At 47.8% G+C, this 59,531-nt stretch overlaps 4 protein-coding genes and 1 long non-coding RNA gene across 7 annotated transcripts; 3 read left to right on the top strand and 2 right to left on the bottom strand.

Annotated features, from left to right (window-relative positions):
* The first annotated feature begins 2,863 nt into the window (after window positions 1-2,863).
* LOC120665545 (GDSL esterase/lipase At1g54790) lies at window positions 2,864-6,547 on the top strand. The gene is made up of 5 exons (XM_039945137.1): window positions 2,864-3,328; window positions 4,443-4,643; window positions 5,063-5,229; window positions 5,446-5,716; window positions 6,123-6,547. The coding sequence occupies exons 1-5, from the start codon at window positions 3,082-3,084 to the stop codon at window positions 6,389-6,391; spliced, it is 1,155 nt and encodes a 384-aa protein (XP_039801071.1). The 5' UTR covers window positions 2,864-3,081; the 3' UTR covers window positions 6,392-6,547.
* Window positions 6,548-6,616: 69 nt separating this feature from the next.
* Window positions 6,617-8,038, bottom strand: LOC120665546 (UPF0603 protein OsI_019212, chloroplastic-like). Its single transcript, XM_039945138.1, has 3 exons — window positions 7,496-8,038; window positions 7,162-7,354; window positions 6,617-7,069 (listed from the first exon to the last, which is right to left on the bottom strand). The coding sequence occupies exons 1-3, from the start codon at window positions 7,940-7,942 to the stop codon at window positions 6,822-6,824; spliced, it is 888 nt and encodes a 295-aa protein (XP_039801072.1). The 5' UTR covers window positions 7,943-8,038; the 3' UTR covers window positions 6,617-6,821.
* A 2,942-nt stretch (window positions 8,039-10,980) lies between these two features.
* LOC120665544 lies at window positions 10,981-15,280 on the top strand. 2 transcript variants are annotated; one of them, XM_039945134.1, is made up of 7 exons: window positions 10,981-11,414; window positions 11,556-11,635; window positions 11,806-11,866; window positions 12,418-12,475; window positions 13,056-13,113; window positions 13,226-13,298; window positions 14,929-15,280. In XM_039945134.1, the coding sequence occupies exons 1-7, from the start codon at window positions 11,016-11,018 to the stop codon at window positions 15,019-15,021; spliced, it is 822 nt and encodes a 273-aa protein (XP_039801068.1). In that variant the 5' UTR covers window positions 10,981-11,015; the 3' UTR covers window positions 15,022-15,280. The 2 variants fall into 2 exon arrangements, with proteins under 2 accessions (XP_039801068.1, XP_039801070.1); XM_039945136.1 differs by having other exon boundaries at window positions 10,987-11,414; window positions 13,212-13,298.
* Window positions 15,281-16,465: 1,185 nt separating this feature from the next.
* Window positions 16,466-31,035, bottom strand: LOC120665542 (RNA demethylase ALKBH10B-like). Of its 2 annotated transcripts, none has more exons than XM_039945132.1 (7): window positions 30,229-31,035; window positions 26,939-27,087; window positions 26,665-26,782; window positions 18,787-18,888; window positions 18,513-18,628; window positions 17,651-17,805; window positions 16,466-17,530 (listed from the first exon to the last, which is right to left on the bottom strand). In XM_039945132.1, the coding sequence occupies exons 1-7, from the start codon at window positions 30,800-30,802 to the stop codon at window positions 17,005-17,007; spliced, it is 1,740 nt and encodes a 579-aa protein (XP_039801066.1). In that variant the 5' UTR covers window positions 30,803-31,035; the 3' UTR covers window positions 16,466-17,004. The 2 variants fall into 2 exon arrangements, with proteins under 2 accessions (XP_039801066.1, XP_039801067.1); XM_039945133.1 differs by having other exon boundaries at window positions 26,939-27,084; window positions 30,229-31,034.
* On the top strand, window positions 19,096-26,472 carry LOC120665543. The gene is made up of 2 exons (XR_005671203.1): window positions 19,096-19,639; window positions 26,427-26,472. It is a non-coding gene; the product is annotated as an uncharacterized LOC120665543 (long non-coding RNA).
* Window positions 31,036-59,531: the final 28,496 nt, after the last annotated feature.

The raw sequence follows: 59,531 nt of genomic DNA, 5'->3' as shown, positions 1-59,531 counted from the left end.
TAAGCATGTGGCATAACATTTACAGTGTATGAGCATTGAACTTGGTGATAAGTTTCTAGAGTAGCTCTGTAAACTAAGTCAAACTGCAGAATTGTTTTGTAAGGATGATATTCCAATTTCAAAAGTTATCCCTATTCTAATCTTATAAACAATGACACACATTTTTTATTGGTTAGACAAATTACGACTGAAGGGCACACTAAAAATTGGAAGAATATTTTCTTTTCCGAATTTCCACAAATACCTCTGGTGCATGACTGCTGAACACTCTACAGTTAGAACTTAATGTGAATTTCAATAGCTAATCATTTGGGGGCATCAACTCTAAATTGGGAAAGGAAAGTAGGCTCAAGCCTAGCCTTGTATGCAAATAAAACTACCTTCGCTTCCTGCAATCAGCAATCGTTCTTGGGCTAAGTGCAGGCTCGCAGCATTACGAATCATCATGGATTGCTTGGATGACCTTTACTCGCAGGTGAGTGGCAGCGAACCCCCTGGAGAGGAACAGGCAGCGCCCGAGGTTGTGCATGACGGAGAGGTTGGCCGTAGAGAGCGGCCGGCTGGCTGCAATGGTGACTGGCGAGGCGAGGGGCAGCCGGGTAGGCATCGCATCCGGCGGCAGGGAGATGCATCTTGTTCCGTGTGTCGTTGGAATTTGGCGAGGCCTGTCGAATTCTCTGGAGAGAGGACGGAGAGCAGTTTGTGCAAGTAACGGTGCGAGATGGAGATATATTATGATCCAACAGCTGAGAATTTGAAATGACGTGGATGAATCAGATGCTAGATTGTGTGGTGCTGATTTCGTTCTTTAGAGATGGGGGGCACTTGTGAGAAAACGGGAATAAAAAGGGGGTCTTGTGCTACTCCATTCCGTCATTTTGGGTCAATGAGTTGTCAAATAATCCTATAGGCCGGGTGTCGCTGGATCTTTGAAGTGTGCATGTGTGTGTATATTTATACATGAACCTAGCTTTTAAATTTGAAGGAGGAAAAAAACAGCCGAAAATCTCTAGAGGACACATGACAGTTAGGGATTTTCTTCAAAATTACTTGTAAATAATTGAGGAAATCTAGAATACAGGACGGTGATATGTCTGCAGGCGCAAGCAAAGGTTAGCTGATGACCATTTCCATTTTCTTTCTGCAGGATTCAGTGTCTGTTGTCTGTTTTGCGGATTCAGGCTTGCGAGATTCGCTGATGGCCTACATATATTGTAGATGCATCGTTGAAAAACGCTGAACTTGTACACATGCTATATAACCGAATAAACTAGCAATTGTTGTATGCTGTTATGCTTGCAGGTCTCTTTGCCGTTCCTGACATATTCCTAACCATTTTCTCCATCCGGTGGCTGTCCCTGTCGCCCTCGTTGCCTAACAAAACCTGCATTTTCTCACAGACTGAAACCACACAAAATAAATAATTGTGTGTGTGTGTGTATATATACTCTCTATGTACACACACACACATATATATATATATATCACCTGTATAGCCGCTATTTTCTGAGTGTTTTCACCTGTATATCAACAGCTGGTCCCGGTCCTTGTATGCTCATGCAAGGCACGCGTCCGCTGCGAGCGTAGCAGGGAGGAGGCAATGAAGAATGTCCGGTACAGCAGCATCGCGGGCCATGTGGTCGGGCGCGGAAGACGACGCCGTCGGGGATATTCAAGACCGGCGCGGGGTCCGCTCTGCTCTGGGCAAAGCAAAGCAGATCGCAAATCGCTCGCGGCTCGCGCACCACTCGCCGGCCGCCGCTTATAAATTACCGCTGTTTCCTGACGCTCTTTTTTCTGAAATAAAAGTTTCCTGACGCTCGGCGTCAGCGCACCACCTGGCCCAACCACGCCGTGAAATCTGTGGCCCGGGCACTCGTCATAGGTGCCGTTTGATTTGTGCCGTGCTAGTTAATAGTGATATTTTGCTTATTAATTACGGTATCAAACAAAATCAATTTACAAAATCAACTTCAGAACTGTCGTGCTGGTGACTCTGAAGAATCTAACGAGGTCTTTGACTGATCGATTAGAGCATGTTATTGTAGCAAATCATCGATTAATTACCGTCATTAGATTCATCACGAAAAGTTACACCAATTTCTAAATTTTTTTTTGCAAATAGACTTCATTTAGTATACCATGCATGTGAATTTTTTTGTAGAATTAATTGCAATGGAAGGAAACAAACAAGACCTTGTTCGTTTTCCTTCTCTTTTACTTTTGCCCTCGAGGTGATGTTTCAACCGAAACATCTTTTGGTCAGCCTCTGCCTGAGAAATCCATCCACATGAAACAAAATGTGGTAACTGATTTGGGCATGAGCGTGATTTCTTCTGTTTCGCCGCCCGGAATTTCTATGAAATTTGTTTCTTTTTCTTTTTTTTGCAAAGAGGGCTGATGTTTCTTAGAAGGTAGTGCTAGTGCAACATCATAGGCTGCCCAACCCTTAGAAGGAAGATGACGGCAACTAGCCAGTGGCTGGCTCACCAAATACGATACCTTTGGCTTGTGGCAAACGGCCGCAGTTCTAGTTTCGTCAACTCCACACTACGAACGTACTACAGATTTAAAACGATTCAGTTTGGTGATCTCTTATCTTAAATTGGGAGGCAAATGCAAGACATAGTTGCATCTCTTTGCAAATGAGATGTGCTTGCTTGGGGACTATGCCTAGAGCTCAACTTGTTTTGTCGCTCCAGTTGTTTAAACAAAACTTTCCCTACATGCTCTCCAACAAATATCCAAATTACTGTCCAATCCTCCACAAGCCCCCATTCATAATATCTTAATATTTCAAGGTCCAAGATGCAAAAACAATACACCAACTCATAAAGGTTGGCACCCATTTTAATCATTAATGGTCTCCCCCTTGACACCCGAGACTCGAATCAAATCTGCTGCCTTGCCCTGCCCCAGCTCCAAAAGCTTCAGCTTCAAGCATCGGCGACCTCCACCTCCTTCCTCTTCTCAGCTCCTCCAGCCCTCCTCACTACTTGGAGTAGTAGCGAGCTGCAACACAGCACGGCAGAGCGGAGCGGAGTGGAGTAGGGAGCCGCAGCTGCCGTCCCCGCCGTGGCCATGCGTCTCTCAGTGGTGCTCCTCGTCGTGGCCCTGCTCTGCCTCAGCGGCGGCGGCGGCGGCGGCCTCGTGGCGGCGTCCACGGACTTCAAATTCCCGGCGGTGTTCAACTTCGGGGATTCCAACTCCGACACCGGCGGCCGTGTGGCGGCGGGGCTCGAGTCCATCCTCCCGCCCTACGGCTCCACCTTCTTCGGCGGCCCCGCCGGCCGCTTCTGCGACGGCCGCCTCATCCTCGACTTCCTCAGTACGCTCGCCTCTCGCTTCCATTCCATCTCCAACTCCATGTTCCTGAATCAGTAGCTCTTAGTTCTATTGAGTGTAACCATCTGGAACTGCGCCCGAAAGAATCGGTGAACGGGAAAGAACTTCATGTTCAGTTTTTGGCAACAAGTGTTTTGTCGGTGTACGGACGATATGGCCTGTCGATGATTCTTGATGACATCGCGGCCATTTCTTCCGGGCGGTTGTTGGGAAAAGGGCGATTTAGTTAGGATGGTCTGTGGCCGGACACGACAAGTGCCCCCGTGCGGTGGTTAGAAGTGGAGATTGAGGCATCATTGCAACTTGCAAATGGTCCTTGCCTCCCTGGTGGTTGTATGCTCTGTTCTAACGCCGGTTGAGGAACTGTGCTTGTTGTATGTGGTCCAGTTCCTGCCATTACGGGGAATCGCTGTTCGTCGGGACATTTTCGTGCGATTCGGTAGATCTGCAGGAAAGCGAGTGCTGCTTCTTGATGAGATTCGTCGCAATTATCAAGAATTGCTGTTGGTTTCTGCTTAATTTCTGGTGAGATTTAGTCTGTCATAGGCTGCCTTCTCTCATGGGTCTTCTGAATGAGCCCTACCATGTGCTTGCATTTAAGTAACTTGAAACGAACCATAGGGGGCTTGCCCCTCCTGTTCCATCAAAAAAACTTGAAACGGACCATGGCTGACAGCTGCTTTACATTGATTCTGAAATCACTGATAAATTGTAGGATTCGGAGGGGTAACCAAGAAGCAAAGAATTTGATCTGCATATTAATTGTACAGAAATGGCATACAAAGTGATTTCTGTACAGAGCATCAAAAGGCTGAGTTGTTGGCCGCTCAGTTACTGCAGTATCAGTTTTGTTAGCCCAAAGGCAAAAAAAAAAAAAACTTTGCAGAGCTGTATAGTTTATAAACAGAATAAGTTGGCCTACTCGTATTACGAAGGGCTTGATGGGCTAATGCATTACCCTTTGCAGAAATTTGAGTTTGCTGAGAGCTTTCTATTATAAGCATCAATGTTCTTTGATATCAATGCCAAGTTTTCAGCTCTCCCTTTTCATGAATTTTGTTGTCTGCAATCTCATTCTTGTTCATAAACTTCTGCAGTGGAGGCAATGGATATGCCACTCCTCAATGCATATTTGGATTCTCTTGGTGCACCAATTTTCCGGACTGGTGTTAACTTTGCTCAAGCTGGGTGTTCAATCACACCAGCAAAGCCAACATCTGTTAGCCCGTTTTCATTTGGTCTTCAGATTAAGCAATTCTTTTCCTTCAAGGACAAAGTTACTAAGCTCCTATCTAAAGGTATGACAGTTTGCCTCTTAGGCCTCACTTTCTGAACTGTGAATTTCAAAGCAAGATAGGAATATCTTCTGCTATCTCACAAGCATACAACATTATAACCTTCGCAGCAAAGCAATGGGCATCATTGCTGTAAATAAGAAAACATAATGTAGAGTATTTACAAAGAAACAACAATTCTTCAGATATGTCAAAAAACCAAAGAAGCTTCTGTCATTTCATCAGAGTAAATGAGGCAATCCAATAAAACGTGGAAATATTTGCACATTTGAATAATTAACACAATACTAATTAATTATCTTACTCCATGGTGTTGTAATAGGTCTAGGATTAAGCTATTTGAATGGTTCGTGACAGGCTTCCATCATGTTTGATATTGGGCAAAATGTTGGTGAAAGTAACTTCTTATTTTACTTTTGCAGGAGACATGTACAGGCCATACATTCCTCAGGAAGATTACTTTTCAGAGGGACTCTACATGTTTGATATTGGTCAAAATGATCTTGCTGGTGAATTCTATTCAAAAACAGAGGATCAAGTCATTGCATCCATTCCAACAATTTTGTTGGAATTTGAAACTGGGCTCAAGGTTTATAAAAATATATACACTTTCATCCTTCTAGCTTTCCATCCCTTTTTTTTCAGTTCTGTTAATAATTCTGTACAAGACCGGATTCTGATATAATCCACTTAGGTTCTAAAGTTCTGCATTTTCATTCTTTACACTGCCTTCTTTCTATATGCTGTTTTTGATAAGAAAGTGCTTCACACCTAACTCTTTTTCTTTGTTCCTTGTTAATTTCAGAAACTATATGACCAAGGTGCTAGGAAGTTCTGGATTCACAACACAGGCCCTCTTGGCTGCTTACCTGAAAACATAGCCTTGTTTGGCAAAGACCCATCCCAGCTAGATGAGCTTCACTGTGTAGCAAAGCACAACCGTGCTGCAAAACTTTTCAACTTACAGCTGCATGCACTTTGCACAAAGTTGAGAGGTGAATTCACCGGAGCCAGCATCACTTACGTGGACATCCACACTATCAAATACAGCCTGATCGCCAACTACTCTCGATTTGGTATGCAGCATAAACTTCCATTTTGTGTGATTGTCATGCATCCAAATCATTCAAGATTTGTCGGCATACTGCAGCACTATGAAAAAGATAACTCGAGTGTTAAGGCATGCTTCAAAGAGAGGTCTTATAATGAAGTGGCACTATCAATCCTGAACAAGTGCTTGCAATAATAGAACCCACTATAACAGGTGGAAATAAAGATGCTTTAGTTTTTGGGCATTTTGCATCACTCTGCTCACACGTATGCACTATTGTCCTTTGTTGACTTTTGTTTTGTGGATTATGACATTTCACTCAAATGTTAGTGTTGTCAGCCTGTTGCTAGCTCATCAAAAAATTAAAGCAGCTGTTTTCGTGAACAATGACCGAAGAAACAACTCTAATATCCGCTTTTCCTTCTCGACAGGGTTTGAGCATGCCACCCAAGCATGCTGCGGATATGGTGGTCCACCCCTCAACTTTGATGGTAACGTGCGATGTGGACAGACAGTGTCTTTGAATGGTAAATTGGTTACCGCAAAAGGGTGCAGTGACACTACTGAATTCGTCAATTGGGATGGGATACATTACACGGAAGCTGCAAATTTCCACATTGCATCTCAGATACTGACCGGGAAATACTCTGATCCTCCATTCGTCGACAAGATGCCATTCGTTATAAAACCTAGATTCTAAGTAGTAGCATACACCTGTTTTCTCTTCGATCAGCCACTTTAACAGCATTGGTTGCGGATACGATGTATTTATTACTTGTTAATAATCATATATATGTTGCTCGATCTCAGAAGGGGGGGAAAATCACATATAAAGCTTGGTTTCAGTTGCCTGTTAGAGTTGTCCAATTTCAGTGATTTCATCGCATTGTCCAAGTTGTCTAGTAAGAGTTTTAAGATTTTCACATTGCCAAATGGGGTAGTGATAAACTATTCCGATATTGCGGTTATTTTCATATATGCTACCGCAAGAAAAGTTAACCGGCACTGTCTTGCACTTGTATTCACCTCTAAGAATCCCTCCCAACAGAAGAAGCTCGATCACCCTCGGGGAGACGAACTCTTCCTCCTCGATCGGTGTAAAATTACTGTACAGAGCGCCATGGCTCGACTCACTTCTTGGACACGTAGGCGTAGTACTGCGCCATGGGCACGACGAAGGCGATGACGAGCAGGCCGCCGACGACGAGCGTGAACTGCCCGCGCTTCTCCTCCGTCTCCTCCTTGGTCTTGAAGTTGGACTCCCGCTTGTTCTCCTTGAACGACGGGCCGCCCGTGTCCGGCAGCCCGTCGATCGCCGCCGCCAGCCGCCTCGCCGTGCTGAAGATCGCCTCGTTGTACTTCTCGTCCGTCGCGAGCACTGCGGCGGCACACGCAGCAGCAGCTTGTTTAATTCAATTTGTGTGTGCCACGCACGTGCTAGCTCGTCGGCGGCCGCCTACACGCACGTACCTGGGAGGTTCTCGGACACGGTGGCGTCGAGGATCTGCTCGCCGACGGCCTGGATGAAGGCCGGGCCGCCGGTGACGGCGCCCTCCTTCTGGCTGGTGACGAGCACGATGATGCCCTTGTTGCTGCCCTCCTCAATCGTCGGGTACCACTTCTCCAGCACCTGGTCCGCGTACTCGAACGCGTCGGCTTTGCTCTGCAGCGACACACGAGAGGCCCATCATCCATCGATCAGCGTGGATCGAGCTAGACGGACACGGCGATGGCGTGATGAATTGTCAGGCAACCGCAATGCGCCGCGCCGCCGGCGAGCACGGCCGGGCACCGGGGCACGTACCGTGAGCTTGCGGACGGTGATGAAGTTGAGGCGGATGTTCTTGCGGGCCTCGAGGTCGCGCGCCAGCCGCTTGACGTCGGACTTGGTCACGCGGCTGAGCACGCCGGCGTCGTCCACCACGTACGAGTCCACGGGGGGCCCGTCGTTCAGCACGTCGAACTCCGACGCCGCCGCCGGCGCGGGCGCGGGCGCCAGGCTGATGGCCAGCGACAGCGCGGCCGCCGCCAGGCCGTGGTGCAGGAACGACACCCAGCTCCTGCCGCCGACGGCGCCGGGGTCTCCAACTCCATGGGAGGAGGAAGCGGCGGCGAGACCCGCTTGCGGCTTCTTGAGCGCGCAGGAGACGGCGGCGGGCCTGGTCGAGACGGTGGCGGCAGCAGCGAGGGCCGGTCTCCGGGAGCCGCGGAGTGGGGTGAACAATGTGGAGGGGGAGAGGAGGGTCTCCATGGCTGCCGCGGGAGCTCGGGGGAGGGCGGAGGAGAGGAATCGCGCTCGCTTGTGCGGGCTGGGATCGCTGGAGTTTCTGCTGCGCCCGTTTGGTCTGGATTGTGATTGGGTGGCTGGGATTCTGGAGCCGGATAAGGCGAGGTGCCAGCTTGGACACTAATGCCTGTCTGGATGTCAGAAAACATAACTAGTGTGTCCACGTGTCAGGCTGAAATGCGCCACTGTCATAGCGTCACTGTGTAAGTGAAGGACCCAACCGGAGCTTGTCTCGTGGCAAACTTTCTCTGTATCTAGCAGCCTCATCTCTCATACCGGAGTTCATCGGCTTGTTTCCTTGCCAAAATTTAGCAAACTTATGGTGGACATTTTGTCCAGCATAACAATTATGACAAACCACATGTTAATGGCACAAAAATATTTACATTAGCACCATGAAACAAGCATGCATTCCTTTCAGTGTGATTAGTACTGGGAGCCTAGGAAGGAGTATGAGTTTAGAGGCAGGAGTTTATAAATCTCTTGTTTGTTTATAGTAGTGGTGGGAATTTTGGTGACACAGGGAATGAAAGTTTAGAGGAGCAGCTCCTGCTCTCCCACCGTTTCAAAACAAAACATCTACCCTCCCACCAATCAATTCTCAAATGATGTGTAAGAATTCTCCCTTAAAGTCTCTCTTAATTCTCTTCACAAACCAATCAAAAGGGATTAGCACCAAAAACCAAATCCATATTTTAATTTCCTCCGGCAACCTCCATTGCTAATTTCCATTCTCTTCCCCCAAATGGTTGCCTAGAGTATGCTCTTGGGAGATTATCCTTGAGCAATAAAGAGTGAGATGAAAACTAGTTTGTAAATAGGTAACATCTGTGGCAGGTAGGGTTTGTTGGGTCCAGGAGGTGTCTCTGTGCCCCTGTGCCTATAAGATATTAGTGGAGGGGACGATTAGCTGTCATCCGTTATGAAGTTAAAAGGATCTTCCTTCAAAAAAGTTAAAAGGATCAATAGTGTGAGCGATGAAGATGGCAAGAAAGCACAATAAGACCTCGTTTAGTTGCGCCATTAAGTTTTTGAAAGGAAATCTTTACACATTTGAAGTATTAAATATAGACTAATCACAAAACTAATTACAGAACTCGTCTGTAAACTACGAGATGAATTTATTAAGACTAATCAATCCGTCATTATTAGCACATGTGTACTGTATCAATTTAGTGTCTAATCATATCCTAATTAGGCTCATTAGATTCGTCTTGCAATTTACACGCAAACTTTGCAATTTATTTTTTATTTCATCTAGATTTAATACTCTATTCATGTAAGATTCTCTTTTGATGTGATAGTTTTGGAATTTTGAATTTTGCAACTAAACAAGGTCTAAAATGAGTTAGCAAGGTAAAATTAGTCGTAGGTGAACCTATTATATTACTGGCCAGTAAAACGAGTGAACATTGTTAGAAGCCACACATAAAAGAACTTGAGTCAGATAAAATTGATAGTTTTTTTTCGAGCAATATCGGGGGGAGATCCCCACCTACCATTAATTGAAAACTTTTGTACAATCCAATTGATTCCCGGCATACCAGGAAGGAGATACAGGGGAGAGGGTTAAGAGGGAAGAGTTGAGGAAGGGGGAGGATTACATGTTGCGAGCCAATCTCGACAAACCTGTAGTTCCAGCCTATGTTTCTTGTACCGTCTCGTTCAAGCATCGAGATCCAAGGCGACTCGATTGAGAACCTCGCGAGGAGGCAAGTCGAGCTGAGCAAAAATCATGGCATTCCTAGCCTTCCATAAGTGCCAGAGCAGTAGGAGGAAGAAGTCCACGCGGAGCACATCAGGCAAAGTGACACCAACGCCAATGTCCCATGGACGCTGAACCAGGTCGCAGTGCATGGAGATGCCAAGCCGGGCCCAAACAGCATGTGCTTTATGGCAACCAACGAAGATGTGAACGTCGGTTTCCAAAACACCAGGGCAGTGCACACACCAGGAGTCTTCTAGTGCCCTGATGTTCCGATGATGGAGGTAGGCCCGAGTGTTCAGGCGTCCCCGCCCTAGGAGCCAGGCAAAGAATTTTACTTTCATGGGCAGGAGCGTTGCCCAAACCCTCATAGCGTCTGAGGGAACCCCCGCGTGCATGAGGCGATACGCCCCCGCGAGCTGAAGGGTTCCGGGGGGAGGAGAGGAGCAGCCTGGTGTTCTGGCGTTCGGTGAGCGTGGTGTGTCGCAGGCAGTCGAGGAGAGTGCTCTCCTCTCCCGCGGCAACGTTGGTTAGTCGTGGACGAAGGTGGCGTCGCAGCCCGTCGCGGAGAACATGACGGACAAAAGCCGCCGGGCGGGTGCAGTGCATGTAGAGAGCAGGGAATGCCTCCTGAAGTGTGATGTTCAGGAGCCAACGGTCATGCCAGAAGGCAACGTGCTCACCAGTGCCAATCCTGGCAGTGGTCAAGCTCTGGTAGAGTTGGAGTTCACTGGAGAGGATTTTGCCCAGGTAGGAGTCTTCACCACCATGGAAATGAAGCCACTGTTTCCAGGGCGGTGTGCTCGTGTCATGCATTCTGTGAACAAACTTGAGGAGGAGACAGTGGTTCATGTTCTCCAAGTTCTTGACACCGAGCCCGCCTTGTTCCTTGGTTTTGCACACGTCCTCCCAGGCCACCAAGCAACTTAAGCCGTGGCATTTTTCTTCTCCCGTCCAAAGGAAAGCACGTCTTTTGGCGTCGAGGATTTCTCTGACCGTCTTCGGCAGTTATGATAAATAATGTGTGCTTGCTTTTGTGTTGCAATTATTTTTTTATAAGAAGTTGCGAATCTAAGTTATGGTGGTTGAGAAATTGCTTCACCGTTACACGTTAGGTATGTTTCACATATTAGCACTCATACATATGGTAAAGTTTTCAAGTTTTGGCTAAAATTTAGTCATCGCTATTAGTATTTCCGTCTGGATGAACTAGTGCTAAAATTTATCACTTGATGGTTTGAACAATTGTTCCAAGGTTATATATCAGGAAGCCCAAACAAGACGTAAAACCACACTTCAAGACTTCAAGTGGCCCCGCCTCGGCGTCCACTCATGGACTCTCTACCGCTTATCCAAAATCAGCCCGTGCTCCTCCCTCTCGCCACGGCCCACGGCTGTCCAGACGACATCGTCTCCGCCGCTCGGCGCGGCGCCATGCTCCCGGCCGCTCTCCTCCCGCTCGCCCCGTCGCCGCTTCACCTGAACCAGCGGCGGCAACTCTTCCGCTGCGGAGCCTCACGCCGCAGCTTCACCTTCCACACTGCCATAGCCATTGCCTCCGCCACCGCGGCGGCGGCCGCGGCAGCGGCCGCGGAGGCCGAGGCGCCTCCCTCCAAACAGGGGTCCCCGGTGCTGGGCGGCATCGCGAACACGAGGTCGTGGTCGCAGTACTACGGCAGCGGCTTCTCCATCCGCGTGCCGCCGTCCTTCGACGACATCCTCGAGCCCGAGGTGCGCAACCTGACCCACTGCCTCCCCGCCTCGGTTTCCTCTTCCTCACACGATTAGGGTTTTGCTGGCCGTTGCTGTGTGCGGAGGAGAGCTCAATGTTTGGTTCGGAATTGATGAACGCTGACTCCTTCCGCGTCTCAGGACTACAACGCCGGGATGACATACTACGGCGACAAGGCCAAGCCCCGGGCGTACGCGGCCCGCTTCGCGTCTCCAGATAGGTAGGTAGGTAAGGCCTCGCTCTGCTCCATGAACTGCAGCTCTGGTACTTCTAGTTTGGTGCATTGATTTGCGGTAGCATTTGTACTGATTTGTCAGGAACGAATGTCAGTGGTGGTTGCTGTGTGGTACTGCATGCTAAACACAGAGTACTATCCTTTGTTTGATGCAGGGACGAACTCATAAGCGTGGTGATTAAGCCTTCAAATCAGCTCAAGATCACATTTCTAGAGGTTCTTATAAGAGCTTTGCCATCTTGATTTTTGTCTTCTTGTACTCGCATTTGAAATCACCCCTGAAGTTACCTGTCTCTGCACATCATGTAGTCAGAAGTGGCATGCCATTTCAGATCAGGCCTAGTGATATGCATTTCGCACTCTCACATCTGCTGAGAGCATTCTAAAACGAGTCCGTATGCTTGAACATAGAACGTTGACAAGCTTGCTAAAACGAGTCAGAACAAATGCAGTTCTGTAGACTCACAAGCTTTTCTTAGATACAAGGACTCCCACAGTAGACAGTTTAGAGCTATTAGTCTGAACTTCCAAAATTTATTGAGTTGAATGTTTAACAAAAGGGCACCCTAGAATAGGTATGAATGACCAAAACACTTTTTTTTGTAAAAAAAATAATCAACTAATAAGACCTCTATTACCTGACACACTGGAGCTGCTGCTGATTGCATTGCTCTGTACCTAAATCTAGGCTCATGATTTAGGAACTTTATATGATCGGTGGTGCATGACAGATTTCTGAATGATGTTCCGCAAATATTGTTCTGCAGGCAAAAGACATAACTGACTTGGGCACCCTAAAGGAGGCATCGAAGATATTTGTACCTGGTGATTTCTGTTATATTAGAGTTAGATGCTGTGCTGTTTTCTTTACATGCAAATGAAAATGGACACTGTTAAAGAAAGAGATGACAATGAACATGAAGTGTTCAATTTTTCATGTATCAATGATTCAATGATGAAAATGTAGGGCCTAGATTATTGTAGTTTGGCCATTCTAAATGTGATGATTCATTTATAGCCAGTTTGACATATGCCATAGCTTTGACTTACTATGCATCCAGGTTTTGAAAAGCTAGCAAAAAAATGCACTACTTACTGCTTTCATGATGAGTTGCACTTATAGGCCTGTTTTTTGCATGATTCAATTGTGCTTTTCACACCTTTCTTTAACATCATATAAATTTTGTATGATGTAATGTTGCTATTTCCTTAAACTTCATTTAGTCAAATTGTTTTCTTTCCATTACAGAGATATGGAGTGAAAATTAATTCTCATTCCAACACACAAAAAAATTGATAAGAAAATATGAAACGAAAATATTACAGTAGAAGTTATTGAATTCTGAAGCATAGACACAATTTACTAATCTGGGGAGATTTGCCTTATATTTGTTTCATTTTGCAGCTGGTGCAAAAGTGTTGTCAGCTCGAACAATTAAAGTTAAGGACGAGGAGGATATTAGGTAATATTTGATCTTTATACAAACAACCAATTAAAATATTTATTCCTAGTTATAAATGGTATCCAAATTTGGAAATTCCTTGTAACTTTTTTCTCAAGGAAATTTTCTACAGAACATATTACTTCTATGAATTTGGTCTGGACAAGCAACATGTGGCTCTAATGGCTACCGTGAATAGTGGGAAGGTATTGAGTTGTCCTTTTTATTTACATTCTTATAAACAAGTATTGAGTCCTGCAAATGTCTTGCTTTATGTCAGCTGATTAATTCTGAGATTTATTCCTCCCATATGATTGCATTTGCATTTTCAGTTGGATTACATCTATGCCATGTCTGTTATGCTGCTTTCTGTTATTTGTTTCTTTCCTACATGCATTTTTTATCACTATTTTCTCCGCATCTTTAACACTATGGTCTTTGGATTCTAACCTTAAAATCTCCTTTTGAGAATAGATGTATATACAATGGGGGCCATAAAGGCCCAACACATATATGCAAATTTTAGTTATGATATACTTTAACACCCACCCCATCTCCAAATTGACAAGACAATCTGAATTCGTGGAGCTTAGAGAGACGAAAACAAGCTTTGAATTCTGAGCCCTAATATTATTGATGTCAGAAGCTTGGAAGTTAGATGGTATATAGTGAAGGGCAATAGCTGGTTGTTACATTGGTGGTGACTGAAGGTGCTATCGTGCTTGATCAACTCATGCTTCAGCACATCTTCAGCAATATGTGTAATACCAAAATTTTGTCACAGACTAGAGGACTCAGGCTGCTTATGGTCTGGTTTGCAATTGGTTATATCGGCTTGGGTTTCATTTGGTTGAGCTTTGGTATGGTGGGAATGGACTAGCACTAGAAAATAGTTTGGTTTGGTTTGGTTTGTAGGTAAAAGCAGATTGAATCGGTTTGGACTGGGCTTAAATGGTTCTTTTGCAAATGTCCCAAACGCCGCTCTTTGCAGCTCGTGGCTCCGACGCTTCACACGCCACCACTGACGAGTAATAGTGGTGGGCCATCGCCTTAACACTTTGTTGGTCAGGAAAGCTCTCCATCGACAGGATACGCTAGCATCCTCATTTGAACCAAATTGAGACAATAGGCCAAAACCATTCAAATGAAGACGGTTTGGTTTGGATTATGAGGCTAATGCATGTCCAGTCTGGCTTGGTTTGGTTCCTGTATCCAGCAAAGTGGATTGGGGTGGTTCCATGGGGGACGCAATATTTTATATGGGGTGAGGTGGTTTCGGTTGGGTTTCCAGACAATTAGCAGCTTGATAGAGGACTGAAGCGCACCCTGCAGAGCAAGATCAGCCATACTACCGAAATCAGGCAATTCCAAATAAGAACCAGAATGTCTCGTGCTATTGAGAGAAGAGCCAGCTAGTATGGAGTGTCTCGTGTCATTGATCAACTGGATCACTTGTCCTGGTCAAATCAGAACAATTGGGAAGCAAGAGCTGACTTGAATGACATAAAGAGACATCAAGAAGTGATGCCATACTGTTACAACAAACAAAGAAAACCAAATAGGCCGGCGAAATGAGCTAAATACACTAATAGTTGGTTCTTTTGGTCATACCGCACATATGTAGCAGTTTTTTTAAGCCATGGAAGTTAAATGAAAAATATTGATCATTTAAAGTGCAAATCAAATTCTGTATAGTATTAAATTCCTTATAAAAGACGTATGCCAATCTGTATCCATTTCTGGTACAACTCGTCACAATACACAATTCCTTTACTCGGCACTTTCTGGTCTTTTTGGCTTTAGTTTTCTTGAACTTCCGTTGTCATGTGGATACAGACATACATCGCCGGTGCTACCGCTCCAGAGACAAAATGGGGTGACGACGGCGTGAAGTTACGTTCTGCTGCTGTATCTCTGTCCGTTTCATGATTCTGCAAATGTAGGGCACCGAAAATGATTGTGCTACAGCTTCGGATTCAGCCGCATGCATAGAGGGGTCGATCGTTACCATGCTGTACTATCCTAGTCATCGAGAGAAGGTAAATAGTTTTAGTAGTCGGCAACAGCAACAAAAGTAGGCGAGACTGCACAACATTTCAGTCAGGTCTGTACACAATTTTTAGAACTGGATATATTGCCATGACGAATAGCATATATTATAAGAGTGGATTGAGTTTCGATTATTAAATCTTGTTTGCCTCTACAATTTTTTTCAATACTGACACAGTGGCACAAGTAGATCATTTTCACTTGATCCCCTTCAGTTAATCTTCAGATATCAGATGGTCCATTCCATCTGGATTGCGTCTGAAAGGTCTGCTAGATTGTCTGATCCGCGGCCTGTTAATCGGCAACTTGCCATGATTGAATGTGGTTTTGCACTTCAGACTTGACACTTCTAGCAAGAGAACGTCTCCCCGAAGTACAAAATATACACCCAATATACAAACCCAAACTAGGCACTCCCGTTCCAGCACAAGTTCAGTTGTGTTTATTGCTAGTACGAATCGAGGACTTGTAGGCCCGGTCCTGACACGTGACAAAAGTGCACAGAGGTCACACTACGAATTCAGAGTCCTTCTGTCCTCTCCGAGCCCTTGCTGTTGCTGGTGATTCCAGGTTCTTCTGGTAAGGCAGCGTCGCAGGATGGTACAGAATTGTATTGTTTTCCCCACGATAACACGCCGACGCCGTGAAGATTATGTAGTTTTTCGCGTACCCCCCCCCCACCCCCTCATCTCCGTCAAAAGGGTGACTTAGAGCTGTGTAAGACTGTCACGGTGCCTCTGATGCTGAAATTACTTGCACCCATGCCACCTCTGCTGATACCGTGAAAGCCAAAATACACGTATCAATACTGAGTAGTAGTGGGGTTGACTCGTTAAACCAATCCATCACCCACGCCGATGTTCCTTCGAGCGAGACCAACGACCAGCTAAATAAAATATATTAATTTATTTAGCTAGCCTCAGCGCACCCACATACTCCGGTGCTCTTTATTTTGGATTCTTGCATCGGTCCCGCAGTGGTTGCCTCGAACCCACATGCTCCGGTGCTCTTTAGGTTGAATTCTTGCATGGGTTCCGCAGTAGTTGCCACCATGCCCGAACTCTCTCTCTCTCTCTCTCTCTCTCTCTCTCTCTCTCTCTCTCTCTCTCTCTCTCTCTCTCTCTCTCTCTCTCTCTCTCTCTCTCTCTCTCTCTCTCAGGGCCACCGCTGTGGCTAGGCTAAGGGGCTATCGCGGAATCCTGTTTTGTGAAGCCAAAGAGCAAACAAACATATACTTTTTGGCAATCCACTCAAACCTTGCTTGTTGGATCGTGAAATCGTTAGGTCGGTCAAATTTAACAAGATACAGACATGCATCACAAGATTGACATAACATCAGCGGCAACATTCAACTAGTGATCAACACAAGATGCATCTTTTACCTATATAGTACTGCAAACTCAGGACATGCATGCACGGCAACATCCATCAAGTTCTTCGCGGAACACGAAAAGGGAGAAAAAAATGAAAAAACAAAAAGAAACTCCTGTCCTGATTCTGACCTCACCTATCCCTACCCCAATCGTCTACGGCCTCTGAACTCCGCTACTCGTTCAGAAGTCGACAAACCCCGGCTAAATTACAGGCAGACCAAAACCCACACGAAAGCCACAGACAACGAGTCGACGGCGCGACGCTAGTCACCGAAAATACACAGGCGGGGACGTTCAACACGACCCGATCAAACTCAACTACCCGCGCGTTTCGACCCTTCTTTTTTGTTTTCATTTTCTTTTCTTTCTTTTTTTGGCTTCGAAGACGAGAGAAGAAGAAAAAACACTCCAAGAACGCCTACGAATTGAACGATGGCTCATTGTCTGATTCTGATTCCTACTCGGCGGTTCGATCGGTTGTCTCTCTCTCTCAGCCCTGCGCCTCGATGGGCGACATCGTGGCCGAGAACCGGCGCTTCTGGATGCGCGGCGGGAGGTGCTTGTTGTACCGCTTCGGCCCGACCGTCCACGGCAGGAACACGCCGGTGCCGCTGCGGCCCATCCGCTTGCCGACGTTGCCGCCGCCGCCGCCGGCGCCCGAGGAGGCCATCACCATGGGCCTCGCGGGCGCCGCGGCCACCATCATGACGGGCGCGCGCACGGCCATGCCCCACGCGGCCGGCGCCAGCACGGCCTGCGGCGCCGGGGCGTACCCGATGATGGCGCCGCTGACGGGGGCCTTCTGCGCCAAGCACGCGGGCGCCGCCACCTGGGCGGCCGCGGCCGGCTGCGGCTGCCAGGGCGTCATGGCCTTGGTGGGCGACGGGAGCGGGCTCAGGTCCACCGGCGTCGACGGCCTCACGCGAGCGAACGTGATGCTCACGCGCCGGTTGGACGACGGGCACACCACGTGGCGCGCCATGTCGGCGCTGTTACCACGCATGACTAGGAGGGACCTGCAGATTTTTGAGGCGTTAAATTCCATGACCCTGGCCACGTGTTTGGAAATACTAAAATACTTTCTTTATGTTTCATCCTTGATATGATTAAATAGATATTCCAACTGTTAAGCATACCCTTGCTTTAGTGAGAGTGTGAGGGGTCCCTTGTAGTTGCCGTTGCTGTCAGTGACGAGTGACCTGCCAAATGCCATTGTAGTCTCAGACAGCAGAAGAGTTGAAATTGGGTTGTCCAGATGAGGAGGCTTGAAGTAGGGTTGCGAGTGTTCATCCTGCCAAAAAAGGGGAAACATCAGTAATGTGTTCGAGGGCAAAGACTTTGCAGTTTATCAAGTTGTCCAAAACATCAGTAATGTGTTACAGGGCAAAGATTTTGCAGTTTATCAAATTGACCTACTGATTCATGTTCTGCAGAACGTTAAATAACAAATGCATAAAACTAAGTTCCTAACATCATGAGCTGCAATGAAAGCGATTGTGTACAAACATGTTGGGATATTCAGCCAACTGCAAAATTTAAGCCCTACATTTTTACAACTCCTTTCAGAATGGCCACAAAAGTTATCAGATAGTAGAGGCATGAGAAGTAGATGTCATTTTTTATTTTTGTAACATTTGAGTAAACAGCAATTTCGATTTTCACTTCTCTTTCCTCCTATTGTAGGGTTAGCAATGAATGGTAAACAACTATTTTTACAATCAGGGCCTCAGTGGCTATGGTAATGATCTACTAGAGGTCACTAATTTAATTTTCTAACTTTGTACAATCAGTGGTTATGGTTAATGATCTACTAGAGGTCACCGATTTAATTTTCTAACTTTGTACGATTAGCTGGTTTTTGAAAGGTGACGGCAGGTACAAAGCTCTGATTTTTACAAGATCTGATCAGAACCTTTATGATTTTACAAGAAGCAAAGGGCATTTGGTTTCATCGAGTGCTGTCATGCTTATATTTTATAAGGAAACAGCAACACCTACCTCATCGAAGAAGTTGATAATGACACTGTTTGGTTTCCTGCTTTCTGGTATTAAACGCCAAAGAACAAGGTGGTCAATCACAGCCTGCAGGACGATGGGGATTGGTTCTATGTGGCCTGTGGACATGGAGAAAAAGAGGACAGTTGTGACATCATTCACGAGGGCATTTCATTGTCTGGAGATGCGAGATGCGAAAATATGCTATGCCACAGAAGAATATTCTTGCCAGACTAAGCAAGTAGAAGAAAACATTGTATGAGTCCTCGGAACATACAATTAGCTTCCTCTGTGGTAGGTTGAAATAATGGGACACCAAGCTGAATGATCTCCCTCTTGTTTCCTTTGATCTGCTTGTTGAAGAATATGAAAGTATCACCTAAATTTGAGAAAAAATAAATGATAGGCACCAAGCTGATTCACAGAAATTGACCAGGGTAGTACCATATAGTCATTCACCAAACGTTTTCACATAAGGTAACATTTCAAGACATAAAATAGATGGCATACTGGCCTGAATTAACCAAAAAATTAGTAATTTCCATGTTCAGGCAGCTTACTTTGATGTGATGAGTTCGGCCAAACCCCAATAAGCAAACCAAGGTTGTGGGTTCTATGTTTGTTCATAAGGAGGAATCATACTCAGGAACTTAAGAAGTCCAGGAAGTAGAGGTCTTACTTGGATCAACATTTTGTCGTGCACTCGGACGTTAGCATGTCTTGGCACGACCTATTCCAATAAAACAGAAGGATCTAATACGTTACTACATATTCAGTTCAAAGGTGTTGCTTTGATTCAGAGAGGTTAACTTCAAGTTAACTTTAGTTAAGAAAGACGTCGACTCGGTCAGTGTCGTAGCCACTAGGTTGATGACATTACTTATTTGTCAGATTCAAGTTCTACTTTACCTAGATTAGAATGGCCAGCACCAATATATATAGGAAGATAGATCAGTACTAGTAATCTAGTTACATAAATTTCAACATCTTAGATTTTTCCTGTTTCTATAATATAAAGCACAGGTGACAATTGCTAGGACCTAGGACCTGTAGATCTCTGCGCCAGTTAAGTATATCAGACAAAACCATCACCACTGGTAGAAAAGGTAACGAATGATAGCCTGAACTAGGTGTTAGGTTGATCTCCTTCCTAATAGGCCCAACGGCCTATTAGGCCTTTAATCCGCGCCCTGATCGGGGGCGTCCAATCCTTAATGGTTGGTGGGCCCCCGTTGCACTGCGCTATAAAGAAAGGTGGAGGCCGGCGGCACACGGTACGAGGTTCACCAGTGCGCCGCCAAACCCACCGAAAACCCTAGCCGATCTGAGGGAGCGCAGGAGCAACGGGAAGCCGCCGCCTCTGCTTCACTGGTGTTTCCTCCGCTGCAGCCGACTCCCTCCCGCCGTCGCCGCCACCGTCCTCGACACCGTCGGCCCGGCGTCGACCTCTCTGCTTCACTCGTCGCCGCCCTTGAGCGGATCTCCATCAACGAACCCGAGATGGCCGCTGGATCGAGCTCAAGCGCTGGTGGTGATGGTCTCTCTCTACTCTCTCACTGTGTTCCTTCCTATACCGTCTATGCAATAGAACTAGAGACTTTTGCACTTGATGCAAAGAAAAGAAAGAAATACTACTTGATTTATGCACTGTGTCGATCCTAACAACCTAACAATGGTATCAGACGCCTACACATGTGTAGATCGAGGTCAGAAAAGATAGTTTCGACTGCGAATCGAAACAACAGTCAAAGAAAACCAACTCGATCTCGGATCGAAAAGTTTCAAACCCCATCATTCGAACTCGAATCGATAGAATCAAAGAAGAACAGATCGAATCGATGTCAAATCGATCTCAACAGTCAAACCCTAACCCTAACTCTAGAGATCAAAGGGTGCGGGACTTACCTGGTCCACGCGCCACGCCGTCGCCAGTGCGTGTGACGCACCTGCGCCGCCGTTCGCCGGACTTCGCGGCACAGTGGAGCCGCCCGCTCGCTGCTCCGGGACACCGGGGTCGCGTGTGCGGGGCTCGAAAGCGTGGCTCCGTCCACGGCCGGCTCGACGGCGGCGCGCTCACCCTCTGGCGAGCGCGCGCGCCGGCGAGCAAGCCGCGACGGCGCCGTCCCGCTCGCTCCCCCAGGCCACCATGGCCAGTGGCCGTCGCCGCCGCGTAGTGTGGAGAGAGAAGGGGGAGGAGAGAATGACGCTAGGGTTTGGGGCGCGGCGACGGCGACGCGGTTTTGTTCTGGCGAAAACCGCGGACGTCCGTCCGATCGAGATCAACGGCCGCGAGAGCGTCTCGCTTTCTGGGCCGGCAAGCGGCCCAAGCGGCCGAGGGGAGGGGACGCCGCGGCGGGCCGTTTCGGCGGCCTGGCCGTTTGCTGTCGGGCCTAGGGCCCAAGGAAGGGTGGCCGAGCAGGCCGTGGGCTGGTTTTGCTCCTAGGCTGCTGAACAGTGTTTTTCGTTTTATTGTTTTTCTATTTTTCCAGAAGCAATTTCAATAGTTCTTTTAATGGTTTTGATTATAGTTTGATCTCGATTCAATTTTGCACCAACGTGTTTATTGTTTAGAGATAAAAGTTTATAGTTTTGCTTCTGGAAATAGAAATTCCTACATGTTTCCGCTGCTAAGTTTATATAGTTGCTTTTATACTTTAATTCGAACCAACGAGACAATTAAAGTTTAAGAGCATGGTTAAAAGGTTATTTTTGAGGATTGTGGTATTGTTAATTTTCTGACCAACGTTGTTAATTACAATATTATAATTTCATAGTTCTTGTGCATTTATTTCTATTTCTGCCCAACAGTGATATAGATTTAATTGCATAAACAGTTGTATGTTCTATTTTGACCAACGTTGGAATTTTACATACAATTATTGTTATTATGTTCTCACTATTTTTTGAAATTTTCAGCGGGGATGAACTTGATGGGATTCATCAGTCACATCCCGACTCTAAAAGGAGACAACTATGGCGAATGGATCAAGAAGGTTGATCTTGCTTTCGTCTGTGGAGAAGTGGATGAGATAATCACCACTCCAAAGCCCACTGAGCCACCGGCTCCAGTGAGAGGAGATTCTGACACTGATGCTGAGTGGCAGAAAAAGCAAAGGGACTATGCTCCCTTACAGATGGCTTATGATCTCGAAAAGACAAAGTGGAATAACGCCAACAAGAAATGTGTGGCAGTTATAAAGAACACAATTGATCCTAATATTTTGGGTTCAATTGGAGAGTGTGATTCAGCTGTTGAGTACCTTGCAAAGATAAAGAATCAGTTTACTGGTTCTTCAAAGACATATGCCACACAAATCATAGAGCAGTTGGTGACAAAGAGGTACTATGGCAATGCCGGTACCATAAGAGATCATATCATGGGGATGTGCGCCTTGAACTCTAAGCTCAAACCAATGAACTTGGATCTCAAGGAAGAGTTTATGGTGTACCTGGTGTTCGCCTCTCTGCCAAAAGAGTTTGCAACATTCGTTGTAAACTATAACTCACAGCCAGAGAAGTGGAACATGGAAAAGGAAATTGCCATGTGTGCACAAGAGGAAGATAGACTCAAGAAACAGAATGGTGGGTCTGTCAATTTTGTACATAATAACAAGAAAAGGTCTTTCCATGCTGCTTCTTCCTCTAAAGCTAAAGACAAAGCCCCTATGCCACAGAAGTATCAGCAACAGCGCACTCCAGCACAAGATGAGTGTTTTCACTGCTTTGACAAGGGGCATCGTAAAGCAGATTGTCCCGCTTATTTAAAGATGATAATGGCAAAGAATGGTGAGAATGTAATTTCATTTGTTAATGAATCCCTGTATTTAAAGTTTTCTAAATCTACTTGGTGGATTGATTCTGGTGCAACTGTGCATGTTGCAAATTCTTTACAGGGATTCCGTTCGACAAGGACTACGCAAAGAAGCGAAAGACACATTAAAGTCGCGAACGGAGTACAAGCAGATGTTGAAGCTGTTGGCGATGTCTCCATCGAGCTAGTTAATGGTTTCATGCTTGTATTAAAAGATGTTTTATTTGTTCCTTCGCTTCAAAGAAACTTGATAAGTGTATCACGTTTAGACACAGATGGTTTTGGTTGTCATTTTGCGAATGGAAAATGTGAACTATGGTTTGATAATAATTGTATCGGTGATGCTGTCCTTTACAATGATTTTTATTTATTATCTATGCGTGATAAAGTGCATTCTGTATGTAATGTGAATGTGAATGAATCCTTGTCAGAGAAAGAAACAAAGAAAAGAAAGAGAACTCAAGATACTTCATCGAAATTATGGCACTGTCGTCTAGGCCATATTTCGAGGGGGAGAATTGAAAGATTATTGAAGAGTGAAATTCTTCCACAGTTAGAGTTCTCTGATCTTGAACAATGTGTCGAATGCATTAAAGGAAAATTTGTAAAGCAAATTAAAAAGGGTGCCAAACGAAGTGCAGGAACGTTAGAAATAATTCACACTGATATATGTGGACCGTTTCCTGTGAAAAGTGTGGATGGCTATGATTCGTTCATAACATTCACAGACGATTACTCCCGCTATGGTTACATTTATCCAATTAAAGAAAGATCTGAAGCATTGGATAAATTTAAAATATTCAAAGCTGAGGTTGAAAATCAGCTTGACAAAAGAATTAAAATAGTAAGATCAGACCGTGGAGGGGAGTACTACGGTCGACATACCCCTTATGGACAAGTTCCTGGACCTTTTGCGAGGTTTTTACAGAAAAATGGTATAGTTGCCCAATACTCTACACCGGGGGAGCCTCAGCAAAATGGAGTAGCTGAAAGGCGCAACCGTACACTAATGGATATGGTGCGCAGTATGATGAGTTATTCCTCATTGCCATTGAGTCTGTGGATGGAGGCGTTGAAAACCGCCATCCATATTCTCAACAGAGTGCCAAGCAAATCGGTGCCCAAAACGCCGTATGAGCTATGGACAGGAAGAGAACCCTCACTGACTCACTTACGGGTCTGGGGGAGCCCAGCTGAGGCTAAAGTGTTTAATCTAAATATTGGAAAACTGGATTCCAAAACTGTAAGCTGCCATTTTATAGGCTATCCTGAAAAGTCGAAAGGTTTTCGTTTCTACTGCCCAGACAGACATACAAAGTTTGTAGAAACGAGACATGCTGTCTTTCTAGAAAGTGAAATGATCAGGGGGAGCATGGTACCTAGAGAAATTGACCTTGAGGAGAAGCGGGTGTATGTGCCTACTCCTATGATTCAAGAGCCATTTTTCTCACTACCTGTTGATGCTGCACCAAAAGTTCCTGAAATAGTGACGTCAGTACCTTCTTCCGTTGTTGCTGCGCCAACTATTCCAGTTATTACGGTGTCAACATCTGTCGCAACTCCACCCATAGCAACTGTGAGCGAAGGTTTGGAACCTGTCATTCAGGAACCGCCTGAACCCGCGGTTGGACATGAGGAGGAGGTGCTACAGCCCCCTATGGAAAATATGCCAGAAGTTGAGGCACAAAATATGCCACAAGCAGTGGCCCTTAGAAGGTCACAAAGAGAAAGAAGGTCGGCTATTTCTAGCGACTATGAAGTTTATAATACAGAAGAGGTTCATATGGACGGTGATCCCACTTTATATGAAGAAGCCATGAGAAGTATTCACTCATCTAAATGGCTGGAAGCTATGAAGGATGAGATGAAATCAATGAGTTCTAATGGTGTTTGGGACTTAAAGGAAATTCCTAAAGGAGCCAAAACAGTAGGCTGTAAATGAGTTTATAAGATAAAACATGACTCCAAAGGGAATGTAGAAAGGTTCAAAGCACGACTCGTGGCAAAAGACTTTACGCAAAGAGAAGGGATAGACTATAACGAAACTATTTCTCCGGTTTTGTGTAAAGATTCCTTCAGGATTATAATGGCATTGGTGGCACATTATGACTTAGAGTTACATCAGATGGATGTAAAGACGGCATTCCTTAACGGGGATTTGTATGAAGATGTTTACATGGCACAACCAAAAGGTTTTGTCGTGAAAGGAAAAGAACATATGGGGTGTCGCTTAAAGAAATCCATTTATGGATTAAAGCAAGCCTCTAGGCAGTGGTATTTAAAGTTTGATGAAACCATAATAAAATTTGGGTTTAAAGAAAATGAGGAGGACAATTGTATTTATGCAAAGTTCAGAAGTGGAAAATTTATTTTCCTGATCCTATATGTGGATGACATTCTACTTGCTAGTAGTGATGTTGGTCTGCTACTGGAGACAAATAAATTCCTGTCCTCAAACTTTGACATGAAAGATCTCGGTGAAGCTTCATTTGTTTTGGGAATTGAAATTCACCGAGATAGAACAAAGGGGGTATTAGGATTGTCACAAAAGGCATACTTAGAAAAAGTTCTAAAGAAATACAGTATGCATATGTGCAAGCCTTCACCTGCTCCAATAGTCAAGGGCGATAGATTTGAGAAATTTTAATGTCCCAAGAACCAGTATGAGATCGATCAAATGAAAGCGGTTCCATATGCTTCAGCTGTCGGAAGCCTACAGTATGCTCAAGTTTGTACACGCCCTGACTTAGCTTTTGTTACCGGGATACTTGGCAGATATCAAAGTAATCCAGGACAGGCACAATGGATCATGGTAAAGAAAGCATTACGATATGTGCAAGGCACAAAAGGCCTCATGCTAACATACAGAAAATCCGATTCCCTAGAGATAGTAGGGTACTCAGATGCGGATTTTGCGGGGGACATTGATGACCGAAAGTCCACGTCTGGTTATGTGTTCACACTCGCAGGAGGAGCTATATCGTGGAAAAGCTCCAAACAAAGCGTCACTGCATCATCAACGATGTATGCTGAATTTGTGGCATGTTATGAGGCCTCGGGGCAGGTTGAATGGTTAAAGAAATTCATACCCGGTTTAAGAGTGGTAGACAGCATTCAAAGACCACTCAGAATGTACTGCGACAATGAACCAGCAGTGTTTTATGCTCACAACAATAAGTCAAGTGGTGCTGTCAAACACATTGACATAAAGTTTAATGTTGTGAAGGAGAAAATCCAGAATCACTCTATTACACTCGAGCATATAAGTACAAAGAAAATGCTTGCGGATCCGCTCACTAAAGGCTTACCACCCAATGTGTTCATGGAACACATAGCCGGCATGGGTTTAAGGGAAAGCCTGTGATTTCTGGAAAACAAAAGGGCCCAAAAGATAAAGAATTTGTTTCAAAACAGTGATGTGTGTGGTAGCTGTTGAGTCTATCGGTCTTGGACCGTGATGATAAGGCATGCTCTATTCATTAATCTGTGATGGAACAACTAAAGGAAAAGTTTTAGGTTAAAGTATAAAGTTAAAGTACAAAGTGAGATCAAGGGGGAGAATGTTAGGTTGATCTCCTTCCTAATAGGCCCAACGACCTATTAGGCCCTTAATCCGCGCCCTGATCGGGGGCGTCCAACCCTTAATGGTTGGTGGGCCCCCGTTGCACTGCGCTATAAAGAAAGGTGGAGGCCGGCGGCACACGGTACGAGGTTCACCAGTGCGCCGCCAAACCCACCGAAAACCCTAGCCGATCTGAGGGAGCGCAGGAGCAACGGGAAGCCGCCGCCTCTGCTTCACTGGTGTTTCCTCCGCTGCAGCCGACTCCCTCCCGCCGTCGCCGCCACCGTCCTCGACACCGTCGGCCCGGCGTCGACCTCTCTGCTTCACTCGTCGCCGCCCTTGAGCGGATCTCCATCAACGAACCCGAGATGACCGCTGGATCGAGCTCAAGCGCTGGTGGTGATGGTCTCTCTCTATTCTCTCATTGTGTTCCTTCCTATACCATCTATGCAATAGAACTAGAGACTTTTGCACTTGATGCAAAGAAAAGAAAGAAATACTACTCGATTTATGCACTGTGTCGATCCTAACAACCTAACACTAGGACCACAGATAGCTGCTATGCGTAACAGCATTTTTGGTATCTTAAAGCATCAATCGGGTGATATACCACCGATATTTTATTTCTTTTGGAGACATACCATTTATTGGGGGATACCAATAGAAGTAACCAGAAGAACAGATCAAGAAAAAGTAAACAACACCAATGAAAATAAACACTAAATTTTAGAGACTTGTAAGCACATTCAATGAGAAAACTCCTGAAATAAAAAATAACGTACCTGAAAGTTCTCCGTTTCTGCCAGCCTGACGAATTTCATTGATGAAATCGGCGGCTTTCATGATCTCCGATGTTGTAAACACATCTTCATATATCTTCAAGCCTTTCACGACATTAACCTGGTGATCACACAAGGTCATGAACGTCAGTCAAGAAAGAGTGCCCTCAGAAGAAATGAACTTTAATAAGATGAACAGAAGTGCTACTACTTCCTACAGCATCTCCTAGTCCTTCTGTACAGAAAGATTGCCGAGTGGTGTAAAGATGGAACTCGCCATGTGCCCCTTCACGGACTCCTTGGCCACGAAACCTTTCTGGATCTTGATCCTCTCGGGACGGGCAATGCACTCCTCATGGTCAGAGCAGATGGGATAGCTCTCTGGTAGGCTGTGTTCCCCTTGAGATCCTTGATCAGTATGATCTGCTAAGTAATATATATCTCAGAGGCTTCCCAACCATTATTGGAATTGGATATGTACTACGTGTTGCAACAAAAGAAAAACAAATAGACACCAAATTCTATAACTCAGATAGCTTGTTTCGCATATAACTTCTATTTCACCGAGTACCAAAACTTTTAATTCCAGAGGAAGCAATAAAACTGAACTAATGCACTCACAGGTACACCGAGTGACTACTGACTTCAGATATTTGGAGATAGCAAAACATAAAAACATCACTTGCACTTTTATGCTTGAACATGGGCTAGAGAACAAAAGTTCCTTTTCAGTAAAATAAAAAATAAAAACTATATTTGATCTGTGCTTTTCACGCAGGGCATAATTTGATATTCACTTGGCAGTTTGCTAGTGGGCAGAGTCACTCAGCACCAACAGGTCCAATCTATCGCCCGTTCGAATTTTGACATATCGTTCTGACATCTCCTGCTTTACCGCCCGTTCGATCTTCAAATATATCCATCATATCGTAGGAAGAAATGATCTCTTTTTTTTTGTGGAATCCTAACCTGCAGGACCCTTTTCGGTGTCACTTTCTACGGACTACAGCTTGAATGGAGAAGAAAAGGCGGCTTCCGTGATAATAACGTGATAAAAAGAAGGGTGCGCCTAGACAAGAGATTCGGCCAAGTTGAAAGAAGCGAACACGGGCATTGCTAGTACATGGCATAAGTGCAGGGCCACGCACCAAACGGGAGCAGGGACCAGCAGAGTCTGGTACATGTTCAATTATTGGGTGAAGACGGGTATAAAGATACACTAGACCACTCTACTGAAAGCACACCTTTTATTCCTCATCCTTTTGCAATTTTCCGCCGCACGCACAAGAAGACCCCCGGACTTTGTTTTCTTGCATCTTTTTTTTTAAGAAAAAGGCCATGGTCCAGCGGCTGTCAATTTGGAGGAGATTGCCTGAAATCTTCTAAAATCCAGACCGGTTACAAAAAGGCCAGCTGACTTTTATAGCAGCAACTGGACAAAGCTTAGACACATGATCGAATCATCAATGGACAGCGCATAACACCAACCGCGCTGTTCTAACCCCATTATTAATCAATTCCGCAGCACAGCTCAATCGTGCATGTGCAGAGAGAGATTCAGGAAGCTCCAAAAAGCTCTCCGCACCCCAGCGCACACCTACCCCCCCCCCCCCCCCCCCCCCCCCCGGCCCTGACCTGAGGCCCCAACGGCCGTAGGCGGCTGGAGAAGACTCGACGGGGAGCCGCCAGCCCGCCACGGTCCACGACTAATAACGGAAACCCTCGGCCGTGTCTTTCCTCGACGACGAGATGGCGCCATACGGAGACAAGGAGTTTTTCGCGAAGCTCAGCCGCTGGGCCCCCGTGACAGTACTACCAGCGGCTGGCTGATTGGCCGGGGGGTCCCACGAGGCAGTGGCCCGCGCGCGCGCGACCACGTGTGCGGCCCGGCCTGGCCGGGGCGGCGATCCGATCGGCACGCCATGCCACCAGATCCAGCCCCCACCGCAAATCCTGGCTTCCGCAGCCCCAGTGATCGGGGGCCAGGTGGTCGGCCTCCCGCGGCGCGGGTCATGTGGGTCCATTTACTCGGCTCACTCCCCCCCTCCCCCTCCCTGCGTCAGAGGCCACGCACACGCGTGCGACACGACACCGGGGCGCTCGAGTTCAAGGCCCGCCCCGCGCCACTCACCGTCACCGCCCGCCCACTCTCCCCAATTCTCCATCAAGTGAGGACCGAGGAAGTCACAAGTTTCGTCGAGTGCCGATCTCAGACCGACACATGCTCAGCAAGCACCCCCGCCGCGACATTCTAGAAGCCCGCGCGGCGCCGTCTGCGGACAAGGCAACGGCCAATCCCAGCGCCGCTGCGCACCTGTGCTTGCGCGCACCACCACCACCACCAGGCGCTCGCTACAACCAGAACGCCGCACCACGCGATGGTTACGAGGTCGCAGGCGCGCCGGCGGCCGCCCTCGGCCAGGAAGGCACAGCACAGCCAGCCGGCGGCGGCGTGCGGGAGCAGTAAACTAACATTAATTAATGATGAGTACTCTTAGGGTATGTTTGTGACAGTGTTTGCGGTGCTTTTCCGCAGAAAACACAGAAAAATCCCGCCAAACGCTTCGCTTCCAACGCGCTTATTCCAGCCCCATACGAAGGCAAAACACGGGATTTGAACTGGGCAGCAAAAAATCGCAGAAGCGAGCTCGTGGCCCCGTTGCGCTTATTCGGCTCGCGCTTATCGCCCACGCAGTCCCAAGGCCTTAAATAAATCGCCCACGCAGGTCGCATCGCGCAATTTCAAAGAGGCCGCGCCCGACGGCCGTACTGCCACCGGTACTTTACCTCGGGACCAGGGCCACCCCCTCCCCAGGGCAAAAAGGGGTGGCCGAGGTGGCCGCGGAGCGAGCTGCCCGGGAAAGAACGGCGAGGGAGGGGTCGTCGTCAGCGAACGGCGTGAAGGCGAGGAAAAAAAGGCCGGTAGGGTTTCTGTTCGGCCCCCATGACGTGATCCAGCTTCACGGGCGCCACAGTTCCCGCCGCCACGACCAAACGGCCAGGATTGACCCGGCCGGGGAGGATGGCGACTCGTCGGACACGAGGGCGAATTATTGGGCCTCGCGCCCCGGTTTTCCACTAACCACCGGGGCGTAATAGACCCGTACGCCAGCTCCGTTTCAATTCGAAGCTGACGCCACCGTGCTATGCCTGTGCAGCAGTAGCTTTTAAGAAAATAGCGGCATGATAAAAGCGTTATTTGGAAGCCTTTTTAGTAGTAAATTAATCTCACTCGTCCGAAAATAGCTAAAATCGGCGGAAACCACCATGCTCGTCCTAATCCCGTTTTAGTTTGGCCCAAAAAGGTCGGAGATTAGCGCGGGACAACTTGCGGAGGAAGCCACACCTGGCGACCAGATCCAAGAATCGCGAAGCGGGCGAAATGGATTTTGAGAAATTTTGCGGCCCCAACGGAAACGACGACGGGTTCGGCGAATTCGAATGCGGCGGCCGGAACCGGAACAGAAGAAGGGACGGGGATGCAGGAGGCAGCAGGCGGGCGGGGGGTAATTGATTGACGTGAGCACGGGAGGAATTAATTTCCGGGGTGGCGGTGACTGTACTTACGTCCGTCTGCGGTGGTGTCGTCTTCCGTGGAGGCGGCCTTCCGCTCCGACGAATCTCCCGAGGAATCTTCCTCCGCGTCCGCCTCGTGGTACTCCGCGTCCGCGGCGGGGTTGACGACGGCGCCCTCGGCCTCCTCGGACGCAGGTGCCGGATCCTGCTGTACGGGATCCTGCTCGGGCTCCGGCTCGGCGGGGAGGTCCTCCATGGGCTCGTGGATCACCGTGGACGCGGCCTCCTCCTCGGAGTAGCAGCACGACCCGGCCACGGCGGCCGCGGCGGCGCTGGCGTCCGCGACGCGGCGCAGCTCGGCGGTGACGTCGGCGACGGGGTAGAACTTCTGCATGTGGAGGACGGGGAACCAGTTGGCGCGGCGGCGGTGGAGCGCGGCGAAGGCGGCCTCGTACTCGGCCCCGCCGCCGCCGATCTGCGCGAGGTGGCCGCACAGCGCGTCGATCATGGCGTTGGCCGCCGCGAACTCGCCGCGGAACCACCCGATCACCGCGTCCCTCGCCGCCACCTCCGGCGCCGCGGGGCCGCCCGCCGCCGCGGCCGAGCCCACCGGCGACCCCGGCATGCCCGCCGCCGTCGTCCTCGCTCCCGCGATCGCCAGCCTACGCTCCCCGCTTGCCCTCCCCCCACCCCCCCTCACTCACTCCTACAGCCTCACAATTCCCTACGCCTTGCCTGCCTTCCTTCCTCCGCCTCTCCACCTCTCTCGCAGCTTTTGTAAATGGCGTTGGTTCGACTCGACCCGCTGGCCTTTGGGAAGGAAGCAGGGGAAGACGGTGTGGGGGTCTGCCTCGCCCGCCCCCGCTCGTATAAATACCTCGGCGGGTGCCCGTGGCGGGTGACGTGGCGGCGAGCCGGGAGCGCCTCGCAGCCGCGGATCCGGCGACGAGCCTGCATTGCGGTTTGTTACGGGCCGGGTCCGCTTTTATGGCTGCGACCTGCGGGGGTCGGGCTGGGTCGGGTCGGATCGGGGGAGGGGACGCGCGCCACCCACACCGGCCGCGGCCTTCCTGGGACGGGGACGGGAGCCATGCCGTGCGGCGCGGCCGGGTCTTGGGGTCCACGGCAGCACCAGGGGGGCCGTATGCCCGTTCGTGGGCGGGCGGTCCGTTGGACCACGAACGATCCCGGCCGTCCGTTTGTGAGGCCCCCACGGAATGTCCGGTTTCCTTTGTTTCTTGCCCACGGCAGGGCATTCCCCTCCCAGCCGAGTGGTGCAAAACGATTTTTTTTTCTTCTGCGAAAAGGATGCTGGCGATGTATCGTAGGTGCACCTTACGGATTCCGAACGACGTGAAGAGCGTTGAAAAAGAGAAGGCGACACGGGATATTATAGCCGCGTCGAGAGGCGACGATTCAATGTCGAGGATAGGGTTCCGCGGATAAATGTGGTGGTATACAGATCGATCCTGAGATTTTAGTGGCTCGGGCAAAATTCTTAATATAAATATTTATGTCAACATTTCTCAATACTACTATTGGATGTATATTTTCTAGATAACATAATGGTGCTAATTTTTTTTTGAAAAATAGTAATCAGAAATTAGCGTAAAATTGAAGAGTACTAGATGAACTTAAGAAGAAAATTTTACTGATCATCACTGAAACTCGTTGTTCAATGTACAGATTCCATTCCTGACCAATGTGTAATGAATTGGTGATATCAGTGGATATATTAATCTATGATCATCATTCATATTATAAACCATTTAATTGTTGCAATGTCCGTGCTAGACATCCTGAGCTGATTAGTGATATGTACAAACATGGCAATGTATTTGCAATTCCCCTCCCAGCCGAGCGGTGCAAAGCGACTTTCTTTCTTCTGCGAAAAAGATGCTGGCGATGTATCGTAGGTGTACTTTATGGATAACGAACGACGTGGAGGGAGTTGAAAAAGAGAAGGCGACATGGGATATTGTAGCCGTGTTGAGAGGCGATGATTCAATGTTGAGGATAGTGTTCCGCGGATAAAGGTGGAGGTATATGAAAATGCAATTTATTAGATAATTTTGTAGGTATATACAACTCTAAAATATCATGTATTCAACCGGTTGTGTTATATATATGTCATTGGTCTTAATATGCATATCAAGGCCCTTGAAGTTTCCTCATGTAAAGCAATTTTTGTCGACAATATGGTGGCGGTATATTGTAGGCCTATGCAATTCCAAAGGACATGGAGGGAGTTGAAAACGAGACGAGACGAGACGCTGTGGTCATGTTGGGAGGCAACATTCAATCTCGAGGGGGCGTCCAGGGAAAAAAAAGTTTTAGGGATCTGCAATTTATTAGATAATATTTTAGGTATGCCTCTAAAAAAAGTTTGTCATGGTATAAGTTCCAGATGCCTTGGAAGTTGAAAACAAGAAGAAAACATGTGATATACGATATGGTGACGCTCGCTAAGGCCTAAAATTTTAATCTCAGCGATGTTGTTTGGCTAACTAAAGAAAATCTAATGGAGCTACAATTGAAAAAATATTCTTGTGGGTGCAGTTCAAAAAATAGTATGCATTACTGTAATATTCATGTTATGATGTTACAAATATAGATCAGCTGTGGTCAATGTTTTCAATAGCGGGTCGTAGCGGCTTGATAGAGATGCCACCACAACCATTGCAACAGATATAGCAAGCTGTAGCGGTGCTATTAGGATCTGACAAAAAAGTTGATGCTAAATTATATAGCCCACTATTTAAAATTAGTTAAATACAGACTGTGGTTCAATTAGAGCATAGTTAGAGGTCGGAAACATATACACCTGTATGATAAAATCACGATCTGTGATCCAACCTGTTCCCTGTGTGATCAAGAGCAAGAAACTGCAGCTCACTTATGTCTTCACTGTGTATTTGCGCAAGAAGTTTGGTACTTGATGCAGGTTTGGTCGAATGGGTTAGTGAAGAATCCTGAGAGAGGGGTGGACATCGAGACTTGGTGGAGGTCCTCTTTGCAGTTGCTGCCAAAAGACCAGCGGCGGCATGTAGCGGCTCTACTCATGTATACAGCATGGAACATTTGGAAGGAAAGGAATAGAATAGTTTTTGAAAAGAAAACAATGACAGCTCCACTGGTATTCAATTGCATTTTGGAAGAAATGGGCCTACGGCAAGCAGCTTTGAGAGCGCTGAACGCCACGTAGTTTTTTTATGATAGTTTTGTTCATTGCTGAGTATGAGTGCTCCTTGTTTTATGTAATATCGACTTAACTAACTGTTACACTCTGCTTCTTCTTCTTAAATGATTTGGCAGTGCTCCTGCCGGTTTTTCAAAAAAAAAATCACGATCTACCCAAATGACCGTAGTAGCTCAGTTTCGTCTAAGGTGTTGTTTGTTTCCAGCAGCTTTTTTGTAGCCCCTATTACATCAAAAGAAATCTTACCATTTAGAAGAATCAAATAAAATATGCTTATAAATGTTTTTTTGACAGATGGGTGCTAATCCGCAAGATGAATCTAATGAGGTTAATTAATCTATAATTTGCTATAGTAATACTACAGTAACCATCCAATAATTATGGATTAATAACATCATTAGATTTGTCTCGCAGTTTAGCCCCAGAGTTATATAATTAGTTTTGTAATTAAACTTTATTTAATACTTCTAAATACTTAAATTCTTTGTGATGTGCCATGATCTGAAGTTTAACCCCTGGAAAAAAAATTGAACGAAGTGTCAAGAAGTCATCTGCAACAAGCCAACACCAGATGGACCAGAATGTTACAGGCCCGGTTCAATAGTTACTCTTGCCTACACCCTCCGTCCCAAAATAAGTGCATTTCGTTGACTTTCAGTAATTGTATTTGACCATTCGTTTTATTCAAAAAATTTATGTAAATATTATTAATTTTTTATGACTTATTATGTCACTAAAGATATTTTAATAATAAATTATTTATTTTATAATTTATGTAAAAATTTTGAATAAGACGAATGGTCAAACACGATATGTAATGGTAAAAAAATACACTTATTTTGGGACAGAGGGTATATGGAACCTCCTTATGCGCCAATGGTCCAAAGCAAGTACAGTACATCTTTCTAGAGGGCCCATCTGATAGGAACTTGCTGGAACATTTCAACACCATGACTTCACCCGTCATTAACCCGACCCTCTAGACTGGCATGGTTTTCTCCTCATAGTCATGGCAATGCCATTGAATTCAAACCAGTCTCTAGATCCTTGGGATCCCAATTCTAAGGTGGCACTGCACCGCACACCATGACCGCCAAGATCATATCAAAAGTTGTATTCTACCGCTAACACACATGCATCTTGTCTGATCTCCATGTTCATTCCCTTTCTTAATTGATCCGCGCCTCGGAACTCGTGACTAACGAACATGAAACCTACTGCAAGATTTATTTTTTTTAGTGATCTAGGATCCCTTTTGGTGACTTAAGTTACAACCCTTGTTGCACGGACTGTGAACCTAGTATTTTTTAGGGCATCAGGGCGATACAATATATATGGAATCAAATAGTGCTGTGATGCTGGTTTAACGTGATTGTTTACATTGGCGCTGATTTGGGTGTGCTTAAATAAGGGCTTGTACATCTGGGTGGTAGGTGGGCGCGCTGCGTCTGTTCTGGAGTTCCCTTTTGGGAAGCTTTTATTTGCTGGAGAGAACACGCACACCCCTGCACACACTCACCCACCAAATTATGTGGCATGTGATCAACGGGTTGTACCATCTGACCTGGTGATGGCCCTACGTATCGTGCATTATATGGCAGCCAGCCAATCATATATGTCGTGGTGTGCAAACCCACAGCCGGGTGGCGTAGTGCACCCGCCTAAACCTAGAAGATGAGTACTCGGGGGTTAGCTAGGATTAGCCCAATCTCAGAGGAAGAACACGATGAACACAACTGGTTTAGAGTGGTTCGGGCCGTCGGAGCGTAATACCCTACGTCCACTGTGTGTTGTATTGCTTGCGCTCTCCAGCTGAGTCTCGAGAGAGTCTGAGGATCTGTAGCGAGCGCCTCCCTTTTATATCTCAAGGGAGGCGCGTACATGGTCGTTGGGTCTCGACAGGTGGGCCCAATCGATGTAGTATAAAATAGCGTAATGTTCATACATTATGGCGTTGCAGGCGAAGGAGATCTCATTTCTCGATTTCCTTGCTCTGCCCGTGGGAATCTTCCGTCCGGCATAGCCATGCCCTGTCTTGTCGAAACGGCGCCAGAGCGTAGCTTGCGGCGTTGGCTGCCGTGTAGCTGAACGGGCCGTGTAGCTTGCGGCGTAGGCGGTATGATGAAAAGGGTGCCGTGCCGTCGTATCCATTTAATGCGGCAGACGGGCTCTGCGCGGATGCGGCGCATGCGGCTGTACTGTGTACCTCGGTAATATGCGTCTACAGCGAGGCCTGACAAAAGCTGCCCCGCGTGCCGCGGCGGCAGAACACGTCTCAACCATCCGCATTGAATGCGGGTGGGTGAGGAAGCTTCCAGCGGAAGGCTTGCACCCGCGCCCGCGTCTGCGTGACACGTGGCGGCTCCGGACCCCTCCCGAGCAGCTAGCTGAGCCGAGAGCTCACGGGGTCCGGATAGGCACGTGGAGGTCCCGGACCCATCTGCGGGAGTCCGGATGGCACATGGAGGTCCCGGACCCACCTGCGGGGGTCCGGGTCCGCGGCCACAGGTGCTGAGCATTTCCACCTCTGGAACACGTGGTGACACCGGACCCGTCCTCGTGCGGGAAGCGGGTCCGGGACCGTTGGTCCGGCGAGATGGAGTCGGACCCCAGGGGTCAGGCTGCTCAGCTCCTTAGGGCGTAGTTACGGATAACTACGCGAGTCTCGACACAGTAGGAGTGGGTACCACAGTTGCAGGGTACCAACAATATATATGGCGTGCCAATTTGGTAATGCACGTTTGGGAGTCGTTTGGTATGAAATCAATTGACACGCACGGCAATGGTTTCGAGAACAGAGACCAGAGACCTCAAATGTGTTTGCCCCCCCCCCCCCCCCCCCCCCAACCCAAAAAAGGGCTGTTTTTATACTGGTTTTTTTTTTGCGAACTTATACTAGGTATTGATTCAGTATTTGACAGGTTTTCGACAAAATAGCTAGAGGACACAATCAGGGCTCATTTTAGATGGGGGTATCGCTTTCGCGGAATCGCTGATGGGAGGTACTAGTAACTAATCCTGCAACACGATTTCAGCTTGTGTGTTTCTTTAAAGCATGGTTCGCGTGTGATCAGCTTTACTTTTATTGGAACGGAAGTCCAGCCCCGTGCTTTCATTGCAACAGCATGAGGTCATCCAGCACGGGCGCGCGCGCACACATTTTCCTCTCCCATGTTTTTTTTTTAAGAGTCGTCTCCCTCATCATCCATGCTCCATGGTATGGTTGGCCTGGCCTTCCCCAAGTGGAACGGCCGGTACGTGTCAGCAGCAGCATGGAAATGCCATGTACCACTCATGTGCAACAGGGCCGGTTCATTATTTACTCGAGGCTTCCCCAGGGCAGCCAATCCAATTTGAATCATTATTTTAAAAACAAAAAATTTAAATACGAAAAATGATCTGCGAGACAGTGACGCCCGGATGGCAACATCTGCATTCTCCCCCAACAATAACAAGCCCATTGCGGCGAGACAAGAACCAAGTGTTGTTAACTCAATCCGGTTTGAAAATCTCTCGCTGATGCATACTTATGAAAGATTGGAAGAAATCTGCGTGAAGACGCAAGCGCCGCCGCCAAGGGGGCAGGGGCACTGATTGGCCGTGCCCCTCAGCCCTGATGGCCCCCGGCCGGCCGTGGCAACGAGCTGCCCTCCTCTCCGTGACGCGATCCCGTCAGCGACCGGTCTGCCCCCAACCCCAGCGCCGCTGCCCATCTGATTTTCGTTTTTCTTTTGAAAAATTTGGTCGTCGGCTAACGACCGGGGCTGCATAATTGGCTAGTTTATTGGGGATCTGTATGAACAAGTTTGTCTTTTCTTTCTGAAATTCAACTCAATGCCAGGCAGTGGAGATATCTTAATTTAGCGCCCTGATGAGCCATAATGCTCATTATTTTTGGTCAAAAGTTAAAAACAACTGTAGTGCTGATTGAGCTTTTTATTTTTGAAAACTAGCTGATTGAGCTTTTAAGGAGGTTTCGAATGGTCCTCGCGTTGAGCTGACAGCCTTCCTCCGATTTTTTTTCCCTTTTGCGGCTTGCATGACTAATGCGCATGATGATATGCAGAGTTTTTATTGTATTCTCGAAAGTGAAGTGGTAATTTATAAACCGTAGAACTGTTCTTTTTTACCTAATTGAAAGGGATCTTTATAATCGTTTTATTTTATACGGACAACGCAATAGCTCCGGTGTGATGCCGCGTCATCTATGTGTCGAAAATGGTTGATAAATGGGCTCTAAAGTATGTTACATTGCACAAAGGGTTTATGTATCGAGTAGGCAAAAACATCTATTAGAATGTGCGCACGATTTCGATCATGCTCGTAGTTTTTTTCTTAATTGTGACATAAGAGATGGGCGCTGTTGCCATTAGAATTTAAACTAATTAGAAGGACGGATTCCTTTTAGGAGTTGACCATATTGGGTAGCTGTACAGGGAGATACTTTTGGCTAGCTACAGTTACGAGAGGTCGTAGATGCAGCAGGGGATCTCATTATGGCCTCTCTTTCGCGGCCTCGAAAGGCTAAACTGGCTCCCGGCCAATGATATATAACAACCTGCAGGCCCTCTACTCTAGCTGCACGTCCCATGAATAGCACAAGAAATTAATAAGCTGGCCGATCCTAGTAATAATAATTAGTGGATCTGATCAACAGATGAAATGGTGAAATCGTGCAACTCCAATAATTTAGTTGGCCCATTTTTCCCTCCAAAAGTAAGTGTTTGGATGGAGAGGGTTAAAGCCAAAAACCGGAGGAAAATACTTGTTTGTGGTGGCAGGAAAAGCAACCTACCTACTACAGCAAACGTAAACTGCCGCATCTGCAATTGATTGGAAAATTTGCGTTTTTATATAGAAGTGGAGGTGGTAAATCGAGTGTTGTAACATCAAGCATGCCTTCTTTTTAACCATACAGCTGTCGAACAATTTTCGGTCGTTGAAATTTCCAAATACTCAGCGACCAAGTTGCTATATCGATATATAATGTCTTGAAAAAATAACACGAAGTCAGTATATGTTCATGTTTGTTTTTTTCTCGAATACTCATGCGAACCGCACATCATTATATTAAGAAGAGAATAAAAGTTGGTTTACAACCCACGGAACAAAAAGCTCACGGGACACATTAGCACTAACCTACTGCTAAGAAGCAAACAAAACCCTATAGGGCCAACCCTCGACAGACTACTCGCGTTTAAAACAACCCAAGTGATAGGCACTCAGCGGGTGGCATCATGGGCACATCACTCAAGAGTGAAGCTCACAGCCGAGGAGCTGCGAAGCGTCGGTAGGAGGTCTCTAACAGCCTCAAAATGGTCGTCGTCAAGCTTCGCCTTGTACAGCAGCATGTAGGCCTTCTTGGAGTCTAAGTTTGGCGCGGCCACCTTTGGGACGACATTGAAGCAGCGCATTAGCATGACCTCCGCGCGCTTGGAGGAAGCAACGCTGGCCAAAGGATGGTTTGCCAAGCGCTCGTTGCACTTTGGCAGTCCGAGATGGCCATGCGGAGGAGGGATGGGGCCCCTCTTGGTCTTGACTGGCCGCAGTGCGAGAGGTGAGCGGATAGGACACCTAACCTCGTCGGTCAAAGTCTTGAGCCGATGTTCATGGCTCGCAGCATCCTCCACTGCAATGCAGCTAGACACGATGGGCGTTCGCGGTTCCTCGGAGCAAGGCGTAACCTCCATCTGAAGATCACAATAGGGTTGGGCAATGTCCTCCGGTGATGGGTTCATTATCATTGTAGTGCCAGCCTCCAAGTTGTAGAATGGGCAAGGCTCCAGGGTTGGCAGCCCAACCGGTGCTCCCTCGGCAGGAGGCACACACACCATCGGCCCAGCTCGCACCCCTGGGTCAGGTGCGGTTTTTTATTTTTTTATTTTTTATTTTCATTTTTTACAAAAATATATTTTCGATTTGTAAATTTACAGGAATATACCCCGGCCCCGCTGCCGGGCGGCCGGGACCTGGCCGCCTGGCAGTGGGGCGGCAGGGGCATTTCTTAAAAAAATTTCGCAGAGAAAATTGCGCGCAGGTCCCTGGGGGCCGGTCGCCCGGCAGCGGGGCTGCCGGCCCCCAGGCCGCCCGGCAGCGGGGCGGCCGGCCCTGGCCGCCCGGCTGCGGGGCGACCGGCCGTAATTTTTGCAATTTAGCACTTTTCGCGAAATAATTTCACATATGTGCCTTTTTTGTAACTTTTTGCAGAAATAGACCCTGGGGGTCGGCGCCGTAATATGTGGCGCCGAGATAACACGTCTTGACGCCATAGATCACGGCGCCGAGGTGTCACGCACGCACAAGTAATCTAGTGAATCTTCGAACTTGCCTTTAATATTTTCGGACCTTTTCAGGAGACTAGAATACTGTGAACCACACATCAAATATAACGGTAAGAATTAAGAACTAAAAACTGCATTACACAATGTAAACCATAGGAATTACATCATAATACAATATTAATGAAACACACATCAGACATGCAGTGGCATGGCAGAACCCGTTGCAACTACGGTAAACAGATTCTGAACTAAGCTAACATGCCTTAGGTAATTTTAAAAAACACAACAAACACAACGATGCAGCATGTCACTAGCACTAGGTAGTCCTAGTAGCCGTACCCCCACGTAGCAAACTGCGTTGATCCTTCTCCGCAGTATCCACCCATTGCAGGTGGTGCAGACGGTGGTGCCGGAGGGGCAGAGCCCTTCTTCTTGTGACAAGGGCAGTTGCAGTAAAGAATAGTGCATGGTTCATCCTGTGAAGCAGCAGCATTGCTGGTATCATCATCTTCATCGTCTTTATTACCCTCGCTCACTTCCTTGTAATGGTTCACCTTGCATTCCAGATCAAAGATCTTTATCTGGAGGTACTCGATGAACTCCTGAACTGAATCAATTGGTGCAGGATCGACCCACCTGGTAAAACCACAGTTTTCTGGAGCATCTGAAGACTGCAAAATAAATTTCATGTAAGGTGTCTCAATGAAGATAAAGAAATAAATCAACCGAGTATTACCCATGCGTGTGGACATTTGAAGAAACGCCGACCGCCATCCATCCCGTCGGTGCACATCTGCACTAAGCAGTCCTCACCATGTCTGCATTTTGGCCACGATTCTCTACTGTTATCGTATTGTCGAAGAGGAGTTTCGTTGGTAAATTCACTCTTGTGCTGTGACGGAAACTCAAACACTGGTTCCGGAAAGGAATCAGGTCCAAGAGGCCCCTCCCATATTATGGGGTCTCCCTTTCTTCCCCCTTTTCCTTTCCCAAAACCATAGTAATTCTTCCCGCTAGACCCACCTCCAGACATTGGGTATACAATGAGCTTTGGTGTTTGAGTGCTGCTGGGAGTTCACAAACTTCGGAGTATTTATAGGCGCACAAAGGTCTGATACCCGGAGTGTGGAGTGTAAATGCACCTGAAAAGCCTACATGACAACACAGTGAAGAGGTTGGCTGACCGAACACTGAAAATGCTAGATTCAATTCTCGAACTGACTACTCGATGCATCTCTGTGCATGCAGAGCATCTAAGTGCATGCAGACTCACAGCACTGCATCGCTGCCGCTCGGTCGATCGTGCCTAGATGCCGCCTTCCCCACTACACGCCACAGACCTTCGTTGTGGAATGACAGTTCCGTCGTCCTCGCCCGAGAGACTGCTTTGAAGGTGAGCTGGTGTGGTTGCTGTGTTGTCACATCTTTTTAAAATGGTGAAAGGGCACTGCTATTGGGCTGTCGTCTTTTGTCACGTTTGTCTGGGCAAACAATGCGACATATGGGAAACCCGTGATCGCCGTGCTGAGCAGTGGCAACCTGTGATCTCGTACTCGCAGCTAGATACACTATGGTCCCTATTTTGAGCTATACGAGCGTGTCATGAAGTTTACTCTGTATGCGGTAGTCGTCATCATCGTCGGCGGGATCTCGGCCGCTAACTCCTCCCGCACCTAACTTGTCCTTCATTAAATCACGAAAAAAATTCGCAAGAACTTCCCTTATTTCACGAGCATTATGGAACCCACAAACATAACAAGTTCACATCAATAATATCTATAGAAACAAATGACAAGTAAACTACCACAATCATAAACAACCATAATCCGAGCAGTCGAAACAGTCCATAATAACAATAGAGAAACAAGTGCCAACAACTAACCACCCCTACCATTCCGACCTCTCTTACGTTGTGCATGTACATGATCTGTAGGGTAGCTATGACGTTCCGGTGGCCTCACGTCTCTGGCAGGACAACGTAACAGAGCCACAGGTGTATGCAAGCTGGGATCATCGTCCTGGGCAGGCGTAGCAAACAACCGTGTAAAGTCGTCCAAGGAGGCCGCGTTGTTGTCTTCAGACCACCCTACAGAGCACAAAAAAATTTAAGCAACATTCAATAGGTGAATGTAATTCCGTACAAATTATTGTACGTACCCTGTGTTGGAGGAGGTGGTGGTGGTGGATAGGAAGAAGCTCCTTCATATCCTCCTAGTGCCGGCATAGGATGATACGAAGACGGCCCCGCTCCGGTGAACTGTTGTGATCCTGAGTATACATTATATAACGAAATGTATAACGGATAAAAACAAAAAATAGACGACATATCACCTGAGCACCCATCGTGGGTCTACAGCAACCAACTCTGCAGGTGGACGTGGACGCAGCATGTTTAGTTCTTGCTGCTGAACCTTCGCAAGGAAGGACCGGTGACCCGAGTCTATTGTTGGGTCCAGCAACACAGGAGTAACCCTGGCCATACCTACCACGTAAGATCAAAACAATACAATACAATCACACACATCTAAATATTTCTAATAGTTCCTTATATTTCCTAAATAATTTCTAAGAATTTATAATAATTTCTAATATTTTCTAGCATTTTATAAATTTTCTAATATTATCTTGCAATTTTTAAGATTAATTAATTAGATTGCTAATGTACTATATCAACGCTAATCACTATAAGTAACTACACCTAAATGTACCACTAATCAGTCCTAATAATAATTAAACTGATTGCTAATCTACTGTTTCAATAAAATAGTTTCTATAATTTTCTACAATTTTCTAACATTTTCTACAATTTTCTAACATTCTCTATAATTTTCTAACATTTTCTAACATTTTCTACAATTTTCTAACATTTTCTACAATTTTCTAATATTATCTTGCAATTTTTTTGATTTTCTAATACTTCTCTAACAATTTTTTAGTATTTTCTAATTCTAAATCTAACACTAAATGTACTATATCAACGCTAATCACTATAAGTAATAAGTAACTGCACCTAAATGTACCACTAATCACTCCTAACAATAATTGAACTGATTGCTAATCTACTGTTTCAAAAAAAAATAATTACAACATAATCTATTTATAAAATGTAGAAAATTTTAGTTACCTACAGTCGCCGGCTTGAAAATCCGGCAGGGCTTCGCCGCTTTGCCTCTCCCTCACCCCTCCTCTCCCTCCCTCCCTCTCTTTTCTTTTTTTTTTGGATTTTTAGTGAGGCAAATAAGGGAGTGAGGGGCAGCCAACACCTTATATAGGGTTGGGGGGCCGGTCGCCCCGCAGGCGGGCAGCCAGGGCCCGCCGCTCATCTGCCGGGCGGCCTGGAGGGCTGGCCGCCCCGCTGCCGGGCGGCCGGTCCTCCAGGGACCTCGGTGCAATTTTTTGTCGACTTTTTTTGCAGATAAGCCCCTGCCGCCCGGCTGCCGGGCGGCCAGGTCCCGGCCGCCCGGCAGCGGGGTGGCAGGGGTATATTCATGTCAATTTTGAACATGAAAATATATTTTTGTAAAAAACAAAAATAAAAAATAAAAAAATAAAAAAACGCTGGGTCATGTTGGGGTGCGGCCCAAGACTAGCCGGATGGCTCACTCCTCGCTGCACCGCAACAGCACGAAGCGGATAGCGTCCACCACAGCAGCCGTGGAGGCAGCGCCAACCAACATCCAACATCTGCTTAAAGCCACTCTAGGAGAGTGCTTCTACAGTCCATGATTGTTGCGGGAGTGCAAACAATTCCCATTCGGAACTGCTGACTGCACGTGGCCCAAGGTGATGCCCCCAGCACGATGCCTAATGTTGCCATCGATCGTCGATGAGGTGGGCTCAGCGCTGCCGCCGTCGGACCGTCGACCAATATGGTGATGGAGGGTGGTGATGCGAGAACTGGTGGCCTCGCGAACGAACGGTGGTGCCCGTGGTCGCTGACAGTCTCATGCAAGGTGCTTGAAGCTGTGACACCATAGACAACGTCTAGGGAGCCTGCAAGTTGCCACCCGGTGATTGAACAAAAGGCAGTTGAAGCATCGTTCGGCCAACAGAGGTGGGATGAGACTGGTCTAGTGGGGGTGGCAACTCCCTCTGCTACCGTCGCAACACAAGCGTCGCTGGGCAGCACGGGGGAGGACTTCCCGAAAGCCGTCGACATCAACCTGTGGATGACAGCGGTCCGGCGCAAGCTCAGGCAGGGGTGGGCGGGCCGGAGGAAAGCCAGAAGGAGAGGGGCCAGCCAACGGCCGTCGACATCAACCTGTGGACGGCAGCGGTCCACGCAAGCTCAGGCAGGGGTGGGCGGGCCGGAGGAACCGCAGCCCGAAGGATAGGGGCCCGCCATTGGCGCGCATGCCAGGATGGGCAGCGCATGCGGTGATGAGGGGCGGTGTTGGCGGCGTCGGTGGCGACATTAGGACCCATAGCAGGCGACTGCACCTCAAGCGACCCAGCCACGGGCATGACCACAAACGGGCTAGGGAAGCGCATAATCGCGTCCTTGTAGCTCGCAGGATGTGGGGAAGGGGTGAAGCTGTAGTCGACCATCTCCTTATCGCCGCCATCGAGCCAGCGGAGCTCCTTGGAGGGCCCCATGGAGGTCTGAGGTCTCGCCGGGGATGAAGGGGCGGGTAGCAGCAAAGATGGGGGATATGGCAGGCATAGACCTTGGAGAGAGTACCGGTGAAGTTGTTGCAGCGGCGGGCATAGGAGGAGACGAAGGACCTGACGGCGAGGCTCCTAAGGATGGCAACGGGTCGGGTTCGGTTCGGGTGGGGTGACTGGGCACCCAAAACCGAAACCCGAACCCGCCCCGAACTCCAATTCGGGTTAAAATTCACCCCCAAAACCGAAACCCGCGGATACCCGAAACCCGACGGATAATCCAAAACCCGATTTTTTTACAAACAAGTGTTCTAGCAACAAAGGATAAGGTTGCTCGCTCCACCGAAGCTCCTCCGCATGACCGCACCTGCGTGCGGGGTGTGGCCGGCTTCTGCCCCTCCGCCAGCCATGCGGGGGCTGGGTGCGGGGCAGGCCTGCCGCAGGCGGCTCCCGGCGCCGAGCGACATGAGCGTGGGGGGGGGGGCGGCCGGAGCTCGCGCGAGCAGGCGGCGACTTCGGCGAGACGGGGCGGGCGGCACCAGCGAGAGCTGACGGCGGGGCTGGGCGAGGAGGGGCAGGGCCGGTGGCGCCGGCGAGTAGGCGGTGCGGCGGGGCGGGCGGCGCCGATGGGAGCCGGCGGCTGCCGGCGAGCAGGCGGGACCGGCGGCGCTCGCGGCAGCCGATGAGCAGGCGGGCCGGCGGGCGGGGGGCGCCGGTGAGCTGGCGGGGCATGGGTGGCCAGATGTGGTGGCGTGCTTGAAGGAGGCAGCTCGAGGATGAGGGTGAGGTGGAGAGGATAAGATTCTATGTAAATATTGCTAGGGTTGGTAGATGGGCCTTTACTGGGCTGAAGATTTCGGGCCCCAAATTGAGCTCCGCGGGTTATTTCTGGGATCCGCCCCAAACCCGAAGGATTTTGGGTACCCGAACCCGCAAATCCCCGGGTCTAAACTAAAAACCAAACCCGAAACCCGCAAACCTGAAACCCACGGATACCCGCCCCGAACCCGACCCACTGCCATCCATAGAGGCGCCGGATAGGGTGGCGACCGCCCCTTCATTCACCCCTCCTCCCTCATCGACGGTGGCCTCCCCGATGGCGCTAGTACCCCACCTCACGGCGGCTGCGTCGGCGGTGGGTGTGATCCCCTCCCTAGCCTCCACCAGGGTTTTCCTAACCGACCGTTTGCACCGAACTGGCGCCCACCGGTTCCGGTTTACCGGACCGGTTACCGGTAGAAACCGGTCCAATTCAAATTTGAATTCAAAAAACTAAGTTTAACCAGTTCGTACCGGTATACCGGCCGGTTAGACCGGTTTACCGGCCGGTTTGACTGGTAACCGGTCAAATTCAATTTTTTTTCTTTTTTGGTTTAAATTCAAATGTCCGCAAAGTATACTAAATAAATGTTTGTATAACATATTTTAGTCTAAATGAACCCTCCAACCCTCTTTTGTACTACTTTTACATTGTATTTGTATACTTTTGTATGCACGTTGTTTTTGTTTAACTTCAAATCCCCACAAACTATACTAAATGAACGAATTTTTGAGAAAATTTGACACCATTAGATTCTTCGCACCTTGAAGTATTTTAGAATTTTTTTGAATTTAAATTTAAATTTTGAATTTGGGCCGGTTTGGTACTAGCCCAAAACGGAACCGGGCCGGACCGGTTTCCGGTCAAACCGGACCGGTTCCCACCGGTTAGGTGAACCCTGGCCTCCATACCCATCGCTGAAGGAGGTGGTAGCCGGCGCGCCGCTGCAGCACCCGCAATCGAGCCGAGGGATCCATCAAACAGTAGCCTCCACGCCCATTTGCACTCATGTTTATTTGTCCGGAACATTCGGGAACAATATATATGCACAACATTGGAGAACAACAAATGATATTTTTAGCTGCAAAAACTAGAAACGGATACTGCAACCGCCCCTAAAAATATGTTTGCACCGCTTCTAAAAATCTTTTGTGTAGTAGTGTATAATTTTTTGTTTTTTTAATTTTGTGCACGGTGTGCTATGGACACATAAGTGAAATGGAAGGTGAAAAAGTTTGCTAAAGTTGAAGATCGTGACATAGTGCACGCCGCGTTGGCGATCGACGTCAACTCTGTTGTTCCCCATGCACAAAAAGAAAAAAGAAATGTTGCCCACGACAAAAATCACGCTAGCTAGGCGCCACGCTTTTGTTATTTTTTTGTTCGTCGATATCTCCCTCTGGCGCCAACAGAAGTGTAACATCCCGGGTTGAAAGATTGAAATTCCGGAAGCTCCGGGTTCAAAAAACATAACCTCCGGTTTTACTCTGCTCCAGTAGGCAGAGCACGAATCGCGGCGCGCCGCACGTCGCCACCGCCGCCGGCCATCCTCGCGACACGCGCCGGCCATCCTCGGCTACCATGCCGCCCCCTCACTCCTCTCCTCGCCTTAAGGGCCGACCGACCCCTTCCCCTAAAACCCCAACCCTATCCCTAGGCCCAACCAGCCATGGCCGCCGCCCCCGAGCTCCGTTGCCGTCGCTGATTCGTCGTCCCCGGTGAGTGCCGCGCCAATTCCTCGCATGGGAAGCTTCCTTGCGTCGTCCTCCTCCGATTTCCTCCCTTACCCGGCCCCTTCCCTCGCCGTGCAGGCACGCCGGCGAGCGCCTCCGCCTGCCGCCGCCATTTATCGTCGCGCCGCCCCGCCAATGCTCCCCTTCGCTCGTGCCGCCGCCGGTGAGACTCGCTACCGCCTGGGACACGCCGTGCGGGCACCCCCTGCCCCTCTCTAGCCCAGCGTCGCCTTGCGCCGTCGCTGTGCACGACGTGCACGCACGCGCGCGCCGTGGCCGCGTCCACGCCGCTCCGCGCACGCCTTGGCAAAGTTTGACTGAAACCGGAACCACCGGTTTTAGAAACTGGAACTTTTGGTTTTGGCCTGACAAGTGCTTAAAACCGGAACATCCGGTTTTGCAACCGGAACCTCCGGTTTTGTAAGGGTTGCATATACAAAATGTTATTTCATGTATATCTTTTCGCACATCACGTCTCATGCATTTTATTTATGCATATGCATACCATCGCACTAATGCATGCATCTCATTCATGCATTACAGTGACCGAACCGTCGGAGGTCAAACCCGTGGAGCCCACCGAGTCCGTTGAGCCTGAACCCAGAGTCCCGTTCGCGGTCGAGCCCGAAGCTAACCGATGCAAGCAACTAAGCATGATTCCTTGCTCCTATTTAATCTGAGTTATATAGTTATCTCACCGGGTAATGTTGGGGTTATATGTATATTATGTATGTATTGCATTCCTATACCTATCAGCGTGCATTATCCTTCCTTGATTTGTTATCCTTGTTCTTGGCACTAGTTAGTCAGTTAATCACTTGACTTGACCAGATGCTTAGCCCTACTTAGAATATTTATATCGCTCGCTAGACAGGAATAGTTTGGAGGATCACATTTACCGGTTACCCTTGATTGCACTGGTTCGGTTTGGTTGTTAAGGGTTTGGTAGCCTCGAGGTTCGAGTGGAATGGTAGGGCCTAGTGAATGGAGTCACATGGGCAAGTCCACTTGGATCGTTTAAGGACCGTCCGTGGATGACGTCGGCTTTGAGCACCTTTCCGTGCTACCACATATCCAATATAATGGTACGGATAAGCCAATTACCTTATTTGACTTGATCATTGATGTGCAGTCATAGATACGTGGCTAAGGGCTATGCAGAGAGGCTTAGTGTGTCCCCGGGTGGAACTATGTGTAGGAAAGTTTAGAGATGTCTCTGGTGGAACTAAGTCTCTACGCGTAAGCTAGGTGTGAAAATTTCAATGATCGAGCCTTGTTGGGAACGGTTGACGTGAGTACCCCCTTGCCCGATGTGATCGGTTGGGTGAGTCGCATGGTCCTCGCATCGTGTGGGTAAAGTAGTACACCCTTGCAAGGCTATAATCAATTCGAATTGCCGCGCTCTCGGTTATGAGCACACTCTTCATCCCATGAACTCATCGTAGAAGTGCGGACATGTTGGAATGGATTTTAGTAACTCGGGAATAACTATGTTATTCTTAATATGTTCTACTAAAATTTAATGGGGGTTCGGGCAACATTAATTAATTTTGCTAGGTATTAGTTTAAAGAGCTCATGCTTATGCAATAATTACTTAACCATAAAGCTTTTACTTGAGCCTTTGCAGGATCCTTGTTTATTTAATCGTGTAAGTCTTGCGAGTACCTTTGTACTCAGGGTGCTTCTAACCCTAGTTGCAGGTGAACCGGAAGTGGTGTTCGGCCACTTCTACCCCGCCATTCCAGGTACGAGGGAGGAGTAGGTCGTTGAGGCTGGGATGGTGTCCTTGAGCAAGACATCATCATCGTAGTAGGTTTTATCGTAATCGAACTCCGTGAGAGCTTGTAAATATAATAATCTTTAAGTTTCTGTATAATATGGCTTCCGTGAGCCCAAGGCTTGTAATGGTGAATAGTTTGAACCTTTCTATGTTGAACTTGTAATATTAAGTTTTGAACTCAGGTAATGTAAAACTGCTCTTTGTGGTTCATTGGCGATGTATTCGATTGTAAACGGTATGTGTATATGCTGATTCTGGGCGTATGTTGGAGCACATACCGGGACTACCGGATTTAATATTATTTTAGGCGAATGATGTGTCGGTTATTCGTGTCTCTAGATGTGAGGTAACACGTGGCACGCTCTCTGGTAGGCACGTGTTAACTCTCATCTGAAAGATAATGACTAGCGGTTCGCTTAAAATAGTATTAAATTGGGCGGTTCTCACAATGTATATCAGAGCTGAGGTTCCATGAAGTGAATCTAAAAATTTGTTTAGTGGGTTGAGAGTAAAATTAAATTTGATTACTTCCATTAAGATTTATTTTTGTTAAAACTTTGAACCTAAGGTGAAATGCTACCTTTCTTCCTTCGTCTTAGAGCTAATTCTCCCTTATTGCTTCACTTGCCTAATTAAGATATGCTTAACCCCTCTTGTCTTCATGAGTAGTAGGAGCGTAGGAAAACCCTTACCTGCTGGATATCTTTTGAGCCTTTTACCGGGGTTGAGAAGGTGGGAATCACCCATTGTCCTAAGTGCTAGTAGGAGGGTTGTAGCGCTGCTGGGCAATGCGGTTGTTTCGGGTCGTGAGTGAGTGCTAGAACGTTAAGGCGTGCTCACGATGTGAGAAGACATCATGTTGCATTCATATCTCGCATGCATGCATACTCTTTCTTGTGGTTTCTAAACATGTACTTGATCAATCTAGTGTGCCGTGGTCTAGATTTCGCTGATCTCGTTCTTGTTAATCTTAGTGGGCCAAATCTACCCTTTCTCTTAGATATGTTATCCTAGTGTTGGTTATGTGTTAGATTTTTATCTACACATTGTCTTTCCACCCTGCCTTTGAGTATCATTCTCTAACTTTCATTCCTGACCGCTAACCGTTTTGTTTATTAACAGGATGGTGTTGCGTTCGGGAACTGAAAGGGATGGTGCTAATGGTTTGGGTGGCAATGCCAACCGCAACAACTAGGTTCCCCTTCCTAATCCTCCCATTCACCCAACCCTCGCGGATGTTCTGGCTCGACAAACTGAACTTATGGCGCACATTGTCAATCAGATGGACAATGCCGGCAATCATGGTCCAAGGGCCGAGCCTCAAGTGAACAGGTTCGGGGATTTCTTCCGCACCAACCCGCCCATCTTTCGTGACTCTAAGGATCCTATGGATGCGGATTTTTGGCTCAATGTTATTGAAGAAAAACTTTGTCTTATTGAATGTGAGCCACATGAGAAGGTTCTTTTTGCTGCTCATCAACTGCATACACCCCTAGGGCTTGGTGGCGGAACTTCAAAGCCTCTCACCCTGCTAACCACCATTTCCCATGGGAGGAATTTTGGACAGCTTTTCGCTCCTTCCATATCCCCAAGGGCACAATGGATATCAAGAAGAAAGAATTTATGAATCTTACTCAAGGAAATCGTGATGTGATGGCATATGTGGATATCTTCAACACTCTCTCCCAATATGCACCTGAAGAAGTGGCCACTGATGCCAAGAAGCAAGAACGCCTATATGATGGGCTTTCTGAAGAATTGCAAGACAAGCTCTCCACTACCAAGTTTGAAGACTTCAATGACTTGGTGAATATCGCCATTAGAGCTGAACATAAGATGAAGAATCTTGAGGCCAAGAATAAGCGTCCCGCTCCAACCTCGGCAGGCGGTAGCTCCTCACGTCCATGTCTGGGGCCTTCTCCTCTTCCACCTCGGGTGCCGGGAGCTCAACCTCCCCGTCCTATGTGGATTGTGCGTAATCCTCAACCTCCTCAAGGACAAGCTCCTAGGCCAGTCAATGTCTATTGGAGCAACCTAGGTGCTGCCGCAATGGGGCCATGCTACAATTGTGGTGGCACAGCCTATTTCTCCAGGGATTGCCCCTCTCCGAGGCATGGTGGTGCCTTCAATGCACCCAAGCCCAATAGCACTCTACCTCAAGCACAGCGCCAAGAAGCCAAGCCACAACAAGCTCCTAAGCGTGGCCGTCTCAACTACACCACCGCTGAGGAAATTCCGGAGAATGCCGAAGTCCTCATGGGTACGCTTCTAATCAATTCTCACCCTGCGGTGGTTCTTTTTTATTCTGGAGCAACTTTTTCATTCATCAGCAAGAAATTTATACTGCATAGTAAGTTTGAGATGCAAAACCTACAAGTGTCATACCATGTAAAATCACCGGGTGGGGAAATCATTGCCAGACACTTTGTTAATGAGGTTCCAATTCTCATTGAGGGGGTTACTTTTTGAGCCAATTTTCTCATTCTAGACAGGCTGGGGTTAGATGTGATTCTTGGAATGAATTGGTCGGGAAAGTATGATGGAATGATCAAATGTGGGCCCCGCACTATCAATCTTTTGCATCCCTCCGGGAATAGAGTTCTACTCTCTCTTGCCAAGATGGAATCTGGTTTATATGCTTTGCCGAGTACTAAAGCTACAGCATTGGAAGATATTACTGTGGTGTGTGAATATCCAGATGTCTTTCCGGAAGAATTACCGGGTATGCCTCCTGATCGTGAGGTGGAGTTCGTCATAGAGCTCATGCCCGGGACTGCTCCTATATCTAAACAGCCTTACCAAATGCCTCCCAATTAGTTGAAGGAATTGATGAAATAACTCAAGACTTTATTGGACAAGGGTTTTATTCGTCCGAGCTCCTCTCCATGGGGATGCCCGGCTCTCTTTGTGAAGAAGAAAGATGATAATTTACGGATGTGTATTGATTATCGTCCGTTAAACGAAATCACCGTCAAGAACAAATATCCTCTTCCTCGGATTGATATCTTATTTGATCAACTCTTGGGAGCTCGTTATTTCTCCAAGATTGATTTAAGGTTAGGTTATCATCAAATCAAGATCCGGAAGGAAGATATTCCTAAAACGGCTTTCTCTACTAGATATGGTCTCTATGAATTCACTGTCATGTCCTTCGGCCTCACCAATGCTCCGGCTTATTTCATGTATCTGATGAATAGCATCTTTATGGAGGAACTTGATGTCTTTGTGATCATCTTTATCGATGATATTCTCATTTATTCCAAGACCTAGGAAGATCATGCTCGTCACATTCATATTGTCCTCCAAAAGCTTAGAGAGCATCGTCTTTATGTCAAGTTCAGCAAATGTGAGTTTTGGCTTGAAGAAGTATCTTTTCTTGGTCATGTCCTCTCCAAAGATGGTATTGCTGTAGATCCTAGTAAGGTGCAAGATGTTCTGGATTGGAAGCAACCTCAGAATTTCCATGAGATCCAGAGTTTTCTTGGACTTGCGGGATATTACCGCCGGTTCATAGAGAACTTTTCTAAAATTGCGAAGCCTAGGACCGAGTTATTGAAGAATGGGGTCAAGTTTGAGTGGTCCCCAGCCTGTGAAGAAGCCTTTCAAACCCTTAAGGATCGTCTCACTACCGCTCCAGTTCTTGCTCAGCCAAATATTTGCAAGAGCTTTGATGTCTATTGCGATGCTTCTCGCATCGGTCATGGCTGTGTTCTTATGCAAGAAGGCCGAGTAGTGGCCTATGCTTCTCATCAACTCAAATGGCATGAAGAAAATTATACTACCCATGATTTAGAGCTTGCGGCCATTGTCTATGCTCTAAAGATATGGCGTCACTATCTGCTTGGCAATCATTAAAATATCTACACCGATCACAAGAGCCTCAAGTACATTTTCACTCAATCTGATCTTAACATGAGGCAACGTCGATGACTTGAATTAATCAAGGATTATGACATTGAAGTTCACTATCATCCCGGTAAACCGAATGTCGTCGCCGATGCACTAAGCCGTAAGGCTCAATGCAACTGCTTGACCATAGTTCCTCCTGTGCATACTCTGTGTGACGATCTCCGGAAACTTGGAATTTCCATAGTCAAAGAAGGTTATCTTGCTACTCTCACGGTCAAATCTGACCTTTATGATCAAATTAAGGAGGCCCAGAAGAAGAATAAGGGTATGGCTCGAATTCGAAAATTAATGAAGGAGGGCAAAGCTCGATGCTTCTCTACGGATAATGAAGAAGTTCTATTCTTTGGGAAGCGTATTGTGGTGCCTAAGGATCATAACCTCATGCGAATTATCCTGGATGAAGCCCATAGTTCTCAATTCTCCATTCATCCAGGCAGTACTAAAATGTATCAAGATCTCAAGCAAAGGTTTTGGTGGACTCGTATGAAGCGAGAAATCGCTCGATATGTCGCCGAGTGCGATGTTTGCCAAAGAGTTAAAGCTGAGCATCTCAAGTTAGCCGGTACTCTTCAACCGCTACCTATTCCATCATGGAAGTGGGAAGAAATTGGAATGGATTTTATCACCGGGTTACCCAGGTCTTCTCAAGGGTATGATTCTATCTGGGTAATTGTGGATCGATTGACGAAGTCGGCTCATTTTCTTCCAGTGAAGACTACTTACCTCGTCAAGCTATATGCGGAGTTGTACCTTACCTGCATTGTCTGTCTTCATGGTGTTCCTAAGAAAATTGTCTCGGATCGCGGCCCTCAATTTGTCGCTCACTTTTGAAGAAGTCTGCATGAAGCTATGGGAACCGATCTCACTTATAGTACTGCTTATCATCCTCAAAACGACGGTCAAGCCGAGAGAGTCAATCAAATCTTAGAAGACATGCTATGAGCCTGTGCTCTCATATATGAAAAGAAATGGGTTACTTGCTTGCCATTCGCAGAGTTCTCCTACAATAATAGTTATCAAGTAAGTATCAAAATGTCTCCTTTTGAGGCCCTCGACGGAAGACGGTGCAAAACTCCTATTAATTGATCTGAATCTGGAGAAAGACCTTTTTTGGCCCTGATTTGGTAAAAGATGCCGAAGAACAAGTTAGAATTATCCGTGAGAATCTTCGCATTGCTCAATCTCGTCAAAAGATTTATGCTGATCGTCGCCGCCGAGAACTTCATCTTAAAGTTGGCAATTATGTCTATCTCAAGGTTTCTCCATTCAAAGGTACTCGATGTTTCAAAGTAAGAGGAAAATTAGCACCACGCTATGTGGGACTTTTTCAAATTATCAAGAAAGTTGGAGCCGTGGCTTATCAATTGGAACTTCGTCAATCACTTTCCGTTGTACACAACGTCTTCCATATCTCTCAATTGAAACAGTGTCATCGTGTTCCAACTGACGCCATCAACCTTGATTCACTTGACCTTCAACCAGGTCTTACCTATGAGGAGCACCCTATTTCTATTCTTGGTCGTGATGAAAGAAAGGTGAAGCGTAGTATGATGAAGTTTGTAAAGGTTCAATGGAGCAATTACTCCGAAGATGAAGCCACTTGGGAGCGTGAGGATCGATTGCGTCAAGAATATCCGGAATTCTTTTTTCGATGAGTAAGTTCTCTCTCTACCACACCCATGCCTTAGTACATCATTTCCTAGATGTTTATCTCGTCTAGGTTGGAGTTTTATCCTTTCATCTTTGTCTATCTAAATCTCGGGATGAGATTTCTATAAGGGGGTAGATTGTAACATCCCGGGTTGAAAGATTGAAATTCCGGAAACTCCGGGTTCAAAAACCGGAACCTCCGGTTTTACTCTGCTCCGGTGGGAAGAGCACGAATCGCGGCGCGCCGCACGTCGCCACCGCCGCCGGCCATCCTCACGACATGCGCCGGCCATCCTCGGCTGCCGTGCCGCCCCCTCACTCCTCTCCTCGCTTTAAGCCCCGACCAGCCCCTTCTCCTCAAACCCTAACCCTATCCTTAGCCCCAACCCGCTATGGCCGCCGCCCCCGAGCTCCGTTGCCGTCGCTGATTCATCGTCCCCGGTGAGTGCCGCGCCAATTCCTTGCTTGGGGAGCTTCCTTGCGTCTTCCTCCTCCGATTTCCTCCCTAACCCGGCCCCTTCCCTCGCCGAGCAGGCCCGCCGGCGAGCACCTCCGCCCGCCGCCGCCGTTTGTCGTCGCGCCGCCCACCGTTGCTCCCTCCGCTCATGCCACCGCCGGTGAGACTCGCCGCCGCCTGGGACACGCCGTGCGCGCGCCCCCTGCCCCTCTCCAGCCCTGCCTCGTCGCACTGCCTTGCGCCGTCACTGCCGTCGCTGTGCGCGACGCGCGCACCGTGGCTGCGTCCATGCCGCGCCGCGCACGCCTTGGCAAAGTCCGGCTGAAACCGGAACCGCCGGTTTTAGAAACCGGAACTTCCGGTTTTGACCTGACAAGTGCTTAAAACCGGAACATCCGGTTTTGCAACCGGAACCTCCGGTTTGAAATTCCGGAACCTCCGGTTTTGTCAGGGTTGCATATCCAAAATGTTATTTCTTGTATATCTTTTCGCACATAACATCTCATGCATTTTATTTTATGCATAAGCATAGCATCGCACTAATGCATGCATCCCATTCATGCATTACAGTGACCGAACCGTCGGAGGTCGAACCCGTGGGGCCCACCGAGTCCGTTGAGCCTGAACTCGGAGTCCCGTTCGTAGTCGAGCCCGAAGCTAACCGAGGCAAGCAGCTAAGCATGATTCCTTGCTCCTATTTAATCTGAGTTAGATAGTTATCTCACTGGGTAATGTTGGGGTTATATGTATATTATGTATGTATTGCATTCTTGTACCTATCTGTGTGCATTATCCTTCCTTGATTTGTTATCCTTGTTCTTGGCACTAGTTAGTCAGTTAATCACTTAACTTGACCAGATGCTTAGCCCTGCTTAGAATATTTATATCGCTCGCTAGACAGGAATAGTTTGGAGGATCACATTTACCGGTTACCCTTGATCGCACTAGTTCGGTTTGGTTGTTAAGGGTTTGGTAGCCTCGAGGTTCGAGTGGAATGGTAGGGCCTAGTGAATGGAGTCACATGGGCAAGTCCGCTTGGATCGTTTAAGGACCGTCCGTGGATGACGTCGGCTTTGAGCACCTTTCTGTGCTACCACATATCCAATATAATGGTACGGATAAGCCAATTACCTTCTTTGACTTGATCATTGATGTGCAGTCCTAAATACGTGGCTAAGAGCTATGCAGAGAGGCTTAGTGTGTCCCCGGGTGGAACTATGTGTAGGAAAGTTTTGAGATGTTCACGGTGGAACTAAGTCTCTACGCGTAAGCTAGGTGTGAAAATTTCAATGATCGAGCCTTATTGGGAACGGTTGACGTGAGTACCCCCTTGCCCGACGTGATCGGTTGAGTGAGTCGCATGGTCCTCGCATCGTGTAGGTAAAGTAGTACACCCTTGGAAGGTTATAATCAATTTGAATTGCCGCACTCTCGGTTATGAGCACGCTCTTTATCCCATGAACTCCTCGTAAAAGTGCGGACATGTTGGAATATATTTTAGTAACTCGGGAATAACTTTGTTATTCTAAATATGTTCTACTAAAATTTAATGGAGGTTCGGGCAATATTAATTAATTTTGCTAGGTATTAGTTTAAAGAGCTCATGCATATGCAATAATTATTTAATCTTAAAGCTTTTACTTGAGCCTTTGCATGATCCTTGTTTTTTAATCGCGTAAGTTTTGCGAGTAACTTTGTACTCAGGGTGCTTCTAACCCTAGTTGCAGGTGAACCGAAAGTGGTGTTCGGCCACTTCTACCCCGCCGTTCCAGGTACGGGTGAGGAGTAGGTCGTTGAGGCTGGGATGGTGTCCTTGAGTAAGACATCATCATCGTAGTAGGTTTTATCGTAATCGAACTCCGTGAGAGCATGTAAATATAATAATCTTTAAATTTCTGTATAATATGGCTTCCGTGAGCCCAAGACTTGTAATGGTGAATAGTTTAAACTTTTCTATGTTGAACTTGTAATATTAAATTTTGAACTCAGGTAATGTAAAACTGCTCTTTGTGGTTCATTGGCGATGTATTCGATTGTACACGGTATGTGTATATACTGATTCTGGGTGTATGTTGGAGCACATACCGGGACTACCAAATTTAATATTATTTTAGGCGAATGACTTGTCAGTTATTCGTATCTCTAGATGTGAGGTAACACGTGGCACGCTCTCTGCCAGTCACATGTTAACTCTCTTCTGAAAGACAATAACATACGATTGGTTTAAAATAATATTAAATTGGACGTTTCTGGGCCAGGCCTCGAGAGCATCGTCCGGACAGATCACTCGCCATTACTCTACGAGCGAGTAGAAATTATTAAAAACCATCACCAGCGCTTGATTTGATGTTTGGACATGGGTGGGGAGGACACGGCCGGCCGCCTACACATCCATCGCGCCACCGCCGCCCTACATTAGCATTCTTTGTTTAATGTTATTAATTGCTAGCAGCAGGCAGCAGCTTGCCACTAACCTGTGATTAGGCACGGCTACACGAGCTTGCGTCGCCACGTCCCCTCTCTCGCGACGCCCCCGCGGGCGCCGTACGGCCGAGCCGTACGGGGTTCTCGCAAGCTACGCCGCCGCACCAGAGACGACGGCGACGTCGCTGGCTGGCACCAACCGCCAGGCTAGAGTGGAGCGGTGGAATAGCAGCACGGCTCGCGGGTCGGCGGGGCGCCGGGGGTCCCTGTCGACCTGGCTGGCTGCGGGCAGCAGACTAGCACGACTGCCTGACTGGTCGCCGCCGATTGGCATCGATCTCGTCTCGGAATCTGATCTCCGGCAGGCGCCGGCTTAGCGCTCGAGCCGATGGAGATTCCTTCGGAGGCCGACACGTGGAGCCGGGGAGATGCCGGGGGCGCCCCGTTCACATGTGCCGCGGCTGCCCGGCTCGTCTCTGCCTCCGTCCGTCCCCTAGCTTGCGGGCTCCGCGCTTGGGCTCAGTGCTCTCCGCGCCGCCGTCGATCACCTGAGAACGACTCGATGATTGATGGAACCCGTGGTCTCCTGCCCGCGTCCAATCGGAACACCGGCGTGCTTGATCGCATTGCTTGCTACGGTCTGCCGCATGCATGGTTGCGTGTACTCTCTCAGTTGTTTTTTATATGACTGTTGATTTTTTTCTTCAACTTTAACCAACATTATTTAATTAATTAGTTAGTTAAATAAAGTGAAATAAATATTTTTATTTCTATTATCAAGAGTCTCTTGAATTTAATTTAAAAATTTAGCTATTTGCATAAATATTTGTAGAAAAGATAAATAATCAAATAAAAAATCAATAGTGTCATATATTTAAAAACGAAAGGAGTAGTCATAGGAGACGGCGAAAGGGGAGCTGCGAAGATGCGAATGTGACCGGCCAGCCGGCGGGCGCGTCCCGGTCGAAGGTCGTGGAACTTGTGGCCGGAAGGCTGGCCCATCGGGCAGTGATCTAGCGTGGCATCATTACGTGGCACCGGTGTCAAAATGATGGCGGATTTAATGTGACATGCCAATAGTAGGGTTAACCAAACCGGTCGGAACTGGTCTGGGTTACGGTTTGGGCTGGTATCAAACCGGCCCAAATTCAAAATTCAAATTTGAATTTAAAAAAATGAAAAATTTCCAAAAAAATCCTAAAAATACTTCAAGGTGCGACAAATATAATGGTGTCAAATTTTCTCAAAAATTCGTTCATTTAACATACTTTTCGGGCATTTGAAGTTAAACCAAAAAAGAAAAGGAAAAAAAATGGGATGGCTCATTAAGGCCGCCCACTTGGTAAACCGGTCAAACCGGTATCACTGGGGATTTTAAATTCAAATTTGAATCCAACCGGTTTGGACCGGTTTCCGGTTAAATCGGTCCGGTATACCGGAACCGGAGCCCGCCGGTTTGACCGGACCGGTCGGATTTGTAAACCCTGGCCAATAGTGGTTGTCCCATGACGTGGCCCGGTGCGGTCTACGTAGCTAGTGAAAGATCCCGACGTGATGCCCGCACAACCCTATGTTTAAGATTTGGTTGTGACCAACACAACGTTATCGGCATCTTTTTGTCCTGTGGATCGCGGTCTTACGTTAATCCACTACTGCTTGCCGTGTCGTCAAGCACGGCGCGCATCGCTGTTTGGTTCCAAATAAGTCACCAACTTATAAGTCAAAAAGTGCAAAAAGTAACTTATTTTGCCAAACATCCCTAGCTTATAAGTCACCCCAACTTATAAGTCATAAGCAGCTCCACCCCAACTTAAAACTTATAAGTCACCTCTTTCCGAGTGGGGCCCACACCTTTTTCACGTGGGGCCCACGCCCAACCGTGCCCTGCCCACGAAGACCGCCTCCCTCCCGTTGCCCGCCCCCTCCCGTTCTCCCCGCCGCCTCCCAATCTCGCCGCCGCCGCCGCCCATCCCCTGCCGTGCCTCCCAATCTCGCAGCCGGCGCTTCCCCGGTGCCCAATCTCCCCACTGCTGCCCGCTGCCCTCCCGCGCGGGCTGCTCGCCGCCGGATCTGAGCAACCCCGCCTCGCGCGCGCCTCCCCGCCGCGCACCGGCGGAGGGAGTAGGGCGGCACAGATCCGGCCCGCCCAGGGCGGTGCGGCTCGGGCCTCCTCCGCGCCAGTGAGGGATGGGGGCAAGGCGCTCGGGCAGGACCAGGTAGGAGGCGCGCGGCGGGTCGTAGCGCTCGAGCATGAGGTTGGCGGGCGCGCGACGACTCCGCCGCCTCGGACGCCATGGCTGGTTGGGGGCTGGGGCTGGGACTTGGGACGGTGGCGAGCGGCGCGGCGGCTGCGCGGAGCTTGCCCGCCGAGGCCGCGGCGGCGGGAGCGCCCCTGCCCAGGCCGCGGCGGCGCTGGAGAATGGGGAGAGAGAAGAGGGGATGGGGAGGGCGACGGGTAAAAAAGGGTGACTTATAAATCACTTGCAACCAAATAA

This window comes from Panicum virgatum, chromosome 3N (genome assembly GCF_016808335.1).
Source record: "Panicum virgatum strain AP13 chromosome 3N, P.virgatum_v5, whole genome shotgun sequence".
In the NCBI taxonomy this organism is placed as follows: domain Eukaryota; kingdom Viridiplantae; phylum Streptophyta; class Magnoliopsida; order Poales; family Poaceae; genus Panicum; species Panicum virgatum.
Note: the sequence above shows the minus strand (reverse complement) of the source record. Positions and strands in the feature narration are given on the sequence as shown.

Excerpts from the sequence above, each read along its gene's own strand:
- LOC120665545 (XM_039945137.1), top strand. The coding sequence starts at position 3,082 with ATGCGTCTCTCAGTGGTGCTCCTCGTCGTGGCCCTGCTCTGCCTCAGC. Across the intron at positions 4,644-5,062 it reads TACTAAGCTCCTATCTAAAG|GAGACATGTACAGGCCATAC; the intron begins GTATGACAGTTT and ends TTACTTTTGCAG. Across the intron at positions 5,717-6,122 it reads CGCCAACTACTCTCGATTTG|GGTTTGAGCATGCCACCCAA; the intron begins GTATGCAGCATA and ends CCTTCTCGACAG.
- LOC120665546 (XM_039945138.1), bottom strand. The coding sequence starts at position 7,942 with ATGGAGACCCTCCTCTCCCCCTCCACATTGTTCACCCCACTCCGCGGC. Across the intron at positions 7,355-7,495 it reads TCACCGTCCGCAAGCTCACG|AGCAAAGCCGACGCGTTCGA; the intron begins GTACGTGCCCCG and ends GTGTCGCTGCAG. Across the intron at positions 7,070-7,161 it reads CGTGTCCGAGAACCTCCCAG|TGCTCGCGACGGACGAGAAG; the intron begins GTACGTGCGTGT and ends GTGCCGCCGCAG.
- LOC120665544 (XM_039945134.1), top strand. The coding sequence starts at position 11,016 with ATGGACTCTCTACCGCTTATCCAAAATCAGCCCGTGCTCCTCCCTCTC. Across the intron at positions 11,867-12,417 it reads TCAAGATCACATTTCTAGAG|GCAAAAGACATAACTGACTT; the intron begins GTTCTTATAAGA and ends ATTGTTCTGCAG. Across the intron at positions 12,476-13,055 it reads ATCGAAGATATTTGTACCTG|CTGGTGCAAAAGTGTTGTCA; the intron begins GTGATTTCTGTT and ends TTCATTTTGCAG.
- LOC120665542 (XM_039945132.1), bottom strand. The coding sequence starts at position 30,802 with ATGCCGGGGTCGCCGGTGGGCTCGGCCGCGGCGGCGGGCGGCCCCGCG. Across the intron at positions 18,629-18,786 it reads TACCACAGAGGAAGCTAATT|GCCACATAGAACCAATCCCC; the intron begins GTATGTTCCGAG and ends CCATGTCCACAG. Across the intron at positions 17,531-17,650 it reads ACACTCTCACTAAAGCAAGG|GTCCCTCCTAGTCATGCGTG; the intron begins GTATGCTTAACA and ends AAAAATCTGCAG.